The sequence below is a fragment of the Rosa rugosa genome, chromosome 3, assembly GCF_958449725.1.
Source record: "Rosa rugosa chromosome 3, drRosRugo1.1, whole genome shotgun sequence".
NCBI lineage: Eukaryota > Viridiplantae > Streptophyta > Magnoliopsida > Rosales > Rosaceae > Rosa > Rosa rugosa.
This window is the reverse complement of record NC_084822.1, coordinates 10,013,855-10,085,061: the sequence shown is the minus strand read 5'-3', so window position 1 is coordinate 10,085,061 and position 71,207 is coordinate 10,013,855. Positions and strand designations below refer to the sequence as shown.

Here is a 71,207-nt window from a genome sequence, read left to right as displayed (position 1 = left end):
CCTGACAAGGCACGTCTTGGAGAAATTGAGCCAATGTCAGTGACTCAAACTATATATTGTCGACAAGTTCGAAATATATATTTAGAGGCTAAATAAAGCCTACTATGGAAGCATGGAAGCATGAAAGCATGAAAAGTCAACTTTAGCACATTTTCCTACTTCGGCTAGGAGAAACCGAGCTAAACAAGGAAGGAGGGGCGGCAGACTAACCAAACGAAATTCAAATGAGCTGAAACTTTCCAGATTAAATCTATAAAGCACAAGGATCATTTCTTATGAAGAGTGCTAGAGCTAGTTTTGAGTGGAAGGCCTTCAAACAATCAGTCCAATTTCCTTGTCTAGAGAGGCTTGGAAAACTGGACCTGTAAGAGGTCCAGCAGCGTTTTCGGCCCAACCACTATATAAAAAGTTCTGAAATTTTACCAGGGTGATCTACACTCATAGTGGAACATTTCTTATGAAGAAGTCATGGTCCAAATCTGAGTGCTTGATGGAGATAAAATTGAAGGAATAAAGGAGCAGAAAGTGCTTCCTTATCTCCAAAATTCATCATTCCTTATCTCCAATTATGCCTCCTTATCTCCTTATCTCTGAAATTCATCATGCTTTACCTCCAATTATGCTTCCTTATCTCCAAAATTCATCATTTTTTATCTCTAATTAATGCTCCACTATCATTTGTTTAATGCTAAACACCTTGGCATGGTAGCCTATAAATAGAGGTTACAATGAAACACTTAAACACAACAACACAATTCACTCTACAAACATCTCTAAGATGATCTAAGTTCTCTCTAGAGCAAACCTCTCTAAGAGCGACTCCTCTCCTTCTCTTTCTCTTACCGGTGATCACACTCCTAATCCTAGTCTTCTCAGAAGCCGACTTTCAGTGCCACCAAACCCTCTGTCACTTCGGTCCTAGTCTCCTCGGGAGCCGATTGTAGTACCACGACCACAACGGTTACGGAACCTGCCAAGCAAGGGTAACGCCCTAGCAACTCAGCCAAGCTAAAGTCACGCTTTAGCAAGTTCTCTCTACTTCCTGGTGATTTCGCTCTGCTTAACCTACAACGTTGAGTATCGACTTGGTAACACAAGACAAAGTCCTCCAGCACAAGGCACAAAGAATCCCACGACGAGGTTGGTGCTCTCCTCGTCTACAATTGCTTGAAAGAAGTCAGGTCAAGGGACACTCCCGACGACCGCACCCGAACGGTGCTGGCACGCCCGCGCAGAAAAGAGACCGTTGACCAGCTGCAACAAAATTGGAGCAAAACATTTTGGCACACCCGGTGGGACTACACCAGAGTCTTTTTGTGTTCACCATCATTGGGATGCCAGAGGAAAATCTTTACCAAAAGAAATTCCTGAAGTCATGCCTGTTTGCTATGTGCCCATTCCCATTCCAGAGAATGCGAGCATAGAAGAGCGGCTTGATATCCTTCAAAAGAATTCTACCGCATACCATGAGAATCTGAGAAAAGCCCTCGCGGAGGACCGTCGACGGCTCGATGAGTTCACGATTTCAGTCAAGAGGCTCGAGTTGGGGGCACAACAAACACAAGGCGAATTGGAACGTCAAGAACCTGCTCGCGAAGAGGTCGTTTCTGAGACTAACTTGCCTATAGGTGGCAATCAACCTAAGGGTCTCACTGGTGAGTCACAGCCTTACACAGAGGTTGTGCATGGAGAAGACGGTCCACAAGAATGTTTTTCTGACAATGAAATTGTCTCTGAACAGATAGCTGATTTCTCCACTGATCAAGCCAAATACGTGGCTACTGATCAGATGCATGGGGGGCAAGATATGACCCATGATCATCCCTTTGATCAAGAGAAGATGGCGACAGTTGGCGACAAAGCCGATCTTGGGACACCGTCATCTCCCGAATTGCAAATGAAGATCATGCTTCGTCAACCAACAAAGATACTTGGGGGGCAAGATTACCCCTCTCACGAGCCAAATTCTTCCAAATTCTTCAACGAGAAGTATCTTTGTTCTTTTCCTACAAGCTCTCACAGGAGGGATTTTTACCCTACAAATTTTGATACATCGGAGCTTGGAATGAAGCATAGATGGCCTCCCCCGTGGTCTTCTAGAGGTTAGCCAAACGTGTCGCTGCTAGCTCCTTGCTTTATTGTTAATTTCCTGTCAGTTTTCAGTTTTTTACCTTTATAGTAAAAAAAAAAAAAAAGAGTTGGATTTGGTAAGCGGTTGTGAATCATAACGGAATAGGTGAAGTCTCTTTTGTTAATATTGGCCTAAACTCCTTATTGGTGCCTAGTTCAGGTCCCTTAAGGTTAAGGGCGGCTTTTATTAACAATTGTTGAACTGTCTTCACACTTATGACCTTTCTCATCTTAGTAAGTATAGCCTATGTGAAATGGTGTCTAGAAAGGGGACAACGTTCATGACAGGTTCTTGAATCCAGAAGTGCGTGCAAATGGGCCTAAACCACTATGTGGGAGTAGCTCATGCCAAAATGGATTCTGCCTCTCTTGTTCGCCCTCCCCCACCTGGCCATTTCAGTAAGGTTGCCCAAAGGATTTGAAAGAAAATTTGTGTCTAGACGACTATACTTGGGCCACATGTCTAAACCTTGATTCACATTGTCTTATTGAATTCAGCTACTTATATATATATATATATATATATATATATATATATATATATATATATATATATATAGGATTTTTCTCAGGTATGGATGTCCTTAGTTTTTCTTATGGAACGGATTTACTGTTTTCACCCACTTTCCGATCACATTTTCACATCTTAACCGTTCAGTTTTTAGGTCCTAATGTATGGATCACCTCTGCAAAATTTCAACCAATTTGGTGATCGTTAAGGCGTCCAAAACTGCAATTTACACGAACGAACCGAATCTGTCGAACCGGAACCGTTCGTTTACATTGTTGTAATTTGCATTTTTGGATGCCTTAATGATCACCAATTTGGCTGAAATTTCGCAGAGGTGATCTATACATTAGGACCTAAAAACTGAACGGTTAAGATGTGAAAATTTGATCGGAAAGTGGGTGAAAACCGGAAATTCGTACCTAAGAAAAACTAAGGACATCCTTAGTGTAGCCGGACTGTATATATATATATATATATATATATAAATAATAATAATAAAAATAAAAATAAAATAAAAAAAATTAGTACGATCCAAAAATTACTGCGGAGTCAAAACACTAAGGGATTAATTTAGTAGACAGTTTATTCGCATAAGACATGGGGGACAATTCTAGTGTTCCTACACTCGCAAAGCCCATTTATGAAGGCCTGTTTTTGAGGCCCATAATCATTTCTTTGCTATGCTTAGCAACACTAGGGGGGCAACACTATACAATACTAAGCCCATTTAGCCTAGCGACACTTCAATAGTAATTGTTTGTTTATATTCATATTTTGGTTTTTTTTGTTCTTCTTTGTTCTTTATTTCGTTGGTTGTTTTTTATTATTAGAGTCAAAATGAATTTTGGGTAAATATCTTCTTCATAGTAGGGTCATCCAATGGGATGTAATGTCTAAGGTCTACTTTGGATACGAGAAGTGCTGACAAAGGGTCTCGTCCCCTGTCAATCAAGTGAGCTGAGCTCCGCCAAAATCGTTCCTCTCTTCACCTGGTCATATTCCAAAGGAGTTACCAAAAGGAGAAGAGAAATATCCCTAAGTCCAAAACGTTTTTTCTTGTTTGTTGCGTCACTTTATGTGTTGTTCTTGTTTTTGTTTTGTTTTGAGTCTTAGGATGCCCTTTCAACTGTCTATGTTGAGTTTTTTGTCTCTAAAATTATGGCTTAAAAAAATAATAATAATAATAAAATAAAATAAAAAATAAAATAAAATAAAATAAATACAACTCTTAGGGGGCAATTTTAAGTGTTCCTACACTCGCGAAGCTTCTAAGCCGAGTCAGCGGCTCTGGAAACTTTTTCCAGCTTTGCCCTCACAGGAAAGGCTGAGCTCAAGGGAAATGTGAGAGCCACCACCGTGACCGCCACCTTCATCGGAAGTAGTCTTCATGTTGTCAAAGATGTCATCACCATGCACGGGAAACAGTGAAAGGGTTTCAATCTCCTGGTGATCTTCTCCTCTTTGTTCCATGAAAGTTTGTTCTACATTCATGTCAAAGAAAATAGAACTAGTTCCCCCTGCAGCTGAGATTGAACAATCCCTAGCACTCTTCTCCATGTTCATAGATCCATAACCACCATAGTTCCCCATCTGCCCGTTAACAGCAATCATCACACCAGCGGAAGAAGCAGAAGCAGGTGCAGAAGATCCAAAGTTAATATATTGATCCTCATGTTTCCAATTGGTAACACTGTCATCACCAACAAGCCCTGATCTTTGCATGGGCACATGAACATCCGAAGTGGACTTCTTCTTCTGCTTCTCCCGAGCCCTTTGGTTCACGAACCAAAAATAGACGTTCTTGAACTCGATCTTGCCGTACCATTTCAGCTGGAGATAGATCCTCTCAACCTGCTCTACAGTTGGGGACCTAACTCCCTTATTGTAGAAAAGCTCCTTGAGAATTCTTATCTGATCTGTAGTGGGATTCCACCTGCTCCGCTTACAAAGCATGTTAGCACTACTCCCGGCTGCTTTGTTGCTTCCTCCATCCTCGGTTGGTTGCTGGGTTTGTGGTTCCATTGGTGATGGATTGAGAGAATGCGAGAATTGAAGAGTGATGATGATGAGTAATTAAGAAAGATTGCTGTTAGAAATATTCGAATTGATGAAATGATTTTGGGATTGGAAATTTGGGTTTATAATGTGGAGGAAGATATAGGCATGCAAATATCCACCCTTGGATGGACGGTCAAAGAGAAGTCAAATCGATGTCAGTAAATCGAGATTAGTGATTCCAAATCTCGGGAAAAAAGGGACTAGCAGCGTGTGAGGAGCGGTTTTTGAGGAGTTAGCTATTATTAAAGGATTAATAGCATGTGGGGAAATCGAACGGTTTTCAAGGAGGTAACTGTTCTTTTCACGAGATTATTTTTCACGACTGTTGTTTTTCAACGAGTGATTAGTGCCTTAAATGTCGGAAAAGAAGGAGTTATTGACGCTAAGAGTTTTGAGTTGGGAGCCAGCAAGTGGATCCAAAAGATACATATTTTCTCAAAACCCTCGCCGCGAGGCTCTTTTTGACGCGGAGCATATTTTAAAAGTTCATATTATTTTCAATATACAACTATAGGGGCCTATATTTGGGGCCTTGCGAGACACAATTATTGGCTTCTCACGGATATTTGGATATCAGGATAAGAAAATATTATTGTATTCATAAAGTGGCTTTGCGGCCAAAAGCAGTACATTCATTACAAAGCCAAAAGTGGCTACAATACAAAACAGGAATCTTCGGATATCTTCTGAATCTTTTCTCAAGTGGAAGCAGCTATGGAATCCAACGCCGGGTTGAGCCGCGCCATTATCTCAAGGAGGAGCAGACTTCAAGGAAGGAAAAAGAGGAGTAACGGAGCCCCCGCGCCCCCTTTACATGGAAGCGGCAGAGGAATCCAATATAAGCTTGGCCAACACCATTATCCATGAGAAGGGGAGACTCCAGTGAAAGAAAATGGAGCCCCCGAGCCCCCTCAATTGGAAGCAGCTATGGAATCCAACGCCGGGTTGAGCCGCGCCATTATCTCCTGGAGGGGCAGAGAGTGAAGGAACCGAATATCAGCTTGAGTCTCTGCACCCCCTCTAGCCATGGTAACCACCATTAGTTGGACGTGAAGTATAGGAACAGCCATTCTGTGGCTTGAACTCATTCCTTCAAAGAGTCCATCCCTTCTCATCCCTCCAAGATTCTATCAAGAAGAGAAAGGGGGAGAATGAGGTGAGAACCAAAGCCCCTTCCATCTGGAGGACACAACACGGGCCGGGTCCAGAAGGAAGGAAACAGAGGAGGAAAGACGAACCTCAGAGTTGCCGTCCTCCCTTTCTCCGTTTCGCTCCGCGTGTAGGATTATGACAAAGATGATCTCGCATGATCGTGGATCCCACACTCGGAGCCCCCACGCGTTTCTAAACCAATCTGAAGCCTGGCATTGTTGTTGCAGAATTCCAGAAGGAAGAAACAAGGGGTTGCCTAAGATTACGCCATGAGGCCTAACCCAGGCTTAAGATTACGCCATAAAGCCTAAAATTTAGAGGCTAAAGGTCATTTCATGAGGGGAAGATTTGTGAAGAAGGAGAAAAAGAAGCAAGGACTGAAAGGCCATTTCTTGAATATTTCAGAAAAATTGTTGTGAGTATTCCCTTCCCGAAATACAACTATTTATAGGGACTTCAGGCAAATCCCCACCCTTGAATGAAGCTCAATTTCAAAACCGATGTCAGTAAATCAAGATTAGTGATTCCAAATCTCGGTAAAAAAGGGACTAGCAGCATGTGAGGAGCCGTTTTTGAGGAGTTAGCTATTATTAAAAGGATTAATAGCATGTGAAGAGATCGAACGGTTTTCGAAGAGGTAACTGTTCTATTCACGAGATTATTTTTTCACGACCGTTGTTTTTCAACGAGTGATTAATGCCTTAAATCTCGGAAAAGAAGGGATTAATATCATGTGAGGAGACCGAACGGTTTTCGAGGGGGCCTACAGAGATTGGCCCGCAAAGCTCAATTTCAAGCAAAGTTCCTCCACGCGGAGGTTCGCCGCAATAGCACTAGCTTCGGCCTGAGTGGCCCGTTCTCTGAGATGGGCCAGGTTGCGGCCCATTTCTTCAGAAGCAGCCAGAGGTTCATCGAGTTGGGCTTCTTCTGTAGCAATCGCGTTTTCAACAAAGGCTAAACCGGCATGGAGGTCCTCGATCCGAAGTTTGAAGTCGGACCTTTGGATTTGTAGTTCCCGCAGGCGGTTGGTTCGCTCATTTAAAATACCGCGAGAGATGTCCATTTCTCGAGAGAGGCTATTCAAAGCCTCTCGAGTGTCGTGAGTCTGGGCGTTCGCGGCCGGTTGACGTTGGCGGGCCTCACCAAGTTCATTCAGCAGATCGTCAATGGCACTAAATTGCTGCAGGGTCAATGCCTTCTCCTGGCAAAGATACCTTAGGGCTTCCAAGACTCGCGGGAGGATGTCAGTCTCCAATACCTGAGGACCCAGATGTTCGTGAAGCACCACCTTAGCCTCATCCACAGCAGAAAGAGGAGTTACCTCCAACACCCTCATCAATCTCTCGAATCTGGTAGGAGGAGGAGGCGGCGGAGGCGCCACAGGATCACGAACCACCAATGCAAAAGGGAGAATCTGGAAACTCAACTCATGGCTCACCATGGGCAAGTGGAGCAGATTCAAGCACAGGGCCCTCGGCTTCGACGGTTGTCTCATTTATTCGCGAGACTTGGGGGGCACCACCACCGTCAGTATCATTTTCCATTTTTGGGGTGACTGTCCGGCCGATAGGACCCTCAGCGTTTGTAGCCACCTCCTCGGTACAAACAGAATCCTGGTTAGATTCAGAAATGCCAGAAAGCGGGGTTGGATCTAAAGGGAAATGGAAAGTATTGGCCAAACAGTGGCTTACTTCTCGAGCTGTCGGGTCAATATCTGGTACGTGGTCACCAAGAGGAAGAGGCCCCACCTCATTCACCTCTTGAACCTCTTGTGCCGCGAGAATCTCTGTCGTCATCAGTTCCTCATAAGCGGCAGAAGTCTCAGAGTGGCTTTCCACGCTTTCATCCTCCGAAGAGTCGTCATCAGAGATCGTTATTAGAATGGTAGGACCTTGCAGATGCTCTGTAGATGTAGGAGATGGAAGAGGTGCCACGGGGTTAGTTGATGCTTGAACTAGCAAGAGAATTGGCTCTTCTGCAGCGGCTGAGGATCCAGCCTCGCTCAGGCGAGAGGGATCAGTGGTCCTCTGACGGACCTGTCAAAAGATACATAATGAAGATCCTGCCCAGATTCTAAAATTTAAATAAAAAAAAACAGGGCCAGAGCTCACCAGCCGCATTGACAGAGGCTCGTCATCCTCAAAGTCCTCTTCAGCGATTTGGGCACGACCGCGTTTGCAAGTATGAGCAGCAATTACCTGCACAGAAGAGGAATCACAACTCAGAAAATAGAAGGGGTCTGGAAAGCCAAATGTGCAAAGTCAGAATTAGTCTGGGGCAGTTTACCTCAGCAAGGCTCACATCGTCATCGTCAGAGGACTCCCCCTCAGGAGGCTCCTCGGCTACTGCCTTCTGTTTCCCGGCCTGAGTAGAGGCTGCCCTGCTCCAGGTGGTACGCTAAAAATAAAACAAATGCACTTAGCAATAAGGATTGATACTCAAGCCAAGGAAAAGGAATGGTGAAGAAAGACAAAAACATACTGTTGCCCTAGGCTCGTGGATTTGTATCCCTGGACGCGATGAGCGAGAAGGTAGAATAGGTCGCGGGGGTTGTGCTGCAGGGTTGGAGAAGCGCGTGCTCAAGAATCTTGCTGTCCTCTGGACCAGGACTACTCATGCCACGAAAGATCAGGACGAAGAGTTCGTCATGTGGCGGGTCCCAACAGTTCACAGACACTTCTTTCCACCAATCAGCATAATCATCGTCTACATCGTTGAGGGGGTACAGCACTCTGACCCAAGGGGGAATCACTATCAAAGTAAACCAACTTTGAAAGGGGGCAGACCCAGGTGGGGCTAATCTCCGCCAAGAGGTGTAGTAATTGGCAGAATCAACCAGAGGCCAGGGTACCAACTGGGCCAACCCAAATTGGCGAGCAAAGTGGTTAGGGGCATAGAGCTCATAACTTACGCGGTCAGTGGCAAGACGAATATCCAAGCAGGAGATGGCGCGACGAAAGGCCAGGAGGGCTCTTTCGCTATGATCCCGTCCACTGGGCAGAAAGCCATCATCAAGGGGAGGAGGGAATCGCCTAGAAAGGACTATTTTTGGGTCTGGCATCTCTCCCAGCAAGTACAAGAAAATAAAACACTCGGAGTAGGGTGGAGCTCGATACCTTACGTTGCGGCAAAGCCAGTTCCCCAAAAGGGAATCAACTGGAGGTTCCTTTGGAATATCGATATCACCGCGGCGGAAGAGAGGGAAATAAATCTGCAGCCAAAAGGCAAGGATCCAGAAGGGGCCACTAATGTCGGTATCAAATGGGCACATTACGGCTCTATAAAGGGAGCGATATAACGCACCCAATACAGGTTGCCCAAGGCCAACACAAATACCATTGTAGAGAGCAGTGGCCAGAGAATTCCAAGGCCCAGTAGGTTTGTTGGAAGAAGTGCAAAAGATAAATTTGCAAAGCCAGAATTCCAGGAATGCGATACCTCCTGTATGGTCACGCCGGGTGCAGTAATAGTCGCGCCAGGATGGGTAGGATTTGCTATGATGCCCTCGACCAGCCATATCCATTCTCAAAGAAAATTGAATGTCATCAAACTGACCATGCACATAGGGGTCAAAGTCAATGGGCAACCCCGTGATGGTAAGAACATCCAGCAGAGTTATGCTCATCTGCCCAAACCGGAAATCGAATGTATTGCTGGAGGTGTTCCAGAAGCAAAGAGCGGCGGCTAGCGGTGCAGGGCTAGTATTATTGGGAAGACAGAAGCATAGATCGATGGTTTGGGTGATACCCACCGCATCCCATCGGGCCAAATCTCTCGCTCGGACCTCCTGATACCAAATATTTTCCTCGGGAGCGACGGTAGGCCAGTAGCCCACTTTCCTCCTTGGTCCCCAACTGCTAAAATCACCAGGCACCTGCCGAAGAGCCGCTATGGGACGACGGATGGGAAACCCATAATAGGCCATAGCATCATCTGGCAAACGATCGCGAGGTGTGGGACCCAGACTCGCTTGACTATCACCGCCACCAAAGCCCATCAGTCGACTTCTCTCCTCTCTGGTCTGACTTCTACATCGAACACTCATGTTAGTCCGCCAGGCGAATGCGGCTTTCTCAGTGATTTCATCTGCCTGATCGATAACGAATGGTTTCTTGGATGCCATTTCTAGGTTGCAAGGAATACTTCTCCATTACACCTTGATTTATAGCTCAAATATGTTTGGAGATTAATTTCTTAGCTGGGCCAGTAAGTGGCCCTAGTTGATAATTAATGAGTCATTATTCCATCTTGAGAATCGCATCTAAGGCGACACTGAAGATACTTCTCCAATACGCCTTGATTTATAGCTCAAATATGTTTGGAGATTAATTTATTAGCTGGGCCAGTGAGTGGCCCTAGTTGATAATTAATGAGTCATTATTCCATCTTGAGAATCGCATCTAAGGCGACAGTGAAGATATTCCACCTTTTCCTACCACCGCAGGGCCAGCATAGTGGCCTGATGTTTTTTAAATAAAACATGATTAAAACCGATGCGGTTTTAGATGCTAAAGTTGCAGCAAAATATGGTGGTTTCACTTGGTCACACGTCATGATGACGATAGCCATGATCCAATCATCCTCTTTGGCATAAGACTCGCGAAGGATTAAATGAAAGCAAACAGTTTGCTATTTTGCATCTTATTTCGCCAAGTACTATAGGCCTTGATCTAGTGAGGAAAGCGGCTCCAACACCTACATTTGAGAAAATCAACAGAGAGCCAGCAAACAAGGCAGATACTTGTTGCTATACACATGGCGAAGCTACCACCAAGGAAGAGAAGTATCCTCATTCGCGATCAAAAGCAGTCTCCTTCGCATGGGGGGCACGCTAAAGTTTTGATTGCCTACAACCTGCCCAAGTTTCGCTAGATCCATGGGGGGCAATAAACTTTGCAAAGGAAGCGTCAGTTCATGACAAAGGCATTTCAGATTACAGCATTCAAGCTTTATGGCCTATTTAGAGGCCTATATGGAAACAGTCAAGCCAGTACAAGTGGTTTTGGAGCGACAACATTATAAGAGTAGTGCTGATTCAAGACCTCTTCAGTCAAGACGAAGACCTTTGACTTCGAGGTCTGGGGGGCAATGTTTGGACCCAAAATGAGCATTTTGGCCTGACAAGGCACGTCTTGGAGAAATTGAGCCAATGTCAGTGGCTCAAGCTATATATTGTCGACAAGTTCGAAATATATATTTAGAGGCTAAATAAAGCCTACTATGGAAGCATGGAAGCATGGAAGCATGAAAGCATGACAAGTCAACTTTAGCACATTTTCCTACTTCGGCTAGGAGAAACCGAGCTAAACAAGGAAGGAGGGGCGGCAGACTAACCAAACGAAATTAAAATGAGCTGAAACTTTCCAGATTAAATCTAGAAAGCCCAAGGATCATTTCTTATGAAGCGTTCCAGAGCTAGTTTTGAGTGGAAGGCCTTCAAACAATCAGTCCAATTTCCTTGTCTAGAGAGGCTTGGAAAACTGGAACTGTAAGAGGTCCAGCAGCGTTTTCGGCCCAACCACTATATAAAAAGCTCTGAAATTTTACCAGGGTGATCTACACTCATAGTGGAACATTTATTACGAAGAAGTCATGATCAAAATCTGAGTGCTTGATGGAGATAAAATTGAAGGAATAAAGGAGCAGAAAGTGCTTCCTTATCTCCAAAATTCATCATTCCTTATCTCCAATTATGCCTCCTTATCTCCTTATCTCTGAAATTCATCATGCTTTACCTCCAATTATGCTTCCTTATCTCTAAAATTCATCATTTCTTATCTCTAATTAATGCTCCACTATCATTTGTTTAATGCTAAACACCTTGGCATGGTAGCCTATAAATAGAGGTTACAATGAAACACTTAAACACAACAACACAATTCACTCTACAAACATCTCTAAGATGATCTAAGTTCTCTCTGGAGCAAACCTCTCTAAGAGCGACTCCTCTCCTTCTCTTTCTCTTACCGGTGATCACACACCTAGTCCTAGTCTTCTCAAAAGCCGACTTTCAGTGCCACCAAACCCTCTGTCAACGTACTTCGGTCCTAGTCTCCTCGGGAGCCGATTGTAGTACCACGACCACAATGGTTACGGAACCAGCCAAGCAAGGGTAACGCCCTAGCAACCCAGCCAAGCTAAAGTCACGCTTTAGCAAGTTCTCTCTACTTCCCGGTGATTTCGCTCTGCTTAACCTACAACGTTGAGTATCGACTTGGTAACACAAGACAAAGTCCTCCAGCACAAGGCACAAAGAATCCCACGACGAGGTTGGTGCTCTCCTCGTATACAATTTCTTGAAAGAAGTCAGGTCAAGGGACACTCCCGACGAGCGCACCCGAACGGTGCTGGCACGCCCGCGCAGAAAAGAGCCTGTTGACCAGCTGCAACAAAATTAGAGCCAAACACTGTTAACACATTCGCTCCATTATTGAGCCTAAAACAAAGAAAACAAATCCTCACTACCTACCTCCCTTTGAAATAGTAACCTAGTCGCCTAGAGACCTCAATTGGTGTACAATTAGAGGAACTAAGATGCAAGTAATAAAAGACCATACTTCTAGTGTTAGGCACAGAGGATTAGAGGATTAGAGGGACCTCCCACACCCAATTGTCAAGCTTCTAGGTAATGGATGAGGATGTCAAGCCACCCTCCATATAGGCACAGCTAGCAGATGGGTCAAAGAGCCCATATTGACAAGAAAGAGTTGGATAACAAATCGAGATGTGTTTTAGAATGAGAGATTTGAGGGAGATTCAAGAGAGAAATGTGTATTTCATTATTGAGAGTAGGAGCCCTATATATATGGATTACAAAGTATATGTTCTAATGATACAAGGAAAACTAATCCGAATAGGACTAGGAATTCTAGAACCTTCTCTCCTATTACAAACATGAAACTAATCCTAGTTTGATTAGGCACACATAAGTCGATTTCCTTAAACACTCCCCCTTGTGCCGCTCAAACTTGGTGGTGACGCTTCATCCGTTGCCTCGTTAAAAACCTTGCTCGAGTGAAAAACCCTGTGGGACAAAAACAAGCTCGAGGAGGAGAAAAAGAGTACAATACGTCCTTCACTCTTCGAGATCGAACATGTAGACATCATAACTCCCCCTGATGTCAATATCTCCCCCTGATTGCTACAATCGTGGGTGTTCGGATAACTTTCTCAATCCGATGCTCTTTACATGTTTCTCGAAGGTGGATTAAGGTAACGACTTAGTGAATAAGTGCGCTACATTATCTTCTGATCGGATTTGATTCACTTCAATCTTTAGAAGTGATTGTTGTTGCTGATTATAAAAGAACTTAGGCGATATATTCTTGGTGTTGTCGCCCTTGATGAATCTTAACTTCATTTGCTTAATACAAGCTGCATTATCCTCATAAATGCATGTAGGTTCATCCGTGGTAGACTTCAAACCACAACTTCCTCGAATATGTCTAATTGCAGACCTTAGCCATATACATTCAAGCACGGCTTCATGTAGAGCAATAATCTCCGCATGATTTGAGGAAGTAGCAACAAGGGTCTATTTTGTAGACCTCCAAGATATCGCCGTGCTTCCCATGGTAAATACATAACCCGTTTGGGAGCGACCTTTGTGAGGGTCAGAGAGGTACCCTGCATCAGCAAAACCTATCAAAACATCATTGTCATTTTGATGGAGGGAAGTAGGGGGACGTCGGCCACCATAAACGGTGGCGCCGGTGGCGGCAACATGGCCGACTGCAAAGTCCTTGACGGTGGCAATATGCCTCTTGGGGTCCGATCCCAATTTTCCGTCATTCCTCTTCTCTCTGTAGGGATAAAATGGGCCCATATCAATCGTACCTCTTAGGTATCGAAAGATTGTCTTTACACCAATCCAATGACGGCGTGTTGGCGCAGAGCTATGTCAAGCTAACAAGTTCACTGCGAATGATTGTCCGGTCTTGTGCATTGAGCTAAGTACAATAGTGCGCTTATTGCACTTAAATAGGGCACTTCGGCCTCTAATAATTCTTCGTCCTCATCCTTTGGATGAAACAGATCTTTTCTGGGCTCAAGACTACGGCCAATCATGGGAGTACTCACAGGCTTCGCTTTAGCTTCATTAAAGCGCCTTAGAATTTTCCTTGTATATGCAGACTGATGGATCAAAATCTCATCACTACGGTGCTCGAGTTCTAAACCGAGACAAAACTGTGTTTTCCCAAGATCTTTCATCTCAAATTCGGATTTCAAGTATTTAGCAGTTTCCTTTCACTCATCTAGAGTTCCAATTAGGTTCATGTCATCGACATAAACTGCTACAATTGCAAATCCGGAACTTGTTCTTTTAATGAACACGCATGGGCATATTTCATTGTTAATATATCCCTTCCCAATCAAGTAGTCACTTAGACGGTTATACCACATCCGTCCGGATTGTTTTAATCCATATAGTGAGCGTTTTAATCTTATTGAAAACGCGCTCCGTGGTTTAGAGCCACTTGATTTGGGTAATTGAAGTCCATCTAGGACCTTCATATATATCTCTGAATCTAGATCCCCATAGAGATATGTTGTAACCACATCCATAAGCTACATGTCAAGTTTTTCGGAAACTACCAAACTGACAAGGTAGCGGAACATTATAACGTTCATTACGGGAGAATACGTCTCCTCGTAGTCGATTCCAGGGCGTTGTGAGAAACCTTGCGCCACGAGGCGGGTTTTATACCTAACCACCTCATTTTTCTCATTACGCTTTCTAACAAAGACCCATTTATGGCCAACAGGTTTTACATCTGGGGGTGTCTGCGTTATAGGCCCAAATACCTGTCTCTTTGCTAGTGAATCTAATTCAGCCTGGATCCATTTAGGCCAATCCGCTCTTCGTTGACATTCTTCGACAAAGCGAGGTTCAATATTATTATATTCTATAATTCCTTTTGCAACATGATATGCAAATGCATCATCAATAGCAATCGAATTTCTTTCCATCATCTCATGTACACTAGTGTAATTCATGGATATCTCCCTATTCTCTGGAATTGGTTCTAACATTGGAGCGTCCCCCAATGATGTCTCTTGGACATAACCATAATCCAGAATATTCTCATGAGATGGATTATTTACGTCGATGATTAATGGATTATTTTGTGTCAAACTCGCTTTCTTTCTTGGGCGAGAATCCATCAAACCTATGGGCCTCCCGCGCTTTCTAGCGGGAGCCGTGGGCCTAGCCACAACGTCACCAGGGGGGACGTTGGCGCCATGCTTAGGTACCCTTGAGATGGCGTCATGTCCTCTAATTTTAGGGACATCAATCCTTGCAGGCACGTTTGCAGCAGGTATGTGTGATCTCCTTTAGCGATATCAGAAAAAGCATCAGGCATCGATTTTGCTATGTTCTAAAGATCAAGAATTCTCCGCACTTCAATTTGGGACTGTACGGTTCTGGGATCAAGATGAGACAGAGTGGGGACAGACCACGACAATTCTTGTCATTCCTGTTGAACATTTATGTTCTTATCTCCCCCTAACGACTGGAAGAATGTCTCATCAAAGTGACAATCCGCAAATCTAGAGGTAAAGAGATCGCCTGTCAAGGGTTCTAAGTAGCAAACAATAGTTGGAGAGTCATATCCAACATAAACGCCTAATCATCTTTGAGGACCCATTTTGGTGCGCTATGGCGGCGAAATTGGCACATAGACTGCACACCCAAATATGCTTAAGTGTAAGACATCAGGCTCATACCCAGTCACCATCTGAGACGCAGAAAAGAGTTGAGTGACAGTAGGCCTTAGACGAATAAGCACAGTTGCATGCAATATTGCATAGCCCCAAGTAGAAATAGGGAGATTGGTGCGCATAACCAATGCTCTAGCGACCATTTGTAGTCGTTTAATGGTGGCTTCTGCGAGACCATTCTGGGTGTGAACATGAGGAACTAGATGTTCAACTTCAATCCCAATGGACATGCAATAATCATCAAAAGTCTTTAATGTAAACTCCTCAGCATTGTCTAATCTTATAGACTTAATAGGATGATCAGGGTGGTGAGCCCTTAACTTAATAATTTGGGCTAGGAGTTTAGCAAATGCAGTGTTCCTTGTGGACAATAGCATGACATGTGATCAGCGTGTCGATGCATCAACCAACACCATAAAATATCGAAATGGTCCGCAAGGTGGTTGAATAGGTCCACAAATATCACCTTGGACTCTTTGTAAGAATGGTATATTTTCTTTAGTGTCCTTTTCATAGGATGGTCTCGATCCTAATTTTGCTAAAGAGCAGGCTTTGCAGAATGAATGATGGGCTTTAGAAACAACCAATGAGGATTTTGATTGAGCCATGAAGTCACAATGGACTTTAGAAGTATAATTTGGAGTCATGGGAGCATAGGTGGCGTCAAAGCCACCCTTAGGTTGCAGGGGGATGGCAGCGCCGGCCTGTAAAGGCCGGTTTTGGGGGTGAACGGTGCCATGAGGCGCAGGGGTCCTTCGGGGTTCAAAACCCGATTTTTACTTCTTTTCGTTCTGAAAAATGGATGTCCTTATGAAGTCTTTAATATACGGATCATCATATCACGACCTGGATGTCCCAAACGGTCAAGTCAAAGCCTATATGTGTCTGAATCCCATAAATCATCTCTCATAACATGATTGGATTAAATTATTCGAATAGTGGTTGCATACAACCCACTAGAACGACACATAAGTTTCTCTAAGACTCTTTTATGTCCGTAGTCATTAGAGGTGATGCAAATGAACTCTTGTCCATTCTCACAATGTGTTTCCACATGAAAACCATTGGCTCTTATATCTTTGAAGCTCAATAGGGTTCTTCCTGCCCTAAGAGCATAAAGAGCTTTGGTGACATTTAAAATTGTGCCATTTGGCAACATAAATTGGGCTGGTCTTCTACCATGAATCAATTGAGATGATCCAGCCGTCGTAGTCACAAAAGATCGAGTAGGCGTCATCCATAGGAATAATTGCCTATTTCAAAGAATAGTATGTGTAGTTGCACTATCCACGAGGCATTCTAGCTCTCCAGGAAACATACTGAAAAATAATAAAGTTAGAAATTAAAATATGTCCAAGACATTGAATAAAATAAATCGAGACTTTATTAATAATAGCCAATGATTACATCAAAGTTTCGTGACCATAATCTAATCCAAAATAAAAATCAAACTTTAGACATATCGTAATCACTCAATCCGTTTGGTAATTCTAATTAAATATGACCAGGAAAGTATGAAGAGATGTCGGTAGAGCGAGGCTCACTTAGTACCACTAATCTCAAGTTAGTTTCCTAGACATCATACTCAATTAGGTAAGCCTAGTGAGAAAGAGTTAATCCAATAAGTCATTTTATTGATTAAGGCATAATTGCCATTACATAATTCTTGGAAAAATAAAGGACTACACTAGTCAAAATCTGCAGCATCCTTGTGCAATTCTTTGTCATATTTGAAGTCCGCTAAGGCGAGATTGACGTTAACATCATCACCATCTTCTTCTTCTTCTTCGGCAATATATGCTTCTTGCACTCTTGCTTCTCTATATGCTTTATAATGTGCAGCCAATTTGTTGCTTGCATTGCATTGTTTGAACCAATGTTCAATAGATCCACATCTATGGCATGCATCATTACGATTTCCTCCCTTGAATTGAGATGCATCTTGTGCATGAGGACGAATAGGACGTCCACGTTGGACAATGGCGCCACCCTCTATGGTCAGCGGCATGGTGTCCTCCTCTCCCACGTTGGCCTTTGTTGCCACGTGTTCCCGCTCCATTTTGGCAGTTTCCTTCTGTCACGCCCCGAATTTTGAATAAAGGAATTCAAATCCGAAACGCGAGAACAAACAATCACAAGATGACTCTTAGAAAATGTTTCATTTAAACTAAGCAAAAAACAAACTGAACTCACAATGTCAATACCGACTCGTTCTTTAGAGTCACATATTACATTACAATAGTTTACAAATTAAACTGAATATCAATTCAACGTGTAACCACTCTCACCAACTCACTACACAGCGGAAGACTACAAGTATGAGCGCCCTTCTACACCCACGTGACGGAAAGTCCACCTCAGCTTCGATAACGATCACCCGATATTCTAACCTGCACAATTAACCCTACACCATAGAATAGCGCACCGGGATTGAACAGTAGAAGGGTGCTCATACTTGTAGTCTTCCGCTGTGTAGTGAGTTGGTGAGAGTGGTTACACGTTGAATTGATATTCAGTTTAATTTGTAAACTATTGTAATGTAATATGTGACTCTAAAGAACGAGTCGGTATTGACATTGTGAGTTCAGTTTGTTTGTTGCTTAGTTTAAATGAAACATTTTCTAAGAGTCTTCTTGTGATTGTTTGTTCTCGCGTTTCGGATTTGAATTCCCTTATCAAAATTCGGGGCGTGACACCTTCCTTTGTAGGGTGGTTATATGGACCAAAACATCCATTTTGTCCCTTAATTTTAGGGTTCTGCTACTTGGGCCCTCCTTTGGGTGCATTATTATAATTCGCCTCTTGAACGCTCTTAGTTCCGATAGGCCTTGAATTATAATTCTTCACGAGGATATTATCATGTTTTTTAGCTACAGACATAACATTAATTAGCTGATGAAACCTCGTGATCCGTCCAGCATTGTACTCTCCTCTGTATTGCTTTGATACCAAAATTGCTAAGACGAGGAAGGTGGAGAGAGTTTTCTCAATTAGCTCTTCCTCTGTGACAGGTTGTCCACAAAACCCCAACATGGTTTTGAGGCGTAGAGCTTCTGAATTATATTCAGCTACGGACTTGAAATCGGCGGATTGTAGATTGCTCCATTGAACTTTCAAGTTAGGGAGGAGGGAGTCCTTGACATTGCCAAATCGCTCTTCTAGCGCACCCATAATTCTCTAGCATCTTTGATTGCCATGTACTCCAATCGGAGTGATTTATCCATGTGGCGTCTCATCAAGATGAGAGCGGTGGCATTATTTGTAGCTATACGCTCAAATATAAGCGCAGGATTTGGTGCCTAAATTACGGGTAGGATCCCTTTTGAAGTGAGATGGTTCTCAACATCCGTGACCCAACTATGATATTCCGAGCCAGTTGAGTCAAGTATAGGAAACTCAAGCTTCGGCTTCGACATCCTGAAAACAAGAAGAAGAAGAATATTAGTTTCGGAGTTAAAACTTCCACGACAACTAATAAATAATAAGATTTCGGAGCTATGCTACCAAGAAATCGATTTCCAAGAATAATTGGATTAGACCGAAACAATGATGTTTATATGGCCATAAATCGATGCTTACGGACGCTCTTAGTTCGAAGTCTTATGAACGCTCTTAGTTCATTAATAGCGTGAATCCCCACGATTCCGCTTTTCAAGAATCGAACCTACGTTATAAGAAAGGTGGGATGTAGAAGAAGGGAGGTTGCAAGTCCCCGAGAAAAAGAAGAGGAAAGTAAATTGCGGAAAGCAGTAACCCTAATTTAAATACTTACTTGTTTGAATCGGGGCTTGAAAACGTGAGAGGATTGTAGACGTGCTATCGATCCTGGATCGGGATTGCAGATGCTGCTTCAATCCTAGGTCGAGATTGCAGGTGTTGTTCGATCCTAAGCTAGGATTGCAACCGGTTTGCAATCCTTGTCGTTATGATGGCTCGGTGGCTTTGCTGGCTGGAACGCGGGGCTGCAGAGGCAGCAGGCTTGCGGCAGAGCTGCAGGGGCAGCAGAGTAGTGATGCAAGGCTGCAGGCGCACGGGCGCGCAGGCAGGCAGCAGCGGGCGCGTAGCGCGGGGCGCGAGCAGGGCAGGTTGCGGTGGTGGTTTGGCTAGCTCGGGCTAGGGGCAGCGAGGCTAATTGGTGAAGAAGGTTTTTGGTTTTGAGTTTTTGATTCTTATTTCAGGGTTAGGGCTCGTGCTGATAACATGTTTTAGAATGAGAGAAATGAGCTCTTACGACCTACAAACGGAATCATGAAAACAAGAGTTTTCATGTATACCGTCAACTCATGCAGTAATGCAGGGAACATGGAGACCAAGGAGAACACCGAGCAAGGGGTTCAGTTCAATGCACAAACCAAGTATTGATGCATTGTAGAAGTAATAAGAGCGTAAACCGAACGGGCTTAACGAAGTTGGAAACGAGTGCACACACATGTAACCCACAGAGCTTATAGGAGTACGATTATAATGTAGTTATCTATAGTTCTATACATATATCACCCAACCTTTTTTTTTTTTTTTTTTTTTTATACATGGAAAGCAAACCCAATGTGTCAATAGTATTTAGTTGCCTGTGAAAAACACCACTAGTATACACGCGATCACAATGCCCCATTGGGAAGTGAACCAAGGTCACAGAACTGTCTAACAAGTTACCCAAGCGATGCTTCAATAAAGATGGAGGAGAAAAGTCAATACCTAGGATTCTCAGTGCTCGAACAGAAGTCATCAGGACAAGATTAAATGAAAATAGAAAAAGAATGATATCAATTTTTGTTGAGCTTCTTGAGCTCGTCGTGATTCTTGGTGAGCATTGAGTCCAAAATACTTTGGTCCATCTCCAGGACAGATTCTGAAACCAGGTTTTCGTACAATGGTGCCATGTCTACCCGTGTTCTTATTATGGGAGAGAGAAGATCTTGTTAGCCAACTGAAATGAGGTTGTTAAGTGTCTTCTTGTCCTTCCAATGCGAATTGGTAAGAGTGACCCACAGAGTTGGGCAGTCTCCTAGTTAAGCTTTCTCTGTGCTTTGCTTCAGGGAAGAGGCACCTGCAATCTACATATATGACTTGAGCTTCGCTGACCCGACATCCGAGCTTGGTCTTGTTAGACCCTTATAAACCAGAGAAAATCTAACGTAAAAGACTACAAGTAGACCGAAAGTCGAGTGGTGAAAGCTTACATTTCCTGACTTCCATTTCATGCTAAAGTACCGGTTACTGTGTTCAACATCGGTGACAAGCTAAATGGCGAAAGTGCTTACCCTCCGAAACGAGATATACAATGAACAAGAGACAAAGATTCAAGTGGATGAACGTTTTAGCAAAACAGTGATCAACAAGTCTTGAGAGAATGAGAGGCTTCGGGGAAAACCATGAGGTGTCGAGAGAATAATGAAAGCCACATATAATTTACGTCGATCATATTTGCATTTAATAGAAAATTAGTTGTGTAAGTTAACAACTTATCATTTGCATCAACAAAGCAATAAGATCACTGACAATTGCAGAGGTGGATTCTATATAATGTGCAACTTCCACAGGTCGAGGTAAAAGCAATCTCCTGGACAATCATCTACTCTTTCCATCCACCATATAATAGAGCTTGAAGATAAATTGCACCATGATCTTAGTCAGCGATGCATTTGATTCTTAATTTTCAACAACACAACTACAGTAATGAACTACTAGCCAGTTGATTTGAGACAGTTCTCTGAGGCAGAAAATGATTCCACGACAAAATATAATGAAAGGTCTTTTATGTTTAAAAAATTCATCTTTGAAACAGACGTGAGGATGCCTCAAAATCCTTTTGAAACTCATGAAACTGAAAAGGATGCTGATGATATGTATCAACTTGCGGAAAATGCACCATTCTGACAGGAATTCAAAAAGACTGAGATTCAAAGCATGAAATTTCGATTTGCTGAGCTTTCCAATCGATGAAGTACAAGAGTTAAACACTGGAACTTGAACTTTCAACCGCCCTGGGAAGTAAACAAAACATGAGCTTAATGGCAAATACAAAATGGAAAGGCATCCCAGAGTTAATCTCAAAAAGTTTTAAGACATGCAGAGGAGGGACTCTCACTGAAGCAGTACATTTCATTGTCAACAGTCAAGACTCAAGACTAAGGTGGCAGTTAATTAATTAACTTCGGGCATGTGAATGCTGGAGTATAAAAACTTGTTTATTACACTGAATAAGATAACAGAAGTATGTAAGAGCACTGCAACAATCTTAATTTAATTTAATCTTTTTTTTTTTTTTTTTTTTTAAAGGAACTAGAGCAATCTTCATGAGCACAGAGTATAGCGTCAAGTGATCACTTTCCGTAAATAACTCTACTGATAGAATATCCATATCTACCTTTGTCCAAGTTTCTGAATGAGGAAATCACCACTCTCTCACAGTCCCCTTATCCCCAAAAACATTTGCTATACTATCTAGTCTTCGTTGTGGTCATCATCATCATCATCATCGTCATCATCATCATACTCATCATCATCGTCATCATCATCATACTCAGTATCATCATCATTATTATGTAGAAATGGTAGAATCTCAGCAGATGGTGCCATCCAAATCAACGAAGGTCTCAAACAATATTCTCTGCCATCCAATGGAGCATAAAAGTATAGCTGCAGCTGCTTAATACTAGGTAATGGGGGGTACCATTCCATTCTCCGATGTTCTGGTATTATGACACCCTACAAGCCATTGACAACAAACTATTAAAGATGGAAATCACAAGAAATATGTAATTGCACATTGCACTCTTCAATTATAACTTCGTCTTAAGAGAATCCAATTTATAAATGCTCACATTAACCAACAAAAAGCAACATTTTAACTGATCTGAGTCCTATGGCAGCATACATGTTCTGTCTTGGGTCAGATATGGTAATTTGAAGGTTCTGGGATCCTCCCAAGCTTTCGCAGAATTTCAAACACCAACAGAATCAAATCAGAACATCTTTTCAAAATCAAATTCCTTCCTATGCTCCGGTTTCTTTACTAACTTAACCGGCTAAGGCTAAGCTAACCAACCAAAAATGCTTCCACTTTGAGTAAGCTAGTCTAGATTCATAAAGTTTCGAAGGATAAGGAATTCAAGCAATTGGGTAAAAATTAAAAGTTACTCTTGTGTAATCTAACTTTTGGAACAACTATGTGCAGTGTTAGAAGTAAGAGACTACGAACTATAAGCAGCAACAAAAGAATTGAAAAAGAGATTACATATATTACCTCAGCATCCTCAATATGTAGCTTCACTTTCTTGGAGCAATTGAAACTTTCAAGAAAATCTCTCATAGCAGAATAAAATTCAATGTGCCAGGAAGCCTCCCAAACTCTGATTGTAGCTTTTAATAACTTTGATGGAGCATCCACAAAATGGACCTTGGTCTTCAGATATCCACTAAATTCAAACGACTCTAGATTTGGAGTGTGAAACGAGTTCTCCATAGTTTCTAGGCATGTATGCAGTAGAAGCTGTTTCAACACCAAACAAGAGATGTCCACATGTTTCAAGTTATTACAGTCCCACAAGTACATAGTGTTATGGTTAGGACAGGTACAATCCGAATAGAATGTAAAAGACTCGAGATTCTTGGCGGAAACTGACAAATTCATACAATGGCAATGCATAATTTCCAAGGATTTGAGACTGTAACTTGAAATTTCAAGCTCCATGGTAGAGTAGCCAAGCTTACATTTCTTAATTGACAATTGCTCCATGCTAGGACACCCCGAAATTAAGCTGGGGACAGCGCAAATGGCCCAGTCCTCCTCATCGTCGAAAAATTCTACCTCTGTAAGGGACATAGTTTTCAATAAGGGTAGGCAAACTGGACCGTTAAGCCCAGAACTTGCATAAACTCTCACATTCTCCAAATTCAAACTGGTTAAAGATTTCAAAGTTAAAACGGCATGAGCTATCAGGTAGTCACTATTCTCATCCAAATTTTGAAAAGATCTAACTCTTCAACACACCTATCAATTGCAAAATCAATCCACTCTGTTACCAACACGTAGGCGTATCGAAGGTTGGCTCGAATCCTCAACTTGTCCAAGCGCCTCTGATCCCCGCATCGTCTGAGAGAATGGTGCAAGAAGCTAAGGAAACGTCCAGGTTCGATATAGAGTTCGCAATTGATCGGATCGGCCTCGTCGAGATCGATTACAGGGAACGAAGGCCACAGGGCTGCCCATTGCTTCGAGACGGTGTTCGCCTGGGCCGCTAGATTGATCGGAAGGAAGGACAGGATTTTTTCGATGACGTTGTCAGGTAAGTAAGGAATTGCGGTGGCGTTGCTGGTTGCGGCGGTTTGGCGGTTCCGATCATTCTCTGTGCTCATTAGGGTTTTGATCCGTCTGCTCATATTTTTTTGAGTGTTTTCGGAGGAGGTGGTGAAATGCCGACCGTATTGGCAGAGGTCGGATTTGATGACGTTTTAATCAACAGTTTGGAAGACCAATTTTTTAATTATATTACGGCAAATCAACTTATTACATGTTTATGTATGCATAAATAGATTACTTAAATTTAAAAAAAAAAAAAAGTAGATTACTTAAGCAAATTTTCTTCCAAATTGCTAATCGTTAAAATATTGAATTGGGTAATTCTAATTAGACCTCCCAATTTACTATTTAGACCTCCTCTAATTTTTGTAAAATTTTAAATCTGTTTTAGGGAATTAGAAATTGAGAGAAAATCGCTGTGTATTCTCATTGATAATAGGAGCCTCTTTATATAGAGGATTACAATGCATAGAGTCTGAATCATACAAGGAAAGATAATCTCTAGATTCTTCTAATTAAACCATATTACCACTAGGTCAAGTAACCTAGAGTTTGAGCCAAATACAAATTAGGGTTTTACTTGAACACTCCCCTTTGTGTTGCCCAAACGCGGTGCTTCTCTCGTTGCCTCGCTAAAAACCTTGCCGAGTAACAAAAACCTAGTGGGACAAAAATAACCTCGATCGAAAGGGAAAAAGAGCACAACACACCATTTACGCTTCGAGACGAACATGTAGACATCTCCCCCTAATGTCTGCGTCTCCCCCTGATGACTACGATCATGGGAGTTCATATAATTTCCGCAAGCCAATTCTTGCCACATATTTCTCGAACGTGGATTTAGGCAATGACTTAGTAAACAAGTCTGTCACATTGTCCTCAGATCGAATCTGGTTCACTTTGATCTTGAGGAGCTTCTGTTGTTGCTGATTGTCCTTGGTGTTGTCGCTTTTGATGTAGCCTTGCTTCATTTGTGTAGGCTCATCTATGGTAAACTTCAAACCACAACTTTTCGAACATGCGTAATTTATGGATCCAATCCATATACATTCACGAACCACTTCGTGAAGGGCAATGATCTTTGCATTGTTCGAAGATATAGCGACTAGGGTCTGTTCTGTAGACCTCCAAGATATCATAGTCTTTACCCATGGTGAACACATAACCAGTTTGGGAAGACTTTTGTGTGGGTTAGAGAGATACCCAACATCAGCAAAACCTTCCAAAACACATGTTGTTTTGGGATGGGGATAATGGACGCAGGCCAGAGTGGCGGCGTTCCTGGTGTATGATGGGTCCGAATCCATCGTCTCTCTGTAAGGATAAAGCATGGCCATATCAGTCGTACATCTAGTATCGAAAGATATCTTTTACACCAATCCAATGGCGTCGCGTTAGCGCAGAGCTATACCTTAGCTAACAAGTTCATGGCAAATGAGATGTCCAGTCTTGTGCATTGAGCTAAGTACAATAATGCGCATATTGTACTCAAGTAAGGCACTCTTGCCTCTAGCACATCTTCGTCATCATCCTTTGAACGAAGAAAATCCTTTTCAGGATCAAGACTACGGACGATCATGGGGGTGCTTGAAGGCTTGATTTTGTCAAAATACCTAAGCATCTATCAACAGGATGCTCAAGTTCCAAACCGAGACATAATTGTGTTCTCCCAAAATTCTTCATCTCAAACTCAGATTTCAAGTGTTCAGCGGTTTCCCTTAACTCTTTAAGGGCTTCTAATGAAGATCATGTCCAACATGAACCGCGATAGAATCTGAAACTTGTTATGGAAATGCGCGGGCATATCCCTTCCCAATCAAGTAGTCACTTTAGTGAGCGTTTCAATCTTATTGCAAACGCGCTCCGTGGTCTAGAGCCAATTGACTTGGGTAAATGAAGTTCACCATGAACCTTCATGTATATTCCGTATCTAGATCCACATAGAGATACGTAGTGACCACATTCGTAAGCTGCATGATCAGTTATTTGGAAACTACCAAACTGACAGGGTAGTGGAGTGCAATGACATCCATTACGAGAGAATATATCTCATCGTAGTCATTCCAGGGCGTTTTGTGAGAAGCCTTGCACCATAAGGCGAGATTACCATCTCTTTTTTCTCATCACGCTTTCTAACGAAGACCTATTAGTCAATAGGTTTTATGTTAGGAGGTGTTGGCATCACTAGCTCAAAAACCTTCCTCTTCGTTAGAGAATCCAACTTAACCTGGATCGCATCTTTCCATTTAGGCCAAATCTCTCTACGTTGGCATTCATCAACGGAGCGTGGTTCGATATCATCTGACTCAACAAACTCATGCGCAACGAAATCATTAATTATGATGGAGTTTCTATCCCACGTCTCATGTACACTAGTGTAATTTTCAAAGAGCTCTATATTCTCAAGAATAGGTTCTGACGTTGAGGTAGGTTCTGACGTTGAGGCGTCCCCCAACGATAACCATAACCCGGAAGATTCTCATGAGACGGATTTTGAGTGTCGATGATCCAAGGATTAGGTTGTGCCAAAGCATCCTTCGAACCCATGGGCCTCCCACGCATCCTAGCTGGGGCCATGGCCTGTAATGCCAGAGTGCCACTCTCTTTGGCATTGATGCCATACCTACCTCCGTGTAGGGTGGCGCTACGTCCTCGTGTAGGGACGTACTTCATTGAAGGCATATTTGCAGCAGATGTGTGATCTCGTCACTTTAGTAGGATCGAGATGAGACATAGTGGGGACAGGCCACGATAATCCTTGTCGTTCCTGCTGAACATCTGTGTTCTTATCTCCCCCTAACGACGGGAAGACTGTCTCATCAAAGTGACATCCGCAAATCTAGCGGTAAGGAGATCGCCATGCAAGGGCATTAAGTGGTGGACGATTGTTGGAGTCTCAAATCCAACTGAGTTGCCCATTCGTCTGTAAGGACGCATTATAGAGCGCTGTGGCGGCGCAATTGGCACAAAAATGGCACACTCAAATATGCGTAAGTACGATTCTTGTACCCAGTCACTAGCTGTAACACAGAGGTAGATTGAGTGGCAGTGGGTCGTAGACGAATTAGCATAGCTGCATGCGATATTGCATCACCCTAAGCGGATATAAGGAAATTTGTGCTCATTACCAATGTCCGGACTACCATCGTAGTCGTTTCCGCGAGACCATTTGGGTGTGTTCATGAGAATATGATGTCCAACATCAGTCCCATTGCAATATCCATCGAAAGTCTTCGATGTAAACTCTCTAGCATCGTCAAGTCCAATTGACGAAATAGGATGATCCGGAGAGTGAGCCCGTTGTTGTATGATATGTGCTAGGAGTGTAGCATAAGCAGCATTACAAGTGGACAATGGCACAACACGTGACCAGCGTGTTTGCGTGTCAACCAACATCATGAGATATTTAAACGTCTGCAAGTTGGTTGAACTAGTCCACAAAATCCCCACGGATTCTATGTAAGAACAGAACGAGTATTTTTATATCCTTTGCATAGGACAGTCTCAGTCCTAATTTCCCTAAGGAACGAGCTTTGTAAAATGAGCGAGAGGCTTTAGAAGTAACCAATGAGGATTTAAGTTGGGCCTGAGCGTCTGAAAGGCTATTTTGAAGCAAGTTGGTGATTACAGCATCACCAGGGGTGCCATCACCATGATGGACGCCATCCATGGCGTCATGCATAGGGACTACGCCAGCCCTAGGCTGGTGCTGGACGAAGGCGGTGCCCTAGGCAGCAGCGTGGGTCACACTTAGTTCATGAATCAACTTTTGATTCATGCTTCATTTCGCTCGAGAGAAAAGATGTCCATGTGAAGTCTTTAGTAGACGGATCATCATATCATGACCAGGATGACCTATCCTGTCGTGACAAAGCCAATATGTGTCTAAATCCAAGAGATCTTCTCTCATAACTTTATTGGATTTAATAGCTCGAATAGTGACATAGAGTCTACTAGAGAGACACATAAACTTCTCTAAGATGTGCCTTTGTTCGCAATCATTAGAGGTATTGCAAAGGAACTCATTGCCGTTCTCTACATGCGTTTTCGCATGAAATCCGTTGGCTATTCATAGGTGCGATTGGCCCTAGGAGCGTAGAGAGTTTTTGCGACAGTAATCAAGGTGCCTTTTGGCAAGGGGAACTTGGGCTATTCCATGTCCTTGAATTAATACTAATGACCCAGCCATCGTAGTCGCAAAGTAATATGCTCAGAATCAAAATTGAGTCATAATGAAAAGAACACTAAATTTTATTCATAAGCCAACAGAATACATCATTGTCTCTTAACCATTAGAAGAATCTAATCCAAATGCTCGCTAATGCAAAACAAAGGTAGTCATTTGACTTCTTTCGGTAACTCCAAAATAAATATGACCAGGTGAATAGAGAGATGTCGGTGGAGCAAAGCTCGCTTAAGTACCACTTATCTCAAAACCTTCCTAGACATCACACTCATTTTGGATGAGCCTATGTGAAGAAAAACTAAACCAATGACATTTACTACAAAGTATATGACAATTGCCTATTACATCTCTTGGAAAAATAAAGACTTAAACAGAATTGGCGATCTATTGATCCCAGCCAGATTTGTAGTCTTCAACCCTTCACTCTAGATCAACTTCTTGATCTTCTTGTTCCACATAGTGAGCTTCTCTTGCTTCACAATATGCTTTGTAGGAGGTGACAATTTCTTCACGAGCTCTACAAATGTGTGCCCAATGACTGGATACTCCACATTGAGAACATACATCTCTTTGCTCAGACTCCATTGATTGAGGCGCTTTGAAAGCGTCATTTAGATGGCTCTTAGTGTTGGTGGTGCCACCAATATGGCCAGAGGCGTTGCCTCCCTCTCTCTTTCCACGTTTACCTCTTCGGTTCCGTGTTCGCCTATTTTGGCGGTTACCTTCCCAAGTAGAGCGATTATATGGACCAGAACGTCCAGAAATATCCCTAAGATTAGGGTTTCGCTCTTGGCGCCTTCTCTTAGGGGCGCGACTATAATTGGATTCCGGAATATGCTCTATTTCCATGGATTTCGAATTATAGTTCTTCACAAAGATGTTGTCATGCTTTTTAGCGACATTCATAGCTCTAATGAGCTCATAAAACCTTGTGATCCGTCCTGCAGTAACATCGATTCAATAGTTCTTAGCAACCATCAATGCAGAGACAGGGAAGGTAGAGAGAGTTTTCTCAATCAACATCGCATGTGTGATCTCTTTACCACAAAATTCCATTAAGGATTTAATGCGAAGTGCTTCCGAGTTGTAGTCAAGAACTGACTTGAAATCACAGAAGCGTAGGCTATGCCATCTCACTTCTAGGTCAGGAAGCAGGGAGTCACGGACGTTGCCAAATCTTTCTTCGAGTGAGACCCACAGCCTTCTGGGATCTTCTTCATTCATACACTCGTACTGGAGCGAATCATCCATATGACGAGTCATTAGGATAACGGCTTTCGCCTTATTTGCCTCTAAGGCTGCTCTATTTGCTTCCAAAGCTTGAGCTTGCTCAACAGTTAACACGTCCTGGCTAGGCTCGAGAATCATATCCAGGATTCCATCGGCCTTGAGATGCTGGCGGAGATCATGAACCCACCTGTGATATCTAGAGCCAGTTGTTCCCAATGGAGCAAAGTCCAATTTGTTCATGTTACTCATCCTGAAAGAGAACAAGAAAAAGGTTTAGTTTCGGAGCGAAAAAGCTACCACGAAAACAATAAAAATTTCTGAGCGTAGACGCTTCCAAGAAATTAGGAATTTTCGAGCGTAGTCGTTTCTAAGAAATTCAATTCCAAGAGGGGTTGGATTAGATCGAAACAATGAGGTTTGTGATCGATCGTTTTATCTCAACAAACTCTAAGTTTGGAGGACTCTACAAGCTCCAAGCTTGGAGTGAGCACGAACCTCCACAGTTCGGCTTAATTTGGTCTCCCCTATAATAAAGAAAGGGGGGTAGAAGAAGAGAGTTTGCAAGTCCCTGAGAAAAGGAAGAGAAAAGAAATAAAAACTTCAAAAACGGGAACTTTTAGTAAAAAAATACCTCGAAATAGGTCGCCGGAAAATTTGACCGGAAAAAGTGGTAGGAAAAAATGCCTGGAAAGTTGGCCGGAAAACTGGCCGGCGTTGACCAGGAGCTGACGTGGCAATGGGGTCTAATGATGATGTGGCAGTGGGTCCCCCAGATGCTGATGTGGCAGTGCTGACATGGCGGATGCTGACGTGACAGTGGGGTCCCCCGGATGGTGACGTGGCGGCTGACTGTTCTTCTGATGTGGAAGATGACGTGGCGGTAGGTCAGGTGTGTCAGTGGGCCAGGTCAGGTCAGTGGGCTTCTGGGCTTTTGTTCTTTGGGCTGGGCTCCTTCTTCTTTCTTTCTAGGCCAAGCTTCTTCTCCCCTTTTTTTTTTCTTCTTTTCTTCTCTTTTCTGCCGGTTTTTTCTGCTGTAAGGTTTAGCTGCCGGTTCAATCTCTTCTATGCTGGTTTTTGGGTTGTTTCTTCCGGTTCCTGCATCTTTGATTGGATGAGCTTCTTTTGACCAAATTTTATAGAAATTGGAGGTCCGGAAGGTGGTGAACCGGTGAAATATTTGCTGCGGGTTGTATGGAGCTTCCGGTGGCCGGTTCGGTAGGTTTCCGGCCGGTTCTTGGAGTGGCGCCGCCGGTTCTGGACTCCTGGGGTCGAGGGCTTTAAGGTGTGAGGTGGAGGCAGAAAAGGCTTCAAGGTTTTGTATTCGAATTTGGGGTTTTAGCTTCTTGAATCAGGGTTTGGCTATTTGTTTCAGGGTTAGGGCTTCGTGCTGATAACGTGTTTTAGGGAATCAGAAATTGAGAGAAAATCGCTGTGTATTCTCATTGATAATAGGGGCCTCTTTATATAGAGGATTACAATGCAAGAGTCTGAATCATACAAGGAAAGATAATCTCTAGATTCTTCTAATTAAACCCTATTACTACTAGGTCAAGTAACCTAGAGTTTGGGCCAAACACAAATTAGGGTTTTACTTGAACAAAATCCTATTTTACCCCTTCTATACCACTTCTCGTCTTCTCTCTCTGAACCGCAGAACCTCCCAACCATGTCAATTTTCCCCAAATGCAAGTCAATCTTTTTTTTTATTTACTGCCAAAGAGATTCATCAGCAAGCTTCATTAATTCTTGTTCAAGCTATACATAACCAGCAATATTGAAGCTTGATCTCAAATCTAAGCACAGCAACTCAAGTAATTGGCTGGGTTGATGTTTATATGGAAGTAAAACACTCAAAGATGGTTGAGTTGAGATTGAAAGCTTGCCAACGTGAAAGGCACAAAACAAAAGAAAAACCTATACTTCATACCAAACCACCATGACGTATATTGTGGTAGTTCTTCCTTAATCCTTGTGCAAAAGTATAATTACAAAGGAGAAAAACTAAATTGGGTTATTTTTTCAATTGGGAAAGCTTAGTTCCCTCGCTTAAATGAGTAGAAGTTCTTTAATTGAGCTATATATCAACTGGGTCTCGTTGTTTATAATTGGGCAAGCTTCGTTGGTTAGTTTGCTGCAGAAAAGAGAGGTTTAGGTACTTTCATACATTGCCAACAACGGCTGCTGAAAATATGGTATGGACTTATGGGTGAAGCAAAAGTAAAGGTTCAGGAATTGTGGAGTCGACCTCAGGTATGCTTCTAATAGATGATTTCATTTCTTTTTCTTAAGAGAGGGTAAAATGGGAAATAAATTCTTACAAAAATTATGAGAGGTCTAAATAGAAAATTGGGAGGTCTAACTAGAACCATCCTATTGAATTAGATCAAATCAATGGACGAACCAAATCTATCAAACATGAACAGTTCATGTTTATAACTGATAAGCCATGATAATGAATGTATTAATGATTTTCGATTTGATTGAAAAAATTGCATAAATGATCTACACATAAATATTTAAACATCTAATGGTTGATTTACGGACATGTGATCGAAAAGTAGGTCTAACACAAAGTTATTAATTCTACTCTGTATTTCAAACATTTTATACTTGCACTTTTTGAAGAATAGATAATTTCATTAGTTATCCATGACCAGAAAACACGTAACCACTGCAAGTGGCCTAGTGGTTCTTGTCTAGTTGGGTGTGCTCCCCAACCTAGGTTCGAACCCCGAAGCTGTCAAAGTGGCGAGGCACTGTGCTGCAATGCACAGTTGGAGCATTTCACATGCGCCGAAGGGGTTTATCTTGGTCCTAGGAAGCCTTTGGGTTCCCCTTGACAAAGTCAAAAAATGACCAGAAAACACGTACATCAGATGCTGTTTTATACCAAAATCATAAATGGCACAAGCCACCAAGCAAAAGACATGTGAATCTCACTATTAAAAATATACGCTCCATTATTGAGCCTAAAATAAAGAAAACAAATCATCACTACCTACCTCCCTTTGAAACAGTAACCTAGTCGCCTACAGACCTCAATTGGTGTACAACTAGAGGAACTAAGATTCAAGTAGTAAAAAACCATACTTCTAGTGTTAGACACAGAGGATTAGAGGGACCTCCATCTCCAATTGCCAAGCTGCTAAGTAATGGATGAGGGTGTCAAGGCACCCTCCATATAGGCACAACTAGCAAATTGGTCAAAGAGCCCACAATCTCCTTGTAACAATGAAGCTCAGAGGTGGTTAAGACTTTCCCAAACCTCAATATATCTTTCATCACAGTTTTAGTGTTTGGATCACAAATTCACAACCATAACTTTTGTGAAAGATAATCAATTTTTTGGTATCTTAGAGGAAGATCTTGATGCGAGGAGAAGGGGAGTGGGCTTAGCTTTTTGTCATAGTTTACCAATAATTGAAAAGTAATACCAAACTCACATTGGGGTCACCAGACTGGCTCTCTGTTCCAGCTACTTGTTGCAAGATCAGTTGCATTTGGGAATAAGATTTGTACAGGATATAATAGAGATTGCATCTTATTAGTGATAACAAAAATAAACTGAATGCAAACATGAATTAACTATTTACCTAACCCAGCTCATTGTATACTTTGGTATACAATAACAGTAGAAACAGGGTAAGCTCACATCCTATAAAGCAGTCCACAAAATGAAACGTGTAAAAGTCAAATATCTTATGCTCAGTAGCACCTCTTTTATCCTTCTTTACCTTGCTTCAACCATGCCAAACAATGAAACACCCATGAAAATTTGCACTGAACCCTTCGTTTTATTCTCTTTGAATTACTCTTCCCCTTCTTCCCTCTCCCTTGGGACAGCCCCAAAGAGATTTACCAGGATGTCAACAACTAAGGGCACCAAGTCCTTACAAGGGACACTCTTCTTATAAATATCTCCCAAATGGGAGTCACTTCCTATTCTCCCTCCCAAGAAAACATCAACCCCTTCACAAGGCTTCCCATTCTCATCCCTTGCCATACACCCCATGAAACCTATATCCGCCACTTGCACCTGCCCGCAGGTATTGGGGCACCCTGTCCAATGCATCCTCACCGGCCGGGTCACTGCCACATGCCTCTCCACCTCCTCAGTCACCTTCAAGGCCCGTTGCTTTGTCTCAATGATGGCTTGTCCGCAAAACTGGTTACCGGTGCAAGCTACTAGTCCTTTCATGAGAATGGAAGGCTCAGGTGAAAATTTATCTTTCAGAAGCGGTTCTTGAAGCAATGCTTGAAGTTTTGTGTTCTCAACATTGGGGATTATTATGTTTTGCTCCACTGTGAGACGGAGTTCCCCAGTGCCATACTCATCGGCAATACGAGCTAGCTCATCCATGTCATCTGCTTGGATCCTGCCTACTGGAATGTGAAGACCCACAAAGCTTAGACCTTCTTGTTTCTGTGGATGGACACCTATATAGTCTCTCCTTTCCCATTGCTTTTGTACCAAGTCTTCAGAAGATGCTCTTTCCAATTCCTTAAAGGGCATTCTCTTAACGACCTCTGATCTGAATCCTTCTATGCCCTGAAGTAAGGCAACAACATTAGTACACAATAACAAAAGTTTCTATTCCATTACCATTTTGATGTACTTTTAAGTATTTCATGAGTTGAGATGTTGAAATGTTGTAGCTAATTAGTACAGTAACTTAAATGATTACACACTTTGCATAACAAGCATCTTATTATATAATCAGGCCTGTGTATTACTTACTAGTTCATCAATCAACCACATCATTCTTGTTTTTTGTCTGTTCCCTCTGAAGCCAAGGTCTCTATAAGCCTCTAGTATAGCTTTGCAAACTGGGATCATATCTTCTGTCGAGACCCATGCATCAAGAGGAACTGCCTCTGCACATCTTTTGGGACTGAAGAAGCCTCCCACGAGTAAATTGAATCCAAATTTTCCATCCTTTGTTGCAGGCATGTATGCAAGATCGTTGATGTGGGGATGCTCATAAAGATCATGAGATCCTATCACACACACATTCCACTTCCTTGGCCTGCTCAGATGAAAGATAAACTTAATAACCAAAGCAACCAACTAACATCTTTGCAGTAATTTATCAATTGCATTTGGATCCCAAATCATATTTTGCAATTGAATGTGGTTTTCGATCTTAGTGCTACATATAATAAACTAAGGGATGTGATTGCTAAATTGAAACTACATGGACTAAAGTGATATCAGATCTAAACTGGAAGCATCCTAAATAATACACTTGTATGAAATTAAAGCTCAGTTATAACCAAACAGGGTAGTGTTTCCTATGAGGGAATTAGATTACTTACAAGTTTGTTACAGTTGGATTGCCAAGTGAATTGCCAGTAATGTATTGGGATAACAAGTTCGTGTAAGGTCTTGTATCAACAATTTCAAGTGGGTCAATGCCTGCAAGAGGATTCCCAACTGGGTTTCTCACATTGTCCATCCCACTCTGCAAACTAGTCAAGCCTACTTCAGCAAGACCCTTCAAAATTTCGGGCACATCTGCCAGCACAACTCCTCGGATTTGCCAATTTTGCCTGGTTGTCACATCTGCACAACCATCCTTGCCATATTTTCGTATCACGCTCGCTAGATATTTTGTCTGTGCACTTGTTGTGACCCCATTTGGTAGCTTCAGCCTCATCATAAATCTACCATCTGATCACCATCACCAGTTCACCACCATTATTTAAGCCAATTTTTATCGAGAACATATGAGAGCAGGCAATCAAATCATAAGACATTAATCAGATTATCGGCAAAGCAAAATATATATACCATCAGATAGAACTTACAGTGATGCTTTCTTCTGTGGAAGAGACCAAGCCACTTGAGCCTGACATCAATATCATCCTTAGTATCCTTAACTTTGTCAAGCTCCTCAAAAGGCAACTTTGCAAGCTCTTCAATCCCACCTTCCATGAAAAGCTTCATAGGCTCCCTCTGAATCTTGACCTTCTCCTGAACATTAATCCCTCCTCTAAACTTCTCCTTCAACACCCAATACCCTTCTCTCTCCTCCACCCTCGGCTCCAGCCTCTCCGCAGCCACGTCCGGCGTGACAACCGGTGCCACAGCCGGGGTGGTGGCTGCGGCGAGCTGCCTCGTGGGAGCAGAGGAGGACAGAGGAGGAGTAGAGAGAAACCCAAATGATGACATAGCTGATTGAATGTTAGAAATATTGAACCCAGTGGTTGATGGTGATAAGAAGAAAGAGAGAAGAGTGTGGCCATTTTTGTAGGGGAAGATTCTGGGCGCAGCGGTGAGGGGCGAGAGGACCCTAGGAGACGGGAGAGGTTCATTTTGGCCGAGTATGGACTTTTGGGTGGTGCCAAAGGTCGCCTCTTGTTTAAGTGTTTTAATAACAGCTATTGAAATTTGAAGGTGGTGAACTACCGGTGACGGTTAATCTCAGTAATACCATCTTTGTCCCTTAGGTTGTTAGCATAAACGGACACCGTTTTTAACGTAAGCCCTGTCCAGCATGTGCCCCTGTTTTAATATTCCTGTGGTTTTCAACTTTGAAGTTTGAAGTTTGAAGTCGTAGTCTCAGCTTCGGGCCAAGAGTCGTGTGGTTTAGAACTTTGGATGTGGCGGCTGGGAAGGACAGGATATTTATTTGGTGTTTCGACATTTTGTTCGTTTCGATTTTTGAGTTTTCGACCATCCTATGATCAATAAATTATAGGGATAAAGGTTGTGCAGTTAAAGTGTTCGATGAAATGACTGAAACAAGTAGTGTGGCGGACTACTGCTATTTGTGTGCGTGAAAGTTTAGGAGATATATGAGGGGTTTAGAGTATGGAGTGTATCGATAATGTGGCGGAGGAACACTGGGGTGCAGTGGATGGTATGAGCTTGGCTCGAGAAAGGGTTTGGTGACTTGGACTAGTGGTGAATTGATACTTGATGATAAATCAGTCTTTGCTGGCTTAGTGCTATGCTTGAGAAGCATCTTATTTCTTCGAATGTGATATAGAAGCATTGAGACTATTTGGCACATTTTCCTGACACACAAAAAATGGGAATGATATCATGGGAAGAGGTTACTCCATTTTTTTTTTCTTCCCCAGTTTGCCTAGCTAGTAATCAGGGCTTTGTTTTGGGTTTGTTCTCTCACTGTGTTATGATTTATTATTATTTTTCATTTAATCAAAATTTTTTAATTGAGCAACATGATGCTGTTTCTAAAATGTAGAATATATATGAACCCATTTGTTAAATAATATAGGAGAAAAAATCCCTTGGGTAAAAACTAAAAATAAAAGCAAAAGACACTAGATATAGGCACTGATATGCTTTGCAATCATATTTAGTTATAAAAGTAACATGCATTTTTTCTCTACTTCACTAAAAAATGAAGAAACACACAATACATATAGGAACGACAGAAAGGAAGAGTAGTTGCATAGCCAAACAAACTAGCTCAATATCTCCGAGTCCTATTCCCACTTTTCCTTTTCAATAGTCTGATTAGTATCCCCACAATCTTAAGAAAACACTCGCGCTTCCTTGTGATGAGGACATCTGCAAGAACCACTCCAACTAGCAACCCACTCACAGATCCTGCAAGAACAAATTTCCAATCCAATTCATTTCCAGAATCAGAACCATTTTCTTCTTCTGTTGCAGGTGGCAATTGATGAGGAGCTTCATTGCCACATTTCTTTGGCAACGGATCTCCACACAACTCCAGGTTTCCTTCATATGAAGTACTGTCAAATGTAGCAAACTGGGTTCCACGAGGAATAGGACCACTGAGATTGTTGTGAGAGACATTGAATTTTGCAAGGAATGAAATCTGTGTCAGTTGTCGAGGGATCTCCCCTGAGAGTTTGTTCTGTGAAAGGTCCAATGATTCAAGCAACTTTAATTTTCCCAAGGATGAGGGGATCAAACCAGTGAGAATGTTATGGGACATATTGAGCGAACGAAGCCCCGTGAGATTCCCAATGAATTCAGGAACCTTCCCTTCAAATCTGTTGCTTGAGATGTCAATGGCTGCAAAGTCCTCTCGAATCTTGGGATAGAATCTATCCACACCTTTACTTGTCATTGTGAAGGAGATATACCCGCCACGATATGAAGGATCATAAACAACATCTGAGGTAGTCTTCATGTATGTGAACTCATTCGAAGTGATACCTTTGATTGCATTTCCAGAGAAGATGTATTCAAAGGGGAAGTTGCCTGAGAAATTGTTGAAAGATAGATCAAGAATGTGCAACTGAAGGAAATGATCTAGATTCTTTTCAGGTTTCCTTATCACCCCATGGAACCCATTATGGTGCATTGCCAAGAGTCTCAATTCTGGGAGAGTCCCCAACCAAAGAGGGAAAACATCATTGAATTCATTGTTTGATATAACAAGAAACTCAAGCATCACACAATTCACCAAAGACCTTGGTAATATTCCCTGCAGTTTGTTATTACTAACATCAATCATCGTCAGATTGCTTGTGTATGCTTGCGGGAGGTGGCCTTCAAAAGAGTTGTTTCTGAGATGTAAAACTCGCAAGTTATCACTGAAATTCCCAAGACACTGCGGCAGCATGCCACTCAACTTGTTATTTGACAAATCAAGATACTTCAGAGAAGTCAGATTGCATATCAAAGGTGAAACTTGTCCACTTAGCCCGTTGTTTGAAATTACATAGTACTCGATGGATGGTGAAGGTATCAGTAGTGATCCCTGAATCATGTTGGATGAAAGATCCAAGAGTTGTAGGCCGCTCCACGAAAGAACAACTGGAGGATGGTCAAAGCCAGAAAGGAAGTTATGAGAAATGTTCATGACTGTCAAACTTTCTTTGCTTACATTCCACATCCATCTCGGTACTTGGCCATGCATTCCATTCTCAGCAAGATCCAGCCATCGCAAAGTTTCTTGATATCTTAGGAAACTTGGGAACTCTGTTATGTTGCAAGAACCCAATCCCAGAGTTATAAACTTTGGAAAAGTTGTTGTTGCATTCATAAATCTTGTCTCTTCGAGCAATAATTCCAATTTATTTCCAGATAAATACAGTATGAGGAGATTTTGCAGCTTCAGAAACATGTGGAAATTCACTTTGCCGCTCAGACTATTACTATCTAGATAAAGTGTCACGAGATTCGTGAGATTGGATAAGGACTCAGGAATGGAACTATGCAAATTATTTGAAAAAAGATCCAACTCAATTAGTTTGCTAAGATTTCCTACTGAAGAGGGGATTGGCCCAGTTAATTGATTCATAGAAAGCGAAAGTCTTACCAGCTGGTTGAGATTTCCGATGGAAGACGGGATGTAACCACCGAAATCATTACCAGAAAGGTCTAACTCAGTGAGCTGGGTGAGGTTTCCTAGAGAAGATGGGATTGGACCAGTTAACTGATTTGATGCAAGCGTAAGTGTTGTGAGCTGGGTTAGATTTCCAAGAGAAGACGGGATGTAACCACTGAAATGATTAGTATCAAGTGACAGATGTGACAGTTGGGTAAGGGTTGCCAAGGAAGCAGGGATTGAGCCAGTAAGTGTGTTATTTGAAAGGTCTAAATAAACCAGCCACCTAAGATTACCGAGTGAAGATGGAAGCAACCCTGAAAAATTGCATCGACTAGCAACTAACTCATTCAGTGAATCAAGCTTTTCAATAGAAAAAGGGAGGTCTCCTGAAAACCTTGTTCTGGAAACTCTCAGTGACATGAGAGGACTAGTTTGTTCAAATGCCGGCAAAAAACCTGTGAGATCTGGATTGGATTCTACATTAAGAAATTTTAAACTCTGTAATTTTAAAATACTTACTGGGAATTCGCCTAGCAGCTCGCAATACTCTAGGAGGAGAGATGTCAAAAATGATAAATTTGCCATGGAATTGGGTATTGGTGCAGAAATGACGACGGAGCTGAGATGAAGCTTTTCTAGACTCGTCAAGTTTTGAACTAGCCTCTTTAGATTGGACTGGTTTAGCTTCAGTGATCTTTCACCGGTACTGTCACTATTGGAGGATAGATCAAGGGACGACAACTTGGACAAGTGAGAAATTTCAGATGGGATTTGACCAGAAAAGGAAGAGGCAGAGAGGTTAAGATAACTGAGCATTCGGAAATTCCTGATGGTAGTAGGAATTTGAGATTGATTGAAGTTATTGTCCGCAAGGTTCAGCCTCTGAAGATGAACAAGACGGAAGAGGGTGTTGTTGGAGCTGATAGAGCCGGAGAGACAGCTACTACTAAGATCAAGTCCAATAACATGACCTGTCTTCTCATCACACTCGACCCCGTCCCATGAGCAGCATCCTTTAGCAGCAGCTGATTTCCATGACAAAACCTTTGGATAAGCACCCTCATCAACAGAAGCAAATTCGTCGATGACAAAGCTTTGCTTAAACTGGAGCAAGGCGACGCTCTCCTCATCATGGCAGGAAGATGATGGCTGCTGCAGAGAGTGTAAAGAGTTGGCAATAACCAAGAAATGAAACATGAAGAGAACTACTCGTTTCGAAAGCATGCGACTATTCCACAAGCTCAGTGATAGCCCCATAATTGATATTTTGATAATTTTGATATAAAGCATATACCTTGTATGGAAGAGAAAGTGGGTGAGAGCTATATTTATATGCAGCTTACATTTCCTCCATTATTGTTTCTTCGTTTACTTGAGAAGACCTTGCAGTCGTTCATTAAGAACAACTAGGGGCGGAATTATATTGCAAGTTGTTCATAAAACTGGGCTTTGTATACTTGATACTTTACAACTTTTACTTGCAAGTTGTTGACAAATCTGGTTCATACTTCGAGAGAAAGGATGTGGCCAAAAGCAAGGTCTATCTTGGCACTCTAGTTGGAGACTTCGAGTGCTTTATTTTATTACCAAGTTATTTAGCTGGTAGTTTCCCACTAAAGATTCCATTCAACAAAAAGAGTGAGAGTCAAAGAAATCAGTCGAGATGGCAATAGTACACTACAGAAGTACAGAGGGCAACACTTTGGTCTGTGTTCTTAAATAAAGCTGTATCTGATTGTCATATCCAAACCAGATGTGATAAATTTTTTCTTCAAGTCTTGTAAATATAGAAATTGGAACCGAAGGCATAATTAAACTTTAAAGCGATGAAGTTATTATGTTTGACATACATAAGATGATAAGATTGCTCACACCGGCAATTTATCAGAATGATGCTTACCACTAGGCCACTACTCATCAACCCACTACCCCTATCATGATGCTTAGCATTTTGGAATTCTTAAAGCAATTTATTGCACATATTTGGATTATCTTTTTTTTTTTTTTTTGGGAATCATATTTGGATTATCTTTGAGTGCTCTCTCTCTCTCTCTCTCTCTCTCTCTCTCTCTCTCTCTCTCTCTTTTTTTTTTTTTTTTTTTTTTGAATAATGAGTGCTCTCTCTTTTAATTTAGTTTAAAATTGTGCAAACCATCTTTCTTTCTTTTTCAATCAATAAAAATAAATTTCATTTAGCTAAAGCCAGAATGACACGACTATAGATTTTCTATTGCCAACATAACGGGCAAGTAAGAATAGTGGCATGCTAGCACTACTCACTATTGCATTCAGTGCTCACTTATCTAAAACGAGCCTATAAACTATGAAAAAACATAGTAAATAGCTTAAGTCACAATCAATAAAATAAACTTAAATTTTCTCTTTGCCCTTCTCACTAGGGCTAGGAGGCTTAGTAAGATAAGCAAGGTAGATCACATGTGCTTTAGCAACTCTTTTCGATTTGGGAGGGTTCTTGTTCTATTGGATCCAAGTGGCCTCCCTCTCTTCTTTTTTGGTTCAGTTTTCACTTCTAGCATCAAATTAATCTTTGGGTACCAATATGTTGCTAGGTGCCTCAATGGGTACCAAGATGTTGCTAGGTGCCTCAATCAATCCAAGATACCTAGCAAAGAATTCGTTAGGGATTTCTGGTACCTTTAGCTTCTTTGTTGGTGCATCATGTAGTACCACCATGTTAAACAGCTCCGGAAATAAATTTTTCAAATATATTTTTTTTTTTTCGGGAGAAGCAGATGATGGAGGTCTGTTTTTCTTTTGAGCTTGAGGTTTCTCAGTAGAAAGCAAAACAGCCGCATACTCTATTGCAGGAGCATATAGCTTTTCAAAGTAGATTCTGATGTAGCAGCTCCCTTTGTTACAAGCTCTGGTGCAAGTTCACCTACAGCCTCGATTGCCGATTCAGAAGCATATACATTTGCTACTACCTTTGCAGTAGAAGATTCATCCATGGACACTGCTTTTGTGACCAGAACGAATGCCATTGAGTCTGCATTAGTCTTTGAGGATACAAGCTTCACAAGCAGCACAATAGGCCTATGTCTAGTATGCTCATGGGATCCAAATAGTAATATGCTATTGCTAACAGAAGGCAAAATAGGGGTTTTGGATGCCCTGAAACTTTTTTTTTTTTTTTAAAGAAGGCGATAGCCAATATATTGATCAAAAGCCAGAATGGCCCTTACATACCCTTCCATTGCCATCTATAAACAGACAAGAAGCTGTGTTAGTACCCACAGTGGTACATAAAACTAGGTCACTCATTTGACATTAAATACATCGAAATAGCATGAATCTTCCATCGGTACTACTCCGGAAGATTCGCTAGAGGCACAAAAGTGCGTAGCTCCGTAAAAAATTAGGGACTTATTGAAAGTAATAAAATACTATCCTAGAGTTCTTTAAAAAAGGAAAATAAAATCAGCTATTAAATAGCCCAAATGGCCCAAAGAAAAAACAGAAACCCTAGGCCCAAATCGCTGATCCAGCCCTGTTCCACCTCTACCTCCCTACGCTGAGAAGGACGCACGCCGCAACCAAAGCCCTACCAGACCGCATCGTATCGTCTCCGCCCACTGCAAGGACCGCCGCATACCACACCGCCACCACCGCGAAGACAAATCGAATCGAGAAAGCACCAGACCCGATCCAAAGAAAAGGATCCCTTGTGCCCCAAGAACGCCGACTGCACCCCGACAATGAAGCTGCATAGCCGCCGATGCCTGGAGCCAAACACCAGCCCGCGCCGCCCCTTGACCGGGACTCCATGACTCCCCACCACGAAGAAGCTTCGAACCAAACAAAGCAAAATCTTGCTATCAGACTTAGAGCCACTGCAGATCTTAGAAGCCAGAGGACCCTAGACCATCAACACCCGTCCAGCAGCCTCACAGCAACGCCGAGGCAAGCCCCACCGATGTGGAGTGCCGCCGGACGAGAGAGCCTTGGCTAAACCTCGATCAAAATCCGAGCGCGTGCGGCGCGTTCCTGTCTCTCACAGAGAGAGTTTACCTTTTGCTGAAATTTGGGTGTATATTGTGGTAGCGCTTTGGATGCCCTGAAACTTAAAAGCACCATCCATGAACTTATTGGCAGTAAACCTTAGAGAGGAGCTTCCAATTTCAAGTCTTTTTTCTAGAGGACCACACTCCAACCTTGAAGATGATATACCAAGAGGGCATTGATTTCCTTCATGATTAATTAAATAGCACAAGTTGCACTTGCCACCATATTCTCAAAGAAGAAGGAGTAGGGACGAAACCCTAAACCCTAAACCTAGACCAACTCCTATCTCAACAGAGTAGGAAACCAACCCTAGCTCAGAAGAGTAGGGACTTATTAACCCTAAACAAACCAAACAGAAAACCCTAATTAAAACACAACTAAAACTAAAACAATCAGAAACCATGCCACACCAGCAAAGCCCAAAAAAAAGGTCCCGGCCCAACACCCACTTCCCCCAGCAGTAATAAACCAATGCAGAAAACCATTCCCGCCACCGACAAGCACCATCAACACCACCCCGCGGCCTCGCCGCTTCCTGATACCGCCGCTCCACCTTGCCAATATGCATACAGATTCTACACCTAGTTGACAACCGCAACCAGATCTAGAACCACGACAGTAACCGATCCCAACGAGGATCCCCTCTGCCGCAATTTTCCCGCATCCGCCATAACCCAGATCACTCGTTCGATGACACCATCTCCCACCCCCGGGCAGAAACAATTTGCCGCAGCCCCACAACCGCCGTCACCCCCGATCCGAGAGGGACATATCGAGAACGATCTGCCCAATCCGAGGTCAAGAGCCCACCCTCCTCCCCTAGACCGTGACTCTGCCCAGAGGGCCCGCCACTAACCAGCAATGACATCCCCTCACGGGCCGGAACGCAACGACAGGATCGCCGGTAGCGTTAGGCCGGGAGAGAACGAACAAACTCCGGGTTTTTTCCTTTTCTTCTGCGCGCGTGGGGCGCGTTCCTCTCTCCCTTAGTGTCGAAAGCAGGTAACTATGTGTTACTTAACGCCATTGGTGGTTTAGGTGTTCATAAGTTTGATAAATTTTAAGCATAACTTGTAGTTTGTAATATGTGCTATTGATGGATATTTATCAAGAATATGAACACCTAAACCACGCCATAATTTGTACATTTCATATTCAGTCAATTTGTAAATTTCAAACATATTCTTGATAATTTGTTTATGTGCAACAATGCGGTTTAGAAATTCTTGATTAGGTATAACTTTTAATTTGTAATATGTGCTATGATAAAGAATTTTCCGTTGCGTAATCAAAATCACGCCATAATTGGCTCCCACTCGATTATCAAAATCAATTTGAAACCTACAACTCATTCATTTAGTATCCAAAGGATTTACCAATATATAGAAATAAAATTTATTTTGATATATTTAATAGAAATTGAACGGAGCATGTACCTCTCTGGTTGACTAGGTTGTCACAATAGCTCATTCCTCCATTATTTTTTTTTCATATATTTTATTTTTCATTGACTATCTTTATTTAGGGGTGTGCAAAACACTGTACAAACCGACCAAACCGGTCAAAATCGACCAATAAATATGGTTTGGTTAAGGTTTTTTAATTTTAAAAATTGAAAGCCGGTTCAATACCGAACCAAACCATTTATGAATTGGGTTGGTTTTGTTTCTCTTTTACTTAAACCACGGAACCTGAACCGACCAGTAGGTTTAAAATATAATGAGAAAAAGTTTTAAATTTATATTCATATAAATCAGATCCTATCCAGAACGGAGGTCCGCTTTGAAATTAAAGTGTGAAGTTCGAGTTTTGGGTCACTTTTCGGTCGCACATCCACATCTCGACCGTTCAGTTTTTAGGTACTAGTGTATAGATCATATCTGCAAATTTTCAGCCAAAATGATGATCGTTAAGGCATTGATAACTGCCTTAAAGCTAGTACGGTTCAGGTTGACAGATTCAGTCCATCCATTGGTTTAAGCGAGTTAGATACCTTAACGATCATCATTTTGGCTGAAAATTTTCAGAGATGATCTATACACTAGTACCTAGAAACTGAACGGTTGAGATGTGGATATGCAACCGAAAAGTGACCCTAAACTCGAACTTCACACGTTAATTTCAAAGCGGAGCTCCGCTCTGGATAAAATCTGTAAATATATATATATATATATATATATATATATATATATATATTCATTTGTCCAATTGTTCTAAGTAAGTTCTAAATATCCAATTATAACTTTATTCTCAAATAATATACTACCATATCGAATCCAATGCCCAAAGGCCTAGAAGTCTAAAATCGCTACGATTAATTTGATCCTCTCATACCATATTAAGCTAGTATTTATAGCTAAGCTATCAAATAAGTCAATCACTTTGAATCTATTCTAGATTTTGGTTTTTGAATATTCTTTTTGGATTTGATCATTGTATTTTAAATTTAGATTATGCTTATTTAATATAACATAGGTTAATATAAATAGTATTTTACTAGAATTTTTTTTCATAAATAGTATGTTAATATAACATAGGTTAAAACTGCCTAACCAACCGAACCAAACCATCTTTAATTGGATTGGATTGGATCGGGTTAAGCTTATTTTTTTTAGTAACGGGTTGTCCAAAATGCTTAAACTGCTCACTTTAGTATAGAGACGGTTTAGAGTCAAAACCGATCCAACCCAATCCGTATGCAGCCCTATCTTTATTCACTCAAGTAAGTAATTACAATTGACGTGATTATTTTGTTCAAATTCTCGATAATTTCTGAGTTTCCTCTTTTGATAATGCTATACGGTATACAACAAATGAATCTTTTTTTAAGTCACAAAAATTTTATCATAACCTGCTCCCACTCAATTTTCGACATACTAATTGATTTGTATAGGAAATGGAAGAGTGAATGGAATTCATTTGATAAACTTAACAAAAGATCCAAAAAAAAGAAATAAATGAGTGCAACATGCACCTGTCCCGACAAATTTTGTCGTGATAGGACATATCCTTATTGTTGTTGTTGTTGTTGTTGTTTTTTTTTTTTTTTTTTTCATATATTTGCTTTCATTGAATTTTTAATTGGCTTAAATAACAAGTTTTGGTCATTTGATAATTTCTATCATGTCAATTTTCATGGTTGTAAATGATTTTATAAATTGGAAAGAAATGAATAGGTACACCAAGTTCTTAAGACGATAATATAAAGTTGAGACAAGAACAAAGCAAACAAAATTTACAACCTAGAGAAGGTTTTTTATAAGATTGAAATTTTACAATTTTTTTTCATTCAAAAATTCTCTCAGACTTCCAAAAGTGTTGGTCTTGCAATTCATTCTCTCTTTTATGTTCATTTTGTGGGAACTGGCTTTTGCTTGTAGCGTGTAGTAAACTGGAGAGTTTAGTTGCAACTATTATCAGTCCAATTAAGAGTTGCTCAGTGTTAGTAATGAACTAATGACAGGGAAAATTATCTTCAGGTTGCTTTTGCCACATAAAATTTGCAGAATGAATCCATTGGGGATTCACCAAAAACTTTCCTTCTTTAACTGCCCAACACGATTTCTGTGTTCGAGCATTCGCTGCAACTACATGTGTGACTGATGGATCGACTTGTGTTGAACAAGTAGCGCCCAGCTGCTCCGCCATCTTCCACAAAGGATGAGTATTAGCTTCGACATTTGAGGGGAATACATGGCTGAAAACAATTTTACAGCCCTTCAAGACTTCCTTTTTAAGGATTTTCAAGACGAGCCTCACATCTCTGTCCATAAGATCCCACCCCTGTAACTCAACTTCATTAAAGAATATGGTGTGGATATATCCAAGAAGTTGAAGTACATTTGCAAGATAAGCTCCTCCATAACGATCACATTCATCAGTCTTCAACTCAGAATAAGGCTTACCCTTACTGAGGCCAAACTTTTGACAACTAGATCTAAAGAAATGGTATCTAGGCATCACTATTACATTGTCCCTGTTGTCATTTGTCCATACATTTTTCGTATCATCAAGGATCACAACAGCAGAATCTTGCGCAAGCAGGACATCTAGACTCTTTCTCTCTGTTTCTGTGCTATCATCACGCGATATGACTCTACCACCAAAGATATGATTTCCGGGATCAAGCAGCTTAGCCATTTCTAGCGCATAATCTCGATTACCCATTGTGTATATGGACAGCTCAAACATTTGACTGGCTTGCACTAAAAACGTCCTAATATAAGGCCTCAACTTGGTCATCAATTGCCTACTGGGAGTGTCCACAATGTGAACATACTGCCGAGAATGATCAGATTGGGTTTGGGTCTTCAGATATTCTTCGTCGGGTGACATCTCATCAAGGAAAGTGGTATTCAGCAGGGTGTGATCTAGATCAAGAACCAGATGAAGTTTCTTATGGTTCAACAACAGATTCCTAGTGTTTTCATTGCATAATCGATCAATCTCATCATCCCTAAGCACTAACCCCTTGGGTATATACCCAAATCTCACTTCAGAGAACCTGGGTTTTTCGTCAAAAGCAAAACTTGCCTCTCCTGAAATTCCCACATCAGTCTCTACCTTAAGCCTCTTTGCCCTCTGATCTATCAATCCTAGGTCACTGTAATCAGAATCTAAACCTCGTCCCCTCGTAAGATACCCAACAAGGTTATCAATGTTATGCAAAATCGGAGAGACAGTAGCCACACTCATCATGATATTCAAGAAAAATTGAATTTATTTATGGCAAATTCTTCAGAATTGAATCAAGAACAATCGATAGAGAATAGTGACAAATGGAAATTAGGGTTTCACTATTACACAAGAGAGCAGAGAAAATTGAACCAAATACATACACCGTGAATGTGAAAGAAAACAAGGAAAGAAGAAGCCTTGTGCCGTCGTCGTCGTAGTCTCTGATCTTCTTCGTTCGTTTCTGCGCGGCTTGAAATCGTCGTCAATTGTATTCCGATGATGAGAATACGACGAATTGAAAGAGCACAGCGAACCAAGGACGATGGGATTAGGGCTCCGCCGCCGGAAAAAAATTGGGGGTTTTCTGGTAGAAGAGAAATTAGAAATGCAGAGAAGAGTGAGGAGAAAAGGAAAGAGGAGAGACAGTTATATAAGCGAGGCGAGTGTATCCCTATCATAATGGGACTAGGAAACGCCTAAACAGAGTGGCATAAGGAGTGACCTATTTTCCTACCGACCCCATTTCTTTTTATTATTTGCAATGGGAACTACTTACAATTGGTATTTACATTTTTAAAGCCAATTTTGTATAAAATTCAATTTACTTAGACCTCTATTTTTTTTATTGCTTGTTTGTTTGTTTTTTTTGTTTATAACAATATTTCAATTTCTTTAGTTTGGAAGGCTCTATGTCCTCCCCCCCTCTCCTAATTGTTACTTTTAATGAGCGTTTAGTAAATCATTCTCACAGTGGGATTATGAACACGTTTAGTGAAGTCGCGTAAACAGAGTGACATCAAGAGTGACATATTTTCTTCACGACCCCATTTATTTTTGTTATTTGCAATTGGAACTCCTTAGAATTGGTATTTACATTTTAAGTCTATTTTTGTATAAAATTCAATTTACTTGCCAAGAGTCTAAGACCTCTATTTTTATTTTATTTTATTTTATTTATTTATTTTTATTTTTTTATGACAACATTCCAATTTCTTTAGTTTAGAAAGGGTTGTACGTCCCCCTCTCCTTAACCGTAACTTATAATAAAATGAGAGATTAGAAATGGTTTTATCCAATAATGTGGTTTGTGTTCAAGTAAATCTCTATTTTGTGTCTGGCCCAAACTCTAGGTTACTTGACCTAGTGATAATAGGGTTTAATTAGATAATCTCGGAGAATCTTAGAGATTCCTATTCAATGTATGATTACATTTCCTTGTACAATTCAGATTCTATGCCTTGTAATTCTCTATATAAAGAGGCTCCTATTATCAAGGAGAATACACAGCAATTTTCTCTCAATTCCCGTTTCTCTAAAACACGTTAGCAGCGCGAAGCCCTAACCCTGAAACCCTAATTTCGTAGCCCTCAAATCCCAGCATCCATCGCCTCACATATCGAAGCCTCAGCCTCAAGTAGCCCAGAACCGGCGGCGGAACCACCAGAACCGGCCGGAATTTGCTTGAACCAGCCGTCAGAAAATTCAGATTGGCCCCTGCCTTATGCTTGCCATGAGCCTGCCTTGTGCCTGCCCCCTGGATATCTGCTGAGAAGTTGCCGAGCCCTGTCGAGACGCTGCTGAGAACCCTGCACAACACCTGCAGACATCTGTCGAGTAGCTGCCGAGACCTGCCGAGAGGCCTGCACACATCTGTCGAGACCTATGCACCCCTGTTCCTGCCCCTGTCGACATCTGCCGAGAGCCCTGCGAAGCCCCTGTTGACACCTGCCGAGCACTTGCCGAGACCCCTGCGCAGCCCTGCCGAGCACCTGCCGACAGATTACCTGCCAGCCCCGCACAGCCTCCGTACAGCCCCCCATAGCCTCCGCATAGCTCCTGTGCAGCTCCTGCACAGCCCCGCACAGCCCAGGCTAGCTCCAGCCACCAGATTCCGGCCACTCCTCCGGCGACTGTTTTTCGGCCTTCTTCAGCAACCTTTTTTCCGGTCAAGATGTCCGGAAACTTTTCAAGGTAAATTTTTCTAAAAGTTCCGGTTTTTGAAGTTTTTTAATTCTTTTCTCTTCTTTTTCTCGGGGATTTGCAACCTCCCTTCTTCTACCCCCCTTTCTTCTTCATAAGGGAGACTAATAGCCGAACTGTGGGGGTTCGTGCTTACTCCAAGCTTGGAGCTTGTAGAGTCCTCCAAACTTAGAGTTTGTTGAGAAGAAAATGATCGACCACATATATCGTTGTTTTAATCTAATCCAAACCCCTCTTGAAATCTGATTTCTCGGAAGCGACTACGCTCAGAAATCCTTAATTTCTTGGAAGCGACTATGCTCAGAAATTTTATTGTTTTCGTGGTAGCCTTTTTCGCTCCGAAACTATGCTCAGAAATTTGTTGTTTTTCAGGATGAGTAACTTGAACAAGTTAAACTTTGTTCCACTGGAGACAACAGGCGCAGGATACCATAGGTGGGTCCGCGATGTGCACCAACACCTTAAGGCTGATGGACTTCTGGAAACCATCCAAGAGCCAAGTCAGAACGTACTCACTGTTGAGCAAGCTACCGCTTTTGAAGTGAATCAAGCTAAAGCCATAATTCTCATGACAAGACACATAAATGAAGCGCTCCAGAGTGAATACCTCAATGAAGAGGACCCCAGAAAACTATGGGTGGAACTTGAGCAGCGATTTGGCAACGTTCGTGACTCCCTGCTTCCTGATTTAGAAGTGAGATGGCATAGCCTCCACTTCTGTGATTTTAAGTCCATACTTGACTACAACTCGGAAGCCCTTCGTATCAAGTCTTTGATAGAGTTCTGTGGAAAGAACATCATTGATACGATGTTGATCGAGAAGACTCTCTCTACCTTCCCCGTCTCTGCACTGATGATTTCTAAGAATTATCGGTGTGAATGCAGGATGTATCACAAAGTTTCATGAGCTTATTGGTGCCATGAACGTAGCTGAGAAGCATGACAATATCCTTGTGAAAAACTATAACTCTAGACTTGTGGTAACCAAGTCTATTCCGGAGTCTAACTATAGTTGCGCCCCCAAGGGAGGACGCAACGAGCGAACCCCTAGGAATAGGGACAATTCTGTACGTTTTGGTCCATATACTCGCCCTAAAGAGGAAAGAAACAGCCAAGAAAGGCATGCACGGAACCGTGGTGGTCAACGTGTGAAGAGAGAGAGAGGCGGAGCCTCCGGCCATGGTGGTGACGCCACCAAGAGTAATGGTCGTCCAAATTGCGCCTCGATCAAGGGAGCATGACCATCATGATGTTTGTCTTCGATGTGGATCAACCGGACATTGGGCCAAAGCATATAGAGTATCCCAGAATGTTACAGACACATACAAGGCGTATCGTGAAGCAAGGGAGGCGCACTACATGGAGCAGGAAGATCAAGAGGACGATCTCGCTCTTAGGGTGGACGACTTCAAGGGCCAAGAAACTGGCGATTTCGATTAAGTCCTTTTATTTTCCAAGAGATGTAGGCAATTGCCATATTATTTTTGTAGTAGATGCCAATGGTTTAGTCTTTCTTCAAAGTAGGCGTACTCAATGTAAATGTGATGTCTAGGAAGGTTTTGAGATTAGTGGTACTTAAGTGAGCCTCGCTCCACCGACATCTCTCTACTCACCTGGTCACATTTGCGTTGGAATTACCGAAAGAAGTTAGACGAATGCCATTGTTTTGCATTAGCTAGTTTATTGGATTAGATTTTCTTTGGCTAAAGAAACAATGATGTAATTCCATTTGGTTTATTAATAAAAGTTGAGTTCTTTTCTCTATGATGAACACTCTTAGTCCGTAATATTTTGATGTTCACGAACGCTCTTAGTTCGCGGTTTACGAACGCTCTTAGTTCGTATAGCGTGAATCCCCATGATTCCGCTTTTCAAAGAATCGAACCCACGTTATAAGAAAGGTGGGATGTAGAAGAAGGGAGGTTGCAAGTCCCCGAGAAAAAGAAAGAAGAAATTTAAATTTCGGAAAGAGGGAACTTTAATTTAAAACTTACTTGTTGAAATTCGAAGCAGATTTGCTTCTGAACAGCTTTCACTTCGATTGGTATACAGGTCTCAAAACAACTCCAATAAGGCTGAAATTCAGAGGTCAGATAGAAGAGACAGAGACGAACAGCTTTGATGAAGGAAGGATTTGTATCTGAGGTCCTGATCAAGACGTTTCGGGGCGTGCAAGCAGGCTGATCTGCACAGGAACTAGCATCCTGCTGTGCTGCAGGGGCAATAGGCGGCACACGGGTGCGTAAGGGCTGCAGGGGCAGCGTGTAGCGCAGGGGCGCAGGTGGGCAGCAGCGGATAGGCTAGCTCGGGCTAGGTGCAACCAATGGCGGAGGTAGGATTTTAGAATGGGGTGGGCTAAAAAAATATTTTATAAAAGTTTACTAATTTTTTTAATTTTTTTTTTTTTTTAAGTTTTACAAACCACATCTTATATTAAAGACATATCAAACAATCAAATAGCTAACTGATTGAAAAAATGAACATTATAACATTTGATAGAAACTTGATAACAGAAGTCTAAGACAATTAAAGAATGTACCTACTCAAATTACACCTTACGCCCTTGAATAGAAACAAAATCTTTAATTATTGAATCTGTATCATAATTCTCGGTCAATTCTTTTTCAATGTGGACAATCATGTTATCAGCCAAAAAGTCATTCTCCATCTTGTCAGGGGCGGAGCTAGAAAATTTTTTCAGGTAAGGCAAGAAAATGGCAAGATGGGAAGAGAGGAAAATTAGAGGGAAGCTATAGATTCTGGAGGCAATTATGAAGATTTTGCCCTGGTTTTGCCATGTTTTTGCCCAGTCTAGGCAAGTGTCTAATATGGGCTCTATGTGAATCCGCCCCTGCATCTTGTTGCGCAATATTGTTTGATATGTTTCATAGCTAAAAATGCTCTTTCTGTAGGTGCTGTAGAAACCGGCAAATAAGTGACATGATGATGCTCATTAGATGCAAGTGGTATACTACTATTCTGATCTTCTCTTATTTTCTTGAGCCATGAATCAAGAGTTTTTGCTTTCTTGGTTGGTCGATTATGATCAGACATTATATTTAAATATGTAACCATCACCAAATGACAAATGCAACAATAAAATCAAGTAATCAACTATTATAAAATCAAAAGTTAAACACAAACACTACTCTAACAATTCATTAAACGATAAAACAAAGAGCCAACTGATCAGCTAAGAAAGCAAACCCATAATCCCAAACCTTAATTGAAAAAGAAAATACAATCTAAGAACTGATAAAGAATCCAACAATACATATGGAGTCAAACGTTGGTCAATAAAAAAATATATATACCAGTAGCATGTACACCTCTTAAACAAAGTCAGCAAGCTAAATTAGTATATTAATCAAGTAGCAATAGCGTGATAGGACTCAAATGGATTTGATTAATCAATTGTGAACTAAAAGCAAAAAATATATGAATTAAAAACCGAAGAGGTGCAAAAGATCATATACCCAAAAGAAATAGAGGATAAACTTATACCTGAAGAGTGAAGAGGGAAAACAGCAGTCGACAGAAGAACCAAAGCTTTTCGTCTGGGTTTGATTGATTTTGGAGAAACAGCGAGAGAAAAAATAGAAAAAAGTTGACCTAGTTTACTAAAAGGATTAATTTCAGTTTACCCCCCTGAGGTTTGGGGGTGTCATCATTTCACCCCCCAAACTCTCAATTTCACTTTTTACCCCCTGAACTTTCCAATTTTTGTCTTCCGTGCCCAATGTCTCATTTTCTGTTCAAATTGGACGTTAAGTCGGATAATGGGGCCCACTTTGAGGGCTAAAATGGTCAATTCAAAATTTAGAAAAAGGAAAAAAAAAAAAACAAAACAAAACAGTTTCGACCCCTCTCTCCTCTCTCTCTCTCTCCCTTAAACCATTTCTCCTCTCTCTCTCTCTCATTGCTTCACCACTGCCATGGCCCCCGACCAAGACTACGCCGAAGGCAACCTCTCCTCCTCCCCCCAAGACGACGTCGTTGGCGAGGATGACGACGTCAACGTCGACGACTCCGCCTCTCCTCTCTCCGCCTCCGATGGCGTCACCTCCCGACCCGAAGAAGCCATCGCCGCCGCCAATCCCTTATTCGAGGACGACGTCACCACCAAGGACATCCACATTGATCTTTTTACTTCTCTATCTATTCGAATCTTCCTCCCCGAGTTTGCTCTCAACCCGCTGGAGCCCTCTGATAAATCTAGGGTTTGACAGCCCGATCTGAATTCTCCAGCCGATTCCGATCTTGAGTCACAGGGAAGCATCGCCGATCTTGAATAATGGGGGAGGAGAGAGACGACCCACAGAAGCTGAAGAAGATAGCGGCGGCGGCTTACGACTACGAGAAAGACTCGAGATGGGCCGACTAGTGGGCCAACATCCTCATCCCTCCACACATGGCGTCTTGCCCTGACGTCATCAGCCATTTCAAGCAGAAGTTCTATAAGCGCTATATTGTGAGCAGCCCGCTCTCTCTGTTCTGTTCTTCAATTTCGAATCTTTACTAGGATTGATTGCTGATCAGTGTTTTTTGCTTGCGAATTTGGACTCTGGAGCCTCGAATCTCATCTGGGTCTTTATCTGTTTTGAGTGATTTGGATTGGGTTTCTGGGGTTTTGTTCTTTGGTGGGTTGTGAATTTGGTTTATTGGGTTTTGATATTGGTTATTTCTGCGCTGAGATTTTCTGTGGATTATAGAAAGGTTGGAACTGGGTTTCCTTGTTTTGTTCGTCAAGAAATTTGATTTTTTTTCATTTGTTATCTGATTATGATTTTGTTACTACTGCGTTTTCTATTTTCTGTGAATCGAGTGATTGAGCCTTTAGGAAATTGTGTGCCTTTAGTTTCTGGGATTGTATGCCCTCTTCATAATTGTTCAGTTCTTTTAAGCGTTCACTTATTAGGATTCTGGTGAATGACGTACTAGGAATGTTGCAATAAGCAAATTTGTTGTTTCTGATTCCATTTCTTAAGTATGATGAAAATGACAATCCGTGAGTCTTTGTTTCTGATTCCATTTCTTTTCATTCGCAAATTTGCAATTGGCATGGAGATTATGATGGGAATGCTGCAAGTTCAGTCTTGAAGCAGTTTTCCCAACTAAAATGAATGACGAGGCTGGTTCTAGTGGCAATGCTTTATCTTCTGAGCTCATGGATCATGGTCGTTGCCGGCACGGTGGTGGTAAGCGGAGCATGGAGCGCGACGGTGACGGTGGTAGGAGAAATGGTTTTAGGGAGAGAGAGGTCGAAACTGTTTTTTTTTTTTTTTTTTTTTCTTTTTCTAAATTTTAAATTGACCATTTTAGCCCTCAAAGTGGGCCCCATTATCGGACTTAACGTCCAATTTGGACGGAAAATGAGACATTGGGCACGGAAGACAAAAAATGGAAAGTTCAGGGGGTAAAAAAGTGAAATTGAGAGTTTGGAGGGTGAAATGATTACACCCCCAAACCTCAGGGGGGGTAAACTGAAATTAATCCTTACTAAAAAAAGCAAGCTTTTTATGCGATTATACCTCTTAAAGCAGAATAGAAAATAAAATCAAATTAAATACCTCAAGAAAATAAATAATATATATCTGATCAAAAAAAAAGAAAAAAGATAACATATGGACTAAGTTTAATAACATATGGGCTAAGTATAGAAATTTTGGGTGGGCTAATTTTTAATATTTAATTTTTTAAAACTAAAATTAAGCTACAAAGTAATGTTTTTTCAAAATTTGGGGTGGGCTGCAGCCCATCGGAGCCCGTGTGTAGCTACGCATTTGGGTGCAACGGTGGAAAAGGTGATGTTGAAGAGAATTTCAGTTTTTGGATTTTTGGTTTTGTTGTTAGAACTCGTGCTGATAACGTGTTTAAGAATAAAGGATTCAAGAGAGATTGAAGAGAGAATTGTGTGTTTCATTATTGAGAATAGGAGCCCTATATATATGGATCACAAAGTACATGTTCTAATGATACAAGGAAAACTAATCCAAGTAGGACTAGGAATTCTAAAACCTTCTCTCCTATTACAATCATGGAACTACTCCTAGTTTGATTAGGCACACAAAGCTGATTTCCTTCAACATTTGTTGTATTATCAGGTAGGACCTTTCTTTGAATAAAGCAAACAACATTTTAATACAGAACAAACATAATCCTATGCCATATATAGTCTTCAAGAACAATTTAAATTTGATGAATCCATTAATACCTCCATCTCACAGCCTCACCTATTAACCTTCCTTACGGCTTATGTACAGTTCAATCATAAACACACAAGGACAGTAATGTTACACTTTCAGTGAGCTATCTCGCTTGGAGTACTGTGATGCTTGCTTCGTTTAGGGAGCATACATTGTCACTTTGTGTCGCTAGATCACATTGTAACGAGCTCTGAAAAGCAAATATAGGTTGTTTGGGTTGTGGACGATCTGTTTCACTAACTAGCATGGAAACTGAATCCGGTGTTGTTGGCCTATCCATGGCAAGGTCCTGTACACAAAGAAGACCAACACGAATGCATCTTAGAACTTCTGATGGAGAAACTGAGTCGGCCAAAACTTCATCCATTAAGTCAAGTCCCCTGCATTCGCTCCATAATTGCCATGCCTGATATGACATCTCAAACTTGTCAGAATAATTCTGTTAAATATTGAGGGGGAGAGCCAAATATAAATAGGGGTTGAAGGATTCGAATTTATAATTTTCAACAAACTAGACTTCAGTACCAAGTTAGACAACCACTATAGTCATATAATGAGGCAACAATGTATGTCAAACTAAAAAGGCCTATTTGATGCAAAAGTAACTTACATAGGCAACAAGGCTTATCGGTTGATCACAATAATGGAAGCTGGTGTTCTTCCTGCCACTGACTATCTCCAATAACAAGACACCAAAGCTAAAGACATCAGATTTTACAGAAAATGTTCCACCCATGGCATACTCTGGAGACATATAGTCGCTGCAATTGAGTGCAATAAGTTTTCATCATTGCCGTGATTAACAACCAAATGACTAAATATTAAGTAATAGTTTATATAGATTGTTCTATTCCAGGGAGTTTATTTTGTGAAGGAATTCATGGTCTGATAGAGTAGCTTTCATAAGGGAAATCCTTAAGCCAACTTCCACATCTACTTAAACATATATCTCTGCTCTAGAGATTCCTTATTTCTTATTAGCCACTTCAAAGAAATTCTCCAACCCAACTGATAGCTCTTGTAAAGAGAGCGGTTATATATTTTCGTTAAAATCTTACTTTAATGTCCCAATTCTAAGCCTAGTTATTCTTGTATGTGCTAATAGATAACACACAAGAAGTAACAGACATGAGAAATTATACTATTAGAAAGATGTTTACAGTGTTCCCACTAGTCTGTGAGTAGTTGCTAGTTCCAGTGTCCCCTGAAACATCCGTGCCAGTCCAAAATCTGAGATTTTTGGGTTCATCTTCTCGTCCAAGAGAATATTGCTGACCTTCAAGTCCCTGTGTATTACCCTTAAATTTGAATCACGATGGAGATATAGAAGTCCTCTGGCAATGCCATGAATAATGTTGAAGCGTCTCTCCCATGTAAGCTCTGCTCTTCTTAATTCATCTGTAAATAAACCAATCTCATCATAAAGTGATCATGTAACAGCAGAATGTTTAATATAACCAGAGACAGTCAGATGAGTTTAAGATGTTTTGTTTGATCCATACATCAGTTCCTTGTAGCCAAATTTCGAAAAGTGTTTTCCACTACCTTTACTAATTTAACATTACTATTAACACCAATTCAGATAAAAGAAAGACACCATCCGTCTATTTTCTTAAGGTATGAAAGAGATGCTAGAATCACAAAACTGAGAGCCATCAGTAATAAAGGCTTAAAGAACCAACCAAAAAGAAAAGTGTCCAAACTTTTGTTCTGCAGGAACTCATATATTAGCAACCTCTCTTCTCTGTCAATGCAATAACCCATGAGCCTAACAAGATTTCTGTGTCGAAGTTTAGAGATCAAAATAATCTCATTCTTAAACTCTTCAACCCCTTGCCCTGAGCTACTAGATAGTCTTTTGACTGCTATGTCCCTTCCATCTTGCAGCTCTCCCTACAATACATATCTCTAATTTATTAGCTTCCCCTTTCATATTTTCCTCTGTCAGTTATTAGTGAACAATTTTCAATATGAATTCATTTTTTTGAGTGAAATACAATCACCTTATACACAGGACCAAATCCTCCTTGCCCAAGTTTGTTTGCTGCGTTGAAGAAGTTTGTGGCAATTGATATGCTATCGAAGTCCAACAGAGGTAGATCAGATGGATCGTTTCGGTCTACACACTGAAGAGTGTCACTTGAAGTATGAACTGTCCCAATCCAATGAAAGTGCTCCTTGGCATCTTTCATGTTTCCTGCTTTTTAAAAATTAGCAATTGATCTTATATCAGTTCAGTTCAATTAACGTATATATACTGCAAGGCCTAAAAATAATAAGTATAAAAAAGGGGAAAAATCTGTGTAGTCCCTGAAATATTACTTTTTCCTCGTTTTAGTCCCTACCTTTTTTATTTAATCCCAAAAGTCCCTGAACTCAAAATATTCAGTCCAACGGGTCCATTTCCTCCTTTTCATCCGGTTGCTTGCTGACATGTCAATTTTCGATTTGCCAGCTCAGCGCCACGTAAGACGCCAATTTTGTAAAGTGACTAATTTGATGAATTGTGGTTGTTGATGAATTGAGGAGCAAAATGAATTGCGGTTTTTGTTGTCGATGAATATTTGAGAGTTTGTGGTGAGGTATTAACCATTTTGGAGGGAATTTTCCAAGAAAATGAAGCAGGGGCAAATTTGTCACTTTATAAAATTCGCGTCTTACGTGGCGCTGAACTGGCAAATCGAAAACTGACATGTCAGCAAGCAACCGGATGAAATGGAGGAAATGGATCAGTTGGATTGGAAATTTTGAGTTCAGGGACTTTTGGGATTAAATTAGAAAGGCAGGGACTGAAATGAGGACAAGGCCATACTACAGGGACTAAACAGTAGTTAGCCCTATAAAAAAGCATGATGTGTATTATTATTGTGAAATCTCTTTTAAACTTCACTTATTTCTTACCCCTTTCATCAGCTCTGCGCTTATGGAAAATGAAAACTAAGATGGTTCCAGAGATGGTAACGACAGAAACAGCTACAACACTGTAGATGGTTTTTCGTGTCTTGTTATCACCAACTGAAAATTTAAGCAAACAACGTATCAAAAGCAGTTTGATTGTTTGAGAGACAACATGATAACATTATCCTATCTAATAACTATTTATTCAAGAACAGCACTAGTACTGTTACCTAGTTCTGAATTTGCGAGACGGAGGAAAAGTTGTTGTCCACCAAAGGAGAACTGTTGGATGTCAACAAGGCTTTTGGACCAGACCAAACATCCTATTCCAATTACATGTGCATATGCCAAGCAAGAACAGTTATTCAAGCACCATATGCGGCAATTGTCAGCATTCTGACCAAGCTGCACAAATTCATAAAAATCTGAAAGTTTGATACCATCCATCTTCCAAAATCCATCGCTTTTCCCTCTCAATGACTTACCACAAGAAGATAAGTTAGTTCGCCTCACGCACCCTCCAGTCCAGATTTCTTTGCGCCACTCCTCCTCTGACTTTGGCACAAACCCTTTCAAACACTTACAAATTAAGTTTTCATCCATTTTGCAAATTGCAAAAGGACCACACGTACAACCCATAAATATCACATGTACTATTAGGAGCCTCCCAAGCTACATACCAATCTTTGCCTTCTCTCTTACGCATTTGCTTTAAAACGCCTTCAGGTGAAATCACCAGATTTGTGACAGGGGAGCTGTTGTATGTATTAAAAGAGATATATGCAGTTCCCTTCTCTACGTCTTCTACAAGGTTGAACACATTTAGATAAGTAGGATCCATTTCTGGTATCCCAATGAACTTTGTTTTATCCCATGGTCCACTTCTCCAGTATGGAGTTGCACTTGAATCTAATCTCCAAGTGAATGCTTCTGGTGGCCTCTATGGCGCAATTCCAACAACAAATTTTCCTGGGGATGGATCACTGTTACTTGCCCAGCAAGTCAAGACATGTCTCTCTCCAGTTTTAGTATTGAACCCGAGTGCTGTATTGGGTTGCAGTTATGTTATAAATTGAAAAGAAATTATGTGACTGAAACAAGTTGAACAAGAATAGGATTATGGAAGAAAGTGAAACTCTAACATTGCCCTCACAACCACCCATTTGCCTCCCAATTCTCAACAAGATTTTAGTTGAAGTTAGGAAAGATGAAATAACAAGAACAGATTAGAAGTTTGAGAGGATAATCTTAAGGATGTTATAGAGAATGGGAATTGTGTGTTTATTATTGATAATATGAGCCCTTTATATAAGGAGTTACAAGGTACACAAAAGGTAATAGAATCCAAATACAATTGAATACCTAGAACATTTTCCTATTACAACTCTAAACCCTAGTTTGTAGAGGCACACATAATGTCGACATCCTTCAACACTCCCCCTTGTGCCGCTCAAACTTGGTGATGACACTTTGATCGTTGCCTCACTAAAAACCTTGCCAGGTAACAAAAACCCTGTGGGACAAAAAGAACCTTGGTCGAAGGACAAAAAGAGCACAACACGTCCTTCACTCCTCGAGATCGAACATGTAGACATCATACCTCCCCCTGATGTCAATATCTCCCCCTGATTGCAACAATCATGGGAGTTCGGATAACTTTCTTAATCCGATGCTCTTCACATGTTTCTCGAAAGTGGATTTAGGTAAAGACTTAGTAAATAAGTCCGCTACATTATCCTCTGATCGGATTTGGTTCACTTCAATATTTAGAAGTGCCTGTTGTTGCTGATTGTAAAAGAACTTGGGCGATATATGCTTGGTGTTGTCGCCCTTGATGAAACCTAATTTCATTTCCTCAATACAAGCTGCATTATCTTCATAAATGCATGTAGGTTCATCTGTGGTAGACTTCAAACCACAAGTTCCTCGAATATGTCTAATTACAAACCTTAGCCATATGCATTCTCGCACGGCTTCATGTAGAGCAATAATCTCTGCATGATTTGAGGAAGTAGCAACAAGGGTCTGCTTTGTAGACCTCCAAGATATCGCAGTGCTTCCCATGGTAAAGACATAACCAGTTTGGGAACGACCTTTGTGAGGGTCAGAGAGATACCCTACATCAGCAAAATCCATCAAAACATCATCATCGTTTTGATGTAAGGGAGGAGGATGGGTGGCCGGCGGCTTTGCCGATCACATCGTCTTGGACGGTGCCACTTGGGCTTATGAGATCCGTTCTCATTCTTCCGTCATTTTAAGTAACGAAAGATTGTCTTTATACCAGTCCAATGGCGTTGCGTTGGCGCAAGGCTACATCTAGCCAACAAGTTCATAACAAATGAGGTGTCCGGTCTTGTATTGTGTTAAGTACAATAATGCGCCTATTGCACTTAGGTAAGACACTTCTGCCAATTAACACGTCTTCGTCATCATCCCTGGGACGAAACGTATCCCTCTTAGGGTCAAGACTACGGACGACCATGGGAGTGCATTTTTGACTTTATCAAAATGCAAAGCATTTATTGACACGGTATACAAGTTCTAAATCTAGACAAAACCGTGTTCTCCCAAGGTCCTTCATCTCAAACTCGGATTTCAGGTGTTCAGCGGTTTCCCTTAACTCTCAAGGGTTCCAATTATGTTTATCAACATAAACCGTGACAATTGCAAATCCAGAACTTGTCATGAAAACGCAGGGGCATAGTTCATCATATCCCTTCCCAATCAAGTAGTCACTTTAGTGAGCATTTCACCCTCATTGAAAACGCGCTCCGTGGTCAAGAGCCACTTGATTTGGGTAAATGAAGTCGACAAGAACCTTCATTATATTCCGTATCTAGATCCCCATAGAGATACGTAGTGACCACATTCGTAAGCTGCATGTTCAGTTATTTGGAAACTACCAAACTGACAATGTAGTGGAGTGCAATGACATCCATAACGAGAGAATATGTCTTCTCGTAGTCGATTCCAGGGCGTTTTGTGAGAAGCCTTGCGCTATAAGGCGAGATTATCATCTCTTTTTCTCATCACGCTATCTAACGAAGACCTATTAATGTCAACAGGTTTTATGTTAGGAGGTGTTGGCATCTCAGGCCCGAAATCCTTCCTCTTCGTTAGTGAATCCAATTCAACCTGGATCACATCTTTCCATTTAGGCTAATTTTCTCTACGTTGGCATTCTTCAACGGAGTAAGGTTCGATGTCATTGGTCTCAATAATTCCACGTCCTCATGTACACTAGTGTAGTTCGTAGAGATCTCTATATTATCAGGAATTGGTTCTAACATTGAGGCGTCCCCCAACGATGTCTCTTGGACATAACCACAATCCAGAATATTCTCATGAGACGGATTTTGAGTATCAATGATCAATGGATCAAGTTGTGCCAAACTCGCTCTCTTCCTAGGGCGAGAATCCATCGAACCTATGGGTCTCCTACTCTCTCTAGCAGAACCCATTGCCTATGACGCCATTATACCACCTTGTGGCGTCACCATACCACCATCCATGGTAGTGGTGCCATACCCATCTCCTCTGGGTGGCACCATGTCCTCCTATGGGGACATCAATCCTTGCAGACATGTTTGCAGCAGGTATATGTGATCTCGTCACTTTTAGGGGATCAAGATGAGACATAGTGGGGACAGACCATGACAATTCCTGTCGTTCCTGTTGAACGTTGACGTTCTAATCTCCCCCTAACGACGGGAAGACTGTCTCATCAAAGTGACAATCCGCAAATCCAGCGAAAAAAGAGATCGCCTGTCAAGGGTTCTACATAGCGGACTTATAGTTGGAGACTCATGTCCAACACAAATATATATATGCATTCGTTGCAATGACTCATGTTGATGCGCTGTGGCGGCGCAATTGGCACATGAACCGCACACTCAAATATGCATAAGTACGAGATATTAGACTCGAACCCAGTCACTAGCTGTAACGCAAATAAAAGTTGAGTGGCTGCTATGAGTCGTAGACGAATTAGCATAGCTGCATGCGATATTGCATAACCCAAGAAGAAATATTGGTGCGCATTACCAATGTCCGGGCTACCATCGTAGTAGTTTAATGGTGGCTTTTCCGCGAGACCAATTGGGTGTGTACATGGGAATATGATACTTGATATCAATACCCAATGATATGCAATAGTCATCGAAAATTTTCGATGTAAACTCTCTAGCATTTTCAAGTCGAATTGACTAAACGGGATGATCCGGGTAGTGAGCCCGTAGCCATATGATTTGGGCTAGGAGTTCATCTTAAGCAGCATTACGAGTGGACGATAGTGCGACATGTGACCAGCGTGTCTGCATATCAACCAACAACATAAAACATCTAAGCAGTCCTCAAGTTGGTTGAGTCGATCCACAGAATCCCCTTGGATTCTTTGTAAGAATGAAATTATTTCTTTAGTGTCCTTTGCATAGGATGGTCGTGATCCTTAAAAAAAAAAAAGGCTTTACAGAACGAAAGATTGGCCTTATAATCAACCAATGAAGGTTTTGGTTGAGCCACAATGTCACAATTTACTTTGAGAAGTAGAGAGAGGAGCCAAGTCTCCATACATGGCGTCAATGCCATGTATTGTCCGCAGGGGGTAGGCGGTGCTGGCCATGTGTCGCCAGTCTTGCACAATCATGGCGCCATGAGGCGCATGTGCAGCTCCTCGAACCAATTCTTGGTTCTTACTTCTTTTCGTTCTGAAAATGGATGTCCGTGTGAAGTCTTTAATACACGGATCATCATGTCACGACCTGGGTGTCCCAAACGGTCATGCCAAAGCCTATTTGTGTCAGAATCCCATAAATCATCTCTCATGACATGGTTGGATTCAATGACTCGAATAGTGGTTTCATACAACCCACTAGAGCGACACATAAGTTTGTCTAATACTCGTTTATGTCCGTAGTCATTAGAGGTGATGCAAAGGAACTCTTGTCCATTCTCACAATGCATGTATTTCCACATGAAAACCATTGGCTCTTATATCTTTCAGATAAAGTTCGAATTAAGGTATGTCCAAGACATTAAGTAAAAGAATCGACACTTTATTAATAGCCAATGATTACATCAAAGTTTCTTAACCAAAGTCTAATCCAAAAATAAAAATCAAACTTAGACAGATTGTAGTCACTCAATCCGTTCGGTGACTCCAATCAAATATGACCAGGAAAGTAGGAAGAGATTTCGGTGGAGCGAGGCTCTCTTAAGTACCACTAATCTCAATTACTTTCCTAGACATCATACTTAATTAGGTAAGCCAAGTGAGAAAGAGTTAAAACAAAATGTCATTTATTGATTTAAGGCATAACTGTCATTACATAATTCTTGGAAATAAAAGACTACTCTAAAAAAATCTGCGGCATTTTGTCTTCATCGCCAGATTTAAAGTCTTCTTGAACTCGATGTCTTGATTACTGTGAGGCAGCTACCTTCTTAGGTACATTGCAAACTCAGGCCCATTGATCAGACGTTCCATATCAGAAACGAGGTATCCTCCCCTGGAGCAGAAACGAGGTATCCTCCCCTGGAGCAACTGGCCCTCGCACTCATCGTTGCCACTAGGCGCCTCCGCCAATATTTTCAGGCTCACACAATCCATGTGTTAACCAATCAACCGCTGAGGCAAGTGCTGCAGAACCTTGAACACTCGGGGCGCCTCAGCAAGTGGGCCATTGAGCTCAGTGAGTTCGATATTGATTACAAGCCAAGAACCGCCATAAAGGGCCAAGCAGTGGCGGACTTCATCGCTGAGCTCACCGAGCGCTAGTCAGAGCCCGGAACAGACATGATAACCGCTGAGGAAGCAACTCCCCCACAGTCAGATTGGAACCTGCATGTGGACGGCTCCGCCAGCGCCAAGGCCAGCGGCGCCGGAGTCATCTTAACAGGACCCGGGGGACTGAACGCGGAGTACGCTTTGAAATTCAACTTCAAAGCTTCAAACAACATGGCGGAGTACGAGGCACTCATTGCCGGCTTGCTCCTCGCCATTGACTCAGGGGCTGACAGCGTCAAGATATTCAGCGACTCTCAATTAGTCGTTAACCAGGTCAACGACAGCTTCCAGGCCAAGGACCAACAGTTAGCGGCATATCTGGGGTACGTCAAAACGTTGCTAAAAAAGTTCAAATTTCACACCATCACACAAATCCCCAGGGAAACCGCTGAGGAAGCAACTCCCCCACAGTCAGATTGGAACCTGCATGTGGACGGCTCCGCCAGCGCCAAGGCCAGCGGCGCCGGAGTCATCTTAACAGGACCCGGGGGACTGAACGCGGAGTACGCTTTGAAATTCAACTTCAAAGCTTCAAACAACATGGCGGAGTACGAGGCACTCATTGCCGGCTTGCTCCTCGCCATTGACTCAGGGGCTGACAGCGTCAACATATTCAGCGACTCTCAATTAGTCGTTAACCAGGTCAACGACAGCTTCCAGGCCAAGGACCAACAGTTAGCGGCATATCTGGGGTACGTCAAAACGTTGCTAAAAAAGTTCAAATTTCACACCATCACACAAATCCCCAGGGAAAGGAACGCCAAAGCTGATTCACTTGCGAGACTGGCAACCGCCCAACCACATCAAAGTCCAGCGGACACAAGAGTGGAGTGCCTTGACAGGCCAAGTATCACAAAAACCCTGGCGGAGATCTTCAGCATTGAGGTCAGTCCCAGCTGGATGGACGAGATCATTGAATACAAGCGCAGCGGCACACTGCCGGAGGACAAGGTTCAGGCGCGACAACTCAAGCGGAGAGCAACTCGCTACAACTTCCGGAATGGCAAGCTTTACCGCCAGGGATTCACCCACCCCAACCTCCGCTGCCTAACCCCGGAGGAGGGAAGAGTGGTTCTAGCGGAGATACACGGCGGAGAATGTGGAAACCACTCTGGCGCCAGATCCTTGGCCAATCGCACAATGCGACAGGGCTACTTCTGGCCCACACTTGGTGATGACGCCCGGCGGATTTCGAGGTCTTGCCATAAATGCCAACAGTTTGCAGATCTCCCACATGCACCGGCAGAACCACTGTCAGTCATCATCGGCCTTTCGATTCACTCCACGTGGGGCCTCGATTTGATGGCCAGTTCAAGTACATCATTGTTGCTATCGACTATAACAACAAGTGGATAGAGGCGGAGCCACTGACGGCGATAACCACCGCTAAGGTAACTCATTTCCTCTGGAAAAACATTTACTGCCGCTATGGTGTCCCACATACAATCATTACGGACAACGGCACGCAGTTCAACAATAAGGAACTCATCTCCTTTACCGCCAACTTGGGCACCGAGTTAAGTTTTGCATCTGTCGCCCATCCCCAAACCAACGGCCAGGTCGAAGCAGCAAACAAGATAATCAAGAAGCTGCTAAAAAAGAAGCTCGACGACGCCAAGGGTTTGTGGGCGGAGAAGCTTCCAGAAGTCCTATGGGCCATCCGGACAACTCCAACTACCGCCACCGGCGAAACTCCTTTTAGTATAATGTTCGGCACAGAGGCTATCCTACCTATTGAAGTAACTCAGCCTACCGCTAGGGTCGAAGGCTACTGCCCAGAAACCAACAGCGACGGCGTCAACTTGGACAGGGACCTCCTAGAAGAAAAAATACACAAGGCCCATTTGCACAACTTGCAAAACAAAAGGCTGGTATCGCGTTTCTACAACGCCAGAGTCAGGGCCCGGAACCTCCAATTAGGGGACTGGGTAATGAAGGAAGTCATTCTGCCACCAACAAAACTCCGCCCAACTTGGGAAGGTCCATATACAAAATTGTGGAAGTCGTTAGCCCAGGCACCTTCTACTTAATGGACAAGGATGGCGTCACGTCGACCCACCCTTGGAATACCGAACACCTTCGGTATTACTACAAATAGTCATCCGCTACCCAGGAGCATCTTGACTTAGCTAAATTTTTGTTCAATATTTAGCTAAGGGAAGCTACCCAACGGGTACTACCCCACTTTTGTACACACTGATCAATCAGCTATCAATGAAACGGGGAATTATTCAAACCCTAAAGCCCATGGGTAAAAACTAAAACAACCCAAAAATAACTAGAAAACCAAAACTCCAAAAAATAGAAAAATGCAGTTTTGAGGCCCTAAACGAGTCCGAAAGCCCGAAAAAGGTGCAATATACTGTTTTACAGAATTTTCGGTTTCCTAGTTTGTTTTGGGTTTGTTTTATTTTTACCCGTTGGCTTTAGTATTTCATTGTTAGTCGCCCTAGGGTTTCTTTTCTCATATATAAGCAACCTTAAACGGCTGTAGAACTTATCTTTTATCATATTATCAATCAAATTAAGATTTATCTCTTTTATCTCTGGTGGACTCCAGAACCTTTGTTTTAGGTTTATTGCTTGTAAATCTTAGGTGATCTTTCCAACTGCGTCACTCATAAACATTTCCATTGAATAACTGCATGTATTAGAGAAATGGCCTAATCTGAAGACTTCATCTATATCACATTCCAGGAAATAAGATGCTTCTCAAGCATGGCACCGATCAAAGAGCGATCTATCAGTTTCTTTATCACCATAATAGCAATCACAATGGTCCAAGGCATCAAACCCTTCATCTCATCAACCAAGCTTTCATACCAGCTCATATCATCCAGTGCAGCTGAATATTAATCCACCATTTTATCGAAAGTCGAAATTGCTATATCTCCTGAAATCTCATAAACACAAATTACGGCTGTCCACGACACTCTTCTAGTTATTTGAGTCATTTCATCCAACAGCTTCCCTGCACAACCTATCTTCCCGAAGTTTTCTTACATAACAATCATGAAAGTCAAAACAAACAAATGTAAGCACCGCCCGAGCTTAAAAAATATCAAATAAATCCCTTTGTCCTTCTCAGTCGCGACAGCTAAACCTTACGACTTGGCCAAAGCTGTGAATGTGTACCCATTACACCATCAGGCTTGGAACCCAGTCCTGCCTAATGCTTCTTTCGAGAATGAAAGACACGATCTATAATTTGGAGTGGCTCTCCATTATTTCCAAGTTTCCTACCCATCTTTGGTCTTCCCTACCTTTACAAGCTTGGGTAGTTTTAATTAAAACTAAATGTAGGCCTCGCCAACGGGCCCGGCCCATTCATAGCGGGCTTGGGCCGGAACTTACTATATTTTTAAATAATGGTGGGCCGGGCTTTATTGTAAATCGAAGGATCTAAGCTCGTCCATATAAAGCGGGCCTTGCGGGCTTTTTCGGGACGGGCCTTGTGGGCTTTATTTATAATAAATATTTAAAGACACTAATTTTTTTATAAATCTATATTTATATATCATACATTCCAAAGAGCAACCTCTATCAATTCAAAGAAAATGGGAAAACTAACCGTTGGATGTGATTATTACAATAAATTATGCGTGTGGTTAACAATTTAGTTAATTTCACCATAGTTTCGAACCCGATCGGATTAGTTAACCGTAGTCACTTGTATGTTTTCGTAGTTGACCGATGGCGTGACGACCGCGAAACGTGCTTATTTTTTTAAATCACGTTTGTAAATATTTCATCGATGGATGTGCGTGGACAAAAGCTATCATTTCAACGTAAACTGAGGGTGGGAAAATATTTTCTATACCCTTGCGATTACTAAGCAGGTGAATCCTGGAAAGGCGAGGAAGTTGTAAAATGGGAAAAGGTTGATCTTCCTAACTCTATTGCGACGATGCGCATGGTTACAACCAGTTGGTGACGAACCTAAAATTACGAGACTTGATGCTAGGCGTGTTACGGGCGTTGTTCAAGGCTATTTTGATCTTGAGTTCGTGGAATAGTTACGTTAGCGTAAATTGGCAAATGTAAACCAATGTGTAGCAAACTGAAGTCGTCCTACGTACCAATGCGTATTTTTCGTTTCGGGTAAATTGGTCAAGTAGGGACAAAGCTTCAGAAACTAGCATGCAGACCTCGAATCTCTAAAATATGAACTTCATGTGGTGATCTTTGAATTTCGTCAGATTGTGACGGAAGCGCTTGTCGAAGCAGTCTATCAAGACTATTCGTTGGTTTGACGGAATAGTGTCTAACGACGAGTTCTAATGATGCGCTGACGTGGGTTGCGGACACAAAACTGTTGCGAGAGTAGCAATGTGATTCGAGATTTCCATTTTGGGCATATCGTCAACGTGAGCAAAATTAGTATTTCGCTTACGAGTTCGTGAAGTAGATACGCTAGCAAAAGTGGCAGTCACGAACAGATACGTAACGAACTCAAATGGACAGCAAGATGACTCGTAAATTGACGTCACGTGGCGAGTCGTGGAGTAAATCCTGGAAACCGGTTGTTAGGTTCCATGTGTTTTCCTCGAAAGTTTGACTAGGAAGATTAGATATTCAGCCAGTTTCAGTGTGTGTTTGTCCTTTCGGAGGACAAGGAACTCTTCCACGATGACTTGCGAGTCTTATGTTGATGGTCGTCGGAAGCTAAGAATTACGACGACATCGACTTGTTTTTCATAGTTGGCGTGGATTCCACGAGATGATACGAGTTTACCTATGGGTAGTATTGTGTAGCTCTATTGAAGCTCAAAATTCTCGAATAGCTCTGTACTTGTGATGTGCGGGAATGTGGTGTGGACGTGAGTCGTCTACGAGTATGCCAAGTATGGTAGTGTTATGAGTAGAGTGATAAAACGGTTAATTACTCATTCTGGTTGTTATAAGAAAGGTCTTGTGGTTACAGAAAAGTGAAAACTAGCGGAGCAAAGTGTATCCTGTTGGTAGTAAATGCGGAACACTTGGTAAAGAGAAATGTTAGCTCCGGTGTTGATATGTATGACTAGTAATAGTCGAGTTGTACCACAATAAATCAGAATGAAAAATTGTTATGGGTACTGGAGTCCGACATGAAAAGTGAAGTATGGTTGACCGTTTGACCAATCATGAAATTTCGAGGACAAAATTTATTTAAGGGGGGTGGAACTGTGAGCCCCGGAAAATGTGTTAAACTTATTGATGATCGTACGAGAAATTATTTCGCGATCTCGACAATTGTCAAAGTGCTCGAGAATATTTTCAGAAAATTTCATAAAGTGAAATCTTCAATTTAAGTGTTGGATAATAAAGTACACGACACGACGAGTTCGTGGCAATTTTTGGGGAATTTTTCGGACACCCGAAGTGTTTATAATGAATTTCCGAAGTTTGGAAATTATGGAAATTCATTTTAAATAAATAACATTTGTCCTGATGCGATCTGGGCCGTTAATTAACCACTGCTTGATCTCGGCCGTTGGATTAGACTCAAGTTGGGCTATAAATAGATTTCGAATTCAAATAGGTTCTGATGAGATTGTATTTTTTGGGTTTCGTCGGACCTCACTGCAAATCCGGTTTCCGGCAGCGTTTCCGGAGTTTTGAATCGTCTCCGATAGCAATTCTAATCCTGGAACTCAAAGAGGTGATTGTATTGGCTAGGCTGAGTTGACGAACCCAGAATTGATTAAGCTGGAGATCGGCTTGCTGTGTTCGTTCGCTAGGGAGCTGACCTGTAATGGGTTCTGTTCTTCATCTACTTTGATCACAAGGTTAGTTGGAATTTGTTTTAAGGGTTCTGCGAATTTACCTGTGTAGTCTGCGGCTAGAATTGATTGCATGTGTTTGCATGCTTACCGTGAAATCATGTTTGAGGGAGGTGAATTTGGTTTGTTGTGAATTAAAAAGGAATTGGGATTAGTTGGAAACCTGGACGAGTTGGTAAACTTATAGTGTATGTCTAGATTGGGTTGTTTCTTTTTGATATCAAGCTTGATTGTTAATTGGACATGTGAGGTTGAATTGTACGTGGTGATTTCCTTTTGTTTGACTATTGGTCAAGGAAAATTTTCAGGGTATGCCATGGTATTTTCAATATGGCATAATCATAGTTTTGTTTATCATGGGATCTGTATTTAAATAGAAAGCTAATTATGGTTCAAGTTTAATGTTGGGTGTCCTTAGTAATTTTCAGGGTGCACCTAATTGAAAAGGAAATTGTGTTGATTTGAGAAACATCTTGATATGGTTATGATTGGTGAAAAATCTAAAAGTGATATATGATAAAATATTCGGTAATTGGGATAATTATCGAATTTGTTGGTGATTGGTCAAAGATTGGTCAAACCTTGGTCAATCCTGGTCAAACCAGGAAGGGTTGACTTTAAATATTTGTTTGACTGATTATTAATGTTAATTATGTCGGAATCTAGGATTTCTAGTTACCCGAAGAACGGAAGGTTCGTGAATCTCGGACAACGTAAAAGGTTAAAGCATCGGAATCCAGGTAGGGGACTCGGGACTCATCCGGTTAGTTGTTTTCCGTTTTGAATTAAATGTTTATGCATATTTGAGTTGCATGGTTTGGTTATTGATGGCTTGAGAGTGAGTGGAACATAGCGATTCCTTGGGCTTCGATCCCCTAAACCTCCGGAGGGGCCGTATGGACGAAATGGTGTCTGACATCCTCTGAGGTGTGACACTATTTCTAGGTGATATGGCGTAAGTGGACACTCTCACTACGCTGACCCGGTGATTATTTTATTTGAGGTAAGGCCGTGTAGTTGGTCCATGGGACTAGCCATCATATATTATGCATTTCTTGAGTTTGATGCATTGGATTTTGAGTCCGAAAGATATTTAAAGTTTGTCGTTCTTTAAAGAAATGGTTTAACTTTTTCATGCTGGGATCCCAAATTATTATCTTATGTGTCGGTTTTCAAACCTAGTCGGGTGAAGCCCCTATTGAGTAGCGAGGACGAAAACTCACCCCTATAACAGTGTGGTTGCAGGTACTGTGCACTAGAAACGGGATTGGAGCGGACGGAGCTGGGTGTGCATATTTCAATA

The 71,207-nt window shown here is 41.8% G+C and overlaps 5 protein-coding genes across 7 annotated transcripts; all 5 read right to left on the bottom strand.

Annotated features, from left to right (window-relative positions):
• Positions 1 to 21,696: 21,696 nt before the first annotated feature.
• Positions 21,697 to 24,015, bottom strand: LOC133740924 (uncharacterized). Of its 3 annotated transcripts, XM_062168857.1 has the most exons (4): positions 23,568 to 24,015; positions 23,288 to 23,386; positions 22,821 to 23,066; positions 21,697 to 22,282 (listed from the first exon to the last, which is right to left on the bottom strand). In XM_062168857.1, exons 3-4 carry the CDS (start codon positions 23,037 to 23,039, stop codon positions 22,019 to 22,021), a joined length of 483 nt encoding a protein of 160 aa, XP_062024841.1. In that variant the 5' UTR covers positions 23,040 to 23,066; positions 23,288 to 23,386; positions 23,568 to 24,015; the 3' UTR covers positions 21,697 to 22,018. The 3 variants fall into 3 exon arrangements, with proteins under 3 accessions (XP_062024841.1, XP_062024840.1, XP_062024839.1); XM_062168856.1 differs by having other exon boundaries at positions 22,821 to 23,386; XM_062168855.1 differs by having other exon boundaries at positions 22,821 to 24,015.
• An 8,802-nt stretch (positions 24,016 to 32,817) lies between these two features.
• Positions 32,818 to 35,628, bottom strand: LOC133738230 (ferredoxin--nitrite reductase, chloroplastic). The gene is made up of 4 exons (XM_062165694.1): positions 35,101 to 35,628; positions 34,609 to 34,963; positions 34,031 to 34,319; positions 32,818 to 33,841 (listed from the first exon to the last, which is right to left on the bottom strand). Exons 1-4 carry the CDS (start codon positions 35,462 to 35,464, stop codon positions 33,101 to 33,103), a joined length of 1,749 nt encoding a protein of 582 aa, XP_062021678.1. The 5' UTR covers positions 35,465 to 35,628; the 3' UTR covers positions 32,818 to 33,100.
• A 961-nt stretch (positions 35,629 to 36,589) lies between these two features.
• On the bottom strand, positions 36,590 to 40,113 carry LOC133741221 (receptor-like protein 6). The gene has a single exon (XM_062169155.1). It carries the CDS (start codon positions 39,858 to 39,860, stop codon positions 36,732 to 36,734), a length of 3,129 nt encoding a protein of 1,042 aa, XP_062025139.1. The 5' UTR covers positions 39,861 to 40,113; the 3' UTR covers positions 36,590 to 36,731.
• Positions 40,114 to 45,771: 5,658 nt separating this feature from the next.
• LOC133740022 (RNA polymerase II C-terminal domain phosphatase-like 4) lies at positions 45,772 to 47,718 on the bottom strand. The gene has a single exon (XM_062167856.1). It carries the CDS (start codon positions 47,289 to 47,291, stop codon positions 46,047 to 46,049), a length of 1,245 nt encoding a protein of 414 aa, XP_062023840.1. The 5' UTR covers positions 47,292 to 47,718; the 3' UTR covers positions 45,772 to 46,046.
• A 9,316-nt stretch (positions 47,719 to 57,034) lies between these two features.
• On the bottom strand, positions 57,035 to 59,195 carry LOC133737180 (G-type lectin S-receptor-like serine/threonine-protein kinase At1g61420). The gene is made up of 6 exons (XM_062164788.1): positions 59,035 to 59,195; positions 58,872 to 58,923; positions 58,585 to 58,759; positions 58,358 to 58,471; positions 57,460 to 57,653; positions 57,035 to 57,349 (listed from the first exon to the last, which is right to left on the bottom strand). Exons 1-6 carry the CDS (start codon positions 59,193 to 59,195, stop codon positions 57,035 to 57,037), a joined length of 1,011 nt encoding a protein of 336 aa, XP_062020772.1.
• Between the last annotated feature and the right edge of the window lie 12,012 nt (positions 59,196 to 71,207).

Excerpts from the sequence above, each read along its gene's own strand:
- LOC133740924 (XM_062168855.1), bottom strand. The coding sequence starts at position 23,399 with ATGTCCCTTACAGAGGTAGAATTTTTCGACGATGAGGAGGACTGGGCC. Across the intron at positions 22,283-22,820 it reads TACATATTGAGGATGCTGAG|GGTGTCATAATACCAGAACA; the intron begins GTAATATATGTA and ends AATGGCTTGTAG.
- LOC133738230 (XM_062165694.1), bottom strand. The coding sequence starts at position 35,464 with ATGTCATCATTTGGGTTTCTCTCTACTCCTCCTCTGTCCTCCTCTGCT. Across the intron at positions 34,320-34,608 it reads AATCCAACTGTAACAAACTT|GCCAAGGAAGTGGAATGTGT; the intron begins GTAAGTAATCTA and ends TCATCTGAGCAG. Across the intron at positions 33,842-34,030 it reads TGTGGTTGATTGATGAACTA|GGCATAGAAGGATTCAGATC; the intron begins GTAAGTAATACA and ends GCCTTACTTCAG.
- LOC133741221 (XM_062169155.1), bottom strand. The coding sequence starts at position 39,860 with ATGCTTTATATCAAAATTATCAAAATATCAATTATGGGGCTATCACTG.
- LOC133740022 (XM_062167856.1), bottom strand. The coding sequence starts at position 47,291 with ATGATGAGTGTGGCTACTGTCTCTCCGATTTTGCATAACATTGATAAC.
- LOC133737180 (XM_062164788.1), bottom strand. The coding sequence starts at position 59,195 with ATGGATCCTACTTATCTAAATGTGTTCAACCTTGTAGAAGACGTAGAG. Across the intron at positions 58,760-58,871 it reads AAAGAAATCTGGACTGGAGG|CTTGGTCAGAATGCTGACAA; the intron begins GTGCGTGAGGCG and ends GAATTTGTGCAG. Across the intron at positions 57,350-57,459 it reads GATTTGGTCCTGTGTATAAG|GGAGAGCTGCAAGATGGAAG; the intron begins GTGATTGTATTT and ends TATGTATTGTAG.